Source organism: Drosophila yakuba, chromosome 2R, assembly GCF_016746365.2.
Source record: "Drosophila yakuba strain Tai18E2 chromosome 2R, Prin_Dyak_Tai18E2_2.1, whole genome shotgun sequence".
NCBI classification, from domain to species: Eukaryota; Metazoa; Arthropoda; class Insecta; order Diptera; family Drosophilidae; genus Drosophila; species Drosophila yakuba.
The window spans coordinates 16,085,402-16,146,349 of NC_052528.2; the positions used below are offsets into that span (position 1 = coordinate 16,085,402).

The window sequence follows — 60,948 nt, forward strand, 5'->3', positions numbered from 1 at the left end:
TGCTCGCGTTTCGAGTGTGTTTGTCCTTTCAAAATGTTTTTCTTTTCTAGCGACTTGAGTGCTTGGCGTATTCTACTAATTTTATTTCTGCACGCCCCGTGGTATCCCGAATCCTGTTGACAAAAATCTCCAATGTGTGCTCGACCGTGCGCCGTCTGTCTGCTATAATAACCAAGCGACCATCCATCCATCCATCTATACATTCATCTATACCTCCAACCATTTATCCAGGTTCCTGCAGCGATCCCGAATGAGCAGGTAGTCCGTCATTGATTCCTATTCGCGCGTGTTTAATTCCCAAATCAGCGCACCAAGATCTTGAGATCCTCGTCCTCGAAGCGTTGTCATCCGTTTGTTTGTTTGTTTTTTGTGTGTGTGTTTTATTATTTCCAGGGTTTGGGATTCGCAGCGCTTTGTTCGGGGTTTTTTTCGCTTTGTCTTGTTTGTGCGGCAGCCGCTGATCTTATCAGCGTTTTGTTTCGTGAGGCATTAAAAATTTGTCATTTGTTCCCCATTGAGTCCGGCTTTTGTGAGAGCTCGATTGTCGCCCGAATTGTCATCGCATCTTCTCCATTGAGTTGGACCAACTGTTTTTTTTTTATTTGGCGCAAAGGGTCGGGGAAAAAAGGAAGCAGCTGGTGGACCTGGATCGCATCTCATTGGATCTTTTGCCGTTGAACTGCGGCTGTCCGAAGCAATTTGGTAATTGCTGCCTCAAGGCGAACGTTGGATTTGAAACGCTTCCCGAATTGCAGAAGCTACATAATTGGTGAGCGCTATCCAATTTAGCTTCTTGGACTTATGCTGAGCTAGAAATATTTCGGTCAGATAGGATTGATTACAATCAAACATTACCGGCATTGCACAGTTGTGGAATATTTTGGTCCGGAGCCCACACAGTCGTAATCGGACTATGAGCCCATAACCCGCACACCTCATCACCATTCCATTTTGCTGCACTGGCATTAGTTGTTGGGAGTTTACCTCACATTCACATCGACGTCCACCTCCAATCCATTTCATGTTGATATGCACTTCTCTATTTGCAAATACTGATTATGTTTACATGCATACATCCAATGCCCAGTGTCCAAACAATGCTGGCAACTCAATTGCCCGACGAAGGACAATGGGTCGTATGCGTAATGCCATATGAGTAGAGCTCCAGATGCGTAATGAAAATTTGCGCCGTCTGCATTTGGAGTATTATTCAGTGAGATGCCAGGACAGAGGACAGCGGACAGAGGACTCATGTCCCGGCTTGAGTAGACAAAATCAATTTGATTTTGCGGTTATTCGGGGGCAGGACATGGGACATTTGGGTGCCCAAAGCGGAGAATATCGTCTGCCGACCAGGAGCAATTTGCATTCCAGGACATGCAGGTCGCAAATGAATCCGATTCGGCGAACGGTACTAAATGGACCGGTGTTACCCAGCTGCATTTTAGTATAGATGCATCAAAGTCAAAGCAAATTAGGGGGTGATACCAACTCAATTCGGTACCCGAATTTCGAGTGGAGAAAGCCTGCCGAGTGGCCCATCGAAAGTTGCCAACGTCAGCGAACACTTGTCAAAATAAAAGTTATGTGCACTGACTAACAAGCCGAACAATGAATGCTTTATAGTGTATATATTATTATAAATTAGATTTCAATGAACTCCAAAAACACAAAAGTAAATTACCTAACTTTTCGCCTTCCCAAACACTTACATTTATCTATATCTATTTATGCCAAGCATCTCTGATTTCGAAGCTTATGTTCTCAATCTGTAAGGAGGGCATCACGGTGTGAATGTTTCAATGTCCTTGGAGGGCCAAACTATTATTTGCAGTTGTCAGACAGCCACCTCCTCGATGAATTTTCTTGTGTTATTGAAAAACTTTTACCAACAGGCATGGCTGTCCGCAGATGTCCGCAGAAGTCTCGGCCAGCAATGCTTCAGATTTAAATGAAGTGAAGTGAATTTAATGGTCAGCAGACATTTGTGCCTGGCCAACAGTTTGCCCCGCTGGAGGGTCTGGATTTTGCCCACATTTCCCCTCACGGATTTCCTCCTTCAGTGGAGTGCAGTTTTCCGTATCTGTGCTATATTTGCATAGTATATGTTTCAAGGGCTGGTCTGTCTGCATGGCGCACATGAAAGTTGGTTCGGTTCAGTTTGGTTTGGTTTGGTTCTGTGTAACTATCAGCGCAAATGTACTTGAAAATTGTAATGAGCTCTAAGCTCGAGCGTCAACAACAAACAGTTTCAGTCTGGACTCGATTCGCAGTCATCCTTCCATGTGCTCGGATTATACTCCCCAAAAATACATGGAAGTTGGGATGGTGGGCGAACAGTTTGCAGTTACATTTTACGGAATTACAAGCGGGGACTTGGAATCGATTAAAGGGCGCTTTGCAGCTTTTCCCCATATGGAAGACACTCCACCAAATGGATTCGAAATTTCCCATTTTGACTGAGTGATGCAAGGCACGTTTGACCACTAATTAAAATGGGATTTCCGATCTTTATTCGTTGGTAATCTTAAAATGTTTTTGTTTTTACAAGAAAACCAAAAGGATAATTAGTATTTTAGTTTCGGGAAATCAAGTGAACTCACGAGCCTTATTTATTAGTTCGAATTTTAAGCAATATAAAAATTGATATTAGTAGCAAATTATTCTCTGCGCATTCGAGCTTTTAGCTCATGCCGAGCATCTGACATTTTTAGTCCTTCGTAGCACACAGTTATTTGCCAGGCGAATTCGCAAGAGTCTTCATCGCTTGTTTCGCTCTCAAACAAATTACAAGTCTCGTCCATTCGCTGTACGCCTTCCTCGGTAATTAAATGACCTACAACTCGCCCAAAAGCTCCAGGTATTATCTTGTTATCGGCCATAATGCCAATTTTTTCAAAAAAACAGCGGAAAAAGCACTTCACACTAACGCCAGGATCGTCGTTCACATAACGATCCGCAACATCATGTGCTGTGACTCCCGAATACGCCAAGCATTGTTCCTTGATTGGACCAGCTTGTACCTATAAACCAAATAGTTACAAAATAGTTACATAGTATTTTTAATAATATGTAAATGCACCTACTAAGCCCGTTGGTAAAGTGCCAACGACTAACAATAATGTGGAGCAGACCAACAAATGCATTTTACAGCAGGGTAGCTCTAACTAGTATCTCCTGCCAATGCTGTGTAGTAAATGTAGCTATTGCTAAATATCTGAAAATCATTTATGAATGCTAGCTTATAAAGAACGCTTTGATAACCGTGTTTAATTCAGTTTTGCAATGGCCGAGTGCAAATAATTGAGTTGTGTGGTAGCTATCAACCCAGAAACAGTCTTGTTATAACTAAGTGTGGAAATACTATCAATATTTTATCGAACAACAAATTTTATTTTATATTATCGAACAACAAGGAACAAATCTTTCGGTAATAGTTGAAATCGAGATATCCCAACGGAGGTACCACTCATTAGCTTCCATTAAACACAATCAACGCGCCGAGGAGCTGGTGCTTTGAAAAGTGCATCGGGAAAAATGAAATCACGTCGCGCCACTGCAACAAATTCAAGTTAATTGAATTCCAAAGTAAGCATAATTCCAGCCGGCAGCCGCTCGGCTCTAAAAGCGAGCACACACTGTAGAGCAGGAGGCTCTTTGATATTCCAGCAAAAAGTCGCCAGTCAGTCAGTCAGTCAGTCGAGAGCGAAGGGGTAGGCATTTAAACTAAATTTAGCCTGAAATTGCTTCCTTTTTTGCTGTCGGTTGTTGGCCATTCTGTTGCCGCTGTTGCCTGACGGTTGCCACTTTGCCGACAACACAAAATTCAATTACAATTGGCAGCAAAAGCGGCAGCACAGCAGCAGCATAGCAAAAGCAAAAACGAAAACGAAAGTCGCGCCTGCAACTCAAAAGCCAACGAACGATCGAGCTGGCTAACAAACCGGAGTGGAGTTGAGTGGCAAATGCAACTGCAACTGCAACTTAGGCTGAAACCGAAACTGAAACTGGAGCTGGAGCTGGAGCTGAGACCCAACCTGAAGCTGCAATCCGGTTTCTTAATGTTTTCAGCACTTGCAATTATTTTATGCCGCCATCGTTTAAAGTGTCGGAAATTTGGTTCGGTAATTAAATGAAAATCAACGGGGACCAACGCCTGGCCACCGAAAAAACCAGGCTAAAATAGTGCTGTTTATTTGTAAAAGGAATTATACTCTACCAACAAGCTGCACCTATTAAAATTAATGTTGGTTAAAAAACTTTATCATTTCAATGATTTTTTCCCTCAATCATTTAAGTCTAAAAAAGGTTTAATAAGAAAAAAACTTTCCACATGTTCAATTTACATATTATTTGAATAAACAAATACCTACAAATAATTTGTATTTTTTCCATTCTTATTTTTTAGCAAAATCCCCATTGCAAATGAAAATACCCAGTTTACGCAGAGAAAATCTGAAAAATATGAAAACTCCGGGTGTCTAGCAGCTGCCGCCAAACTAGTTCAACTTGTTGTAGTCGTTTTTCGCTGGCTCTGGCGTAATAACAGGGGCCCAAATTCAAATCACACAATCGCAGTGAAACGAACCTCTCTGCACAGTAATCAAAACACTCGTGGCAATAAAAACAACACAAAAACTGATATCAAAGAGTGTACGGATGAGAGGAGGAATGGGGCTGGCTGGGGGCTAAAAGCCAAAGGGAAACCATAACAAATCAAAGCACTAATGAATATTGAGAGGCCACTAAAAGGAACACGCGGCAGGAGCAACAAATTAATATCGAAGAAATACCAAAATTCACATAATAATAAATGCAGCTCGACGAGTAGAAGTAGGGCTAATAAAGAGCCAGTTAGTACGGGAGTAAGGAGCAACTTTTCCACCAGGATAATGAAGTGGCTTTGTGCGGGGGAGAAATGAGGAGAACACCTGCCTAACAACCGAAGGATCGGAATGAGACTGGGATTCAGAACGAGACAGCAACTCTGGCCGAATGAAGGTAATAAAAATCGTATAAATAACCAAAGCTAAAGACAACAGCGGCAAAAGGACTTACAGAGCGCTTGAAATATTATACCCATTGAGGGGGTGGGTAAACTTCGCGGGCGGAAAGGGGGGAAAGGTGAGGGTTGCTCGTTAATTTGCAATAAAATCCGATTATAACCACAAAAATGCGCCCATACAAGATATATACTCGGCGGTACTTATGCTCTTAACCAAACCAAACTGAACCGAACCACAACCCTCGCACAGGTGGAAATAAAAAGCCCGGAAGTCAATGCCAACTTGTATCAATAAGTACAAAGTGTGGGTGGGGCAGGCTTACATTGATATTAAAGCCCAGCTATAAATAAGACGCCCTCCAGGCAGGCAAAGCCCACAAATTATAGCCCAGGTTTTCGGTAAAGGGGTGAGTTTTCTTCCTCCAGTCCCTTCTCCAGGTGGCGATTCTCCACCAAACGAGACCGAATTGAGATAGCATTCGAATTTGCATCGCCCAAGTGGAATTGCAGGCGAGTCCTTTCCAAAGGGCATCAATTTGCCCAACTGCTTCGGGCTGTCGCCCCATTTCTCCAATCGACTTTCAGCCAAAGGCATTTTTCTCTGATGGGGATGAATAACGTGCAAGGGGTTTTCATGCTTGAATATTAACCAAATTTCGAACTTTACTTTCTAAGGTGATTTCTTGCAGGTGATTTTCTGTTGCTTTTAAAAATTATTTAGAAAAACTCACAGTCCTTATTATGGATTGGTACCAAATGAACACTTCTTTTAACTACCACAAAATCTCCTGTCAATTTGTAATGTCCTGCCCAAGACTTTATACTCGCCCCAAACGATTGAGCTTTAATTTAGACATTAGTCAAAAATATCTGCCCTTTTCGGAAAGGACATGTCTTCAGTTAGCGCCGAACTCCTTATTTTACTTCCTGCGCAAACCAACCGCAAAACAAATAAAAGTGTAAACACTGATTTGGCACGCGCCTTTCTTAGCCGAAAATTTATGCATAAAAAGCCCGATCCCCTCTTAGGGCAAGTTGAGCCCCAATCTCATAACCCATACCGGAACACCCCCAAAAAGCCACCCCAAAACACGGTAATTACCTGAGTCCTTTGCACGCACACAACCATAACGTGTATCCTGTGGGCGAGTCCGATGCAGAAGTTGAAGTTGAAGGTGAGGCATTCCCACTAGCGGCGCTGTCTGGCAAACTTTTCCTTTATCATTATTATCGGAGCAACATGCATATGAATATGGCTCTGCCCCGAAGTCATGTCTGCCTTGCCAGCCCATCCTGAGTCCTGTGTCCTGAGTCCTGTGCGGAATCCTGTGCGGAGGTGTTATGGCCGGCTTCCGAGAGGACTTAACCGCTTTTGTAATGCATAATTTTGTGGCCTCGCAACCCCACATATATATGCATAAATAATTTGAGTATTTTCGTCGTTGGGTTTTTTCCTTTTATTTTCGCCTTTCCCGCCAGGTTAGCATGCGGAAAAATTTGTCTGCTGGCTTATTTTAAGCAAATTATGTGTAATTATTCACAAATTAACGAGCGAACAAGCGAGAGAGAAGAGGTGGAAGTCATATTAATGTTTATTAAATGAACAGGCTGCTGTGGTGTCAGTTTATTGACTTCGCTTAGATCGCTTTTTGGTTAGCCGAGCATTTATAATAATTTCGTCATTTCCACAAACAATTTTGCAACAATTTAGTTAATTTATAGTCAGGCCTGCGTTTGCCTTAGCCTTCGAATAGCCGTTAAATGCACAAAGGACACGCAACACGACAGACACAAAAAGCCCTTCTCCAGCAGCCACTCCTCTGGAGTTCCCCCTTTAAAAACCCAACCAAGTCGAAGCAATCCAAATCCGGTCCCATCCAGGTCGACGGACGACGGCAATCAGACGATAAACTTATAAATGCTGCAGACGCCGCAGAAGCCGGCGCAGCCATACATATAGTAATTATGGCCATGGGCCATATTTTCCAACCAAACTCGGGGAGTTTGAGCCGACTTCCCTGGGTTCCTCGGTTCCCTGGCATAACAAAAACCAGAAAGTTTAAGCGCAGTTTGTCGTTGCCAAAGGACAACTAGAGCAGTTGATGAAGAAGTAAGCCGAAAGGGTTCAGTCTGCAACCGTTTATTAACCCAGACAATAAGCAGCTCTTCTCGTATCCACAAATTAACGGAAGCTTAATCAAGTTAGGAATCCTTTGGTGCGATTTCGTTTTAGAAAAATTAGAGGAGAAGGTCATATATAAATGTTCCGAGGAATGAGATTTTGGCATAACAAATGCCAAGATAATATCTTATTAAATGCTCAAACTTAAATTGAGATGATACCATATAATTACTCCACAATGCCCGTTTAAGATATCATAATTGGTTAGATGTAGAAACAGGAACTCGTAAGAACATATGAGGTTTAGCGGGACTTTATATATCCTTAAAGATTTTTGAAGCCCGCAAACACAAATATTACCAAAGTCATAATGACAATTCCAGCCAAAATAATCCATCTATTAATCTTCACGGTCGTATTAAATCATTATTTAATTGCCCACAACGAAGATTAGCCAATTTCAAGGGGCATTCCACTCGGTTGGCAACCGCATCTCATCAGAAAGTTCGATTTGGCAATATATCATCACCGAAGCCGCAAGTGACGAATACCGGAAAGCTCTTAAATAAATGACTATGCGGTCGAAATGGAAATGAATTATGAAATATTTCCAGAGCCAACTAATGAGCCGCAGTCGAGTAAAAGTAGCTGTCACATTAGCACCTTGCGCGATGTAGACCCGAGATAAGCTAACGACAGGCCACCAGACCTCGATGACCCTAAAAACTGCCCAAAGGCCGCCCGGGCACACTTTTATTTTTCACAAATGGCATAAAAAAAAACATTGACAGGTATCGGGGAAAATGATGTGATAACAAGAATATATACATTCGCATTCACCAGTCGATGCGATTCCTAGCAAGCAAAAAAAAGGTCAAAAATGCCCGAGGACATCATAAACGAGAAGGTTCTCCACCAACCCAAGACGGCAAAACAATAACTGTAGGCAATTTGGCCGTTCGCAACTGTTTATTTGTCAAACATTTTTCTCTTTTTGACATCTCGACTTCCAGCGGCGACGCCAAAGTCGAAGGAATCGAAACACGCGCCATCGTCTTACTGCGAGTCCACCCACTTTTTTGGGCAAAGTCCGGCTCAAAATGGGCAACCAACTGCGACAAGTTGGGATTCCCTTTTATGGGACGAAGACGTCCGAAAATTGTTATCGATGTTTTTGTCATGTTTGCCTCAAATTAAAATCCCCAATAAACGGTCCAAACTGACAGTTGGGCTCACTGATATATTATTGTCCTGCCACTGCATGCTAAGCAGGAATTGTCCTTCCATCCGGTGTTCTGTTTTCTGTGTCCTGTGGCCGCTTTTTAATTGGCTCTCGTGCTGGTGGCCTGGAAAATTGAAGATCAAACGTAAGCCAGCACAAATCCAAGGACGTTTTGTGTGTAATAAATATAAATGCAAAATAAAACCCATCAGTGGCTCGAATGTAGTTAAATTTCATGTAGCGGCCATATTTGATATGTGTTAGGCATGATACTCTATTCTGTGTAAGCAATAGCGTATTTAACAAATAATTGTTTATAATATTATAAAGTGGAAAAGGAAATAAAAAAAAATTTTTTAACAATAGGAATGGAATCCCAATAGAATTTACAATTTAATTAAAATACAGCAAAGCGACTTACCATTTCCATGAAGCTCCTGATTGTATTTTCCGTTAATTTATTTTGTGTTCTGGAAAAAAACAAAGAGATTATCCCCTTTGCAATCCAATGAATGATTCATCTCGCTCGCTTGGCCAAAGCCGAGATACGGCCACCAATTTGATTATGGCCATAAGTAGACAAGAAGGAAACTTTGGTAGCTCCAACTCCATAACACTGACAATCTTGACAGAGACAGAACCGAAAAAGAAAAAAAATATATAAATGGCCTTTGAGATTGCAGCTTCATTTACTAATTTCACTGGCTATCTGCTAATCGAGCGCAAAATAAGCAAAAACAAAACGGAGGACGTCTGGAAAATGGCAAGGGCCATATCGGGTTGCCAAGAGCTTTTCCTCGAAACTTGGGACGTTAATTATACGAGCCAAGTTCTGTGTCTCTCTCTGTCTACGCACTTGTAACAAAATCGGGCGGCGATGCACATTAATTAGTTTTTATGATTATTGGCGGGCATTGAAATACAATGCGCGGGGTCTTTTCGGGGTGAATTTACATAAGTCAAGACGCGACAGCGGCAGTATGTGGAGGATGATAGGAGGATGCTAGTTGAATTTGTCAATTTCTAATGCCGGTTTATCGCACAAGGCTTATTTACGAGCTCCAAAGGATGTGGGCCGTGGTGGCGACAGTTGGCTGTTTCCCACACATACATACTCTTTCCAGATTAGGGGATCCAACTCCAGTGTAGAGCCATAAATATGCAGTAGCTTCTTGTTTTGCTGGCAAATCCATTTGGCTAAATAAATGCCATGGCTGACATAAATAAAAGACAATTAAATTAAGATAATCGTTCTGACTTTGTTGGCTCTGTTTTGCTTGATGATGCCAAAATGAATTGGTAGGACGCTCCCGGCATTCCGCCCCTTGAATAGTTGGATCCCACACTTAATGCGCTTTCACATAAACATCAAATCCACCCAACAGCTTTAAATGCTCCACGAATTAATGGCAATCTTCCAGTCGGTCTCCTATCCCGGCCAAATCCAGCATCATCCATGTTTAAGCCCCATTCTGCGACAATTGCCATGCACTTTGATTTGGCTTTGATTTTTGCTTAATTGCTCTGCCAACTCTGGTTCGTTTCTGTTTATGGCCTCGCTGTTTGGATGTGATAGAAAATAAAGCAGAACACGAGAATAAAATTCTCAATTGACGGCGACCGCAGAGAAAAAGTCTGAAATAACCGACATAAAATCTAATTACGTCAGACTCGAGATTAATGTTTAGCTTCCGCCAAGATTAAATTTGATTTACACTTTTCTCTGTGCTCGTTGAAGGAATATGCCCAAGAACAATAAAACAAATTAGTTCTTTGCCATTAAGGCAACATAATCTTTTGTATTTCGATGGGAATGCTAATAAGTAGGGGGTCTGCTTTTACTGGAGTCATTTTCCCATGGTTGAAAACCCAACCAAAGAAATTTAATCATAGTGTAAAAATAAAAACCAAATCAACATCACTATTTTCGATTTTAAAGTGAAATGTTATCATCTCGCTATTCAGCTTCTTTGAACGTCGGGATTGGAAAGTGAAAAATATTCAAATAATTTTCACCTTATTTATTGGAAAACAAAACATCGACCAGCATCGAAAAGTCTTCGGTGAAAATCTCAATAGGCATTTTGGGCTCACACAAAATGAAAACATAATTCAGCTCATAGATTTGCATAAAACATGTCGTTGCAGTCACATAAATTTTCTCTAACCCGCCGAAGCCGAGAAAAGATAACTCTGTTATTTATTTGCTCAACAAATGTAGATACAACGGCTGTTTATGTTTAAGGTAATTAATAAAATCCGTGTTTTGTGTCGCACTTTGTTAGATTTTACTGCTTTTCCACACTGCAACTGCATCTGAACTGCAATTGAACTGGCATTTGGCAAATCATGATTTGGCAATCCGTGTGTGGACTTTGGGTGCAACACCTCCGGATTCTGGTCGCTGAACTTTCGAATCTGACGTGCCGCATTGCCACAAAAATGTCCGACACCTAAACGATCTAGCAAACAACCAATATAGCAATACAAATTTATTCACAGAGAAAAAGAGCTGGTAATTAAATTTGAAATGTGTACTTTTTGTTTTTAAGCCATATATACTTTTAACGACTTTTCGCAATAAGGAGTGGAGAACCATTTAATGTTTGTTGATACAAATATATTTTAAGACTTTGGTTTCTGCTAACATTTATTTCTGTGTAAGACTACCAGGGAGCCGTAGTATGTTTGTTTGGGTCACCAGTTCTGCATATGATTTGGTTTTGGGGCAACTGGTTTGGTTTCGACTCGGATTTTGGATTTCTTTTGGGGCACCGTGCAGTCGCAGTCGCCAGTTATCTACATAATTAATGCATGTCTCGGGCCACACGAAACATGCAAACAACTGGCATATTGACCCAATATCTAGGCAAAGGGCTTGACATTTGTGGAAACCCAGCTGGAAAACGACAAAAAAAAAAGAACAGAAAAAAACAAAAACAGAAATATAGAAACCAAAAACGAAGTCGGCTAAAAGCCAGGCAACATCGCGTGCCAAAAAGCCACAGAGCTTTATTGGAATATTTATGCCTCTGCAAGTCAGGCAAATAATTAAAACGAAGCAATGCCGCAGAGGAGAAAAATCCAAATAATTATGAACGAAGACCTGGGAATGACACAAAACGCAGAGAGACAGCAAAATACTTTCGGGCTGTGATTGATGATGGGTCGTGCGGATTCGAACAGAAATATATTTGTTTTAAATTTGTTATTCATTTATGTCAGGGCGGGCGAGGAAAATGTTCGGCGGTGGACGTGGATGGCACCTATCGGGTTTCATCAGTCGAGTTTGCCCCAAAGGAAGGCTCCGTCGATCACGAGCGCCTCCCACTTGGGTACCCAAAAGAATTACGAAAGCCAAACTTGAACCCAAACCCAAACCCAAATCCAAACGTATTCAGGAATCAGCTAGCTAGGTATCATAAATAAAGTGGTTTATTATATTCAAGAATTTATGGCACTTTCAGAGGAACACAATTGATAATTGCTGTCGTCTGCTTTTCTTCCCGTTTCTTCACTTTTCATTTGCCATCTACGATTTCTTCACTCAACTGGAGAGCAATTAAAACTGCTCAGAACGCTGTTTTCTACAATTCTTTTATGCTGTTGATGACGATTTCGGCGCCTCATCGAACGACTCGCAGGGGGCAGAGTGCTCCATAAAAATAAACCATAACCATATTCCGAAGGGTCTGAAAACTCAATTCCAATCCGGATTCAATTTTTCAACAGAGTTGTTGGCCCTGCTTTGTGACACCTCAATAAAATCAAAAATTCTGCTCTTTGCCCACCGGGGAGGAAGCTCCAAACTCCAGGCCACCGAAACTGGCGCCATTTGGATGTGGATGAGTGGATGAGCCATATCCGCTGGCCAAGATGGTCATGCATAAGTTAGGATGGGTCACCAGTTCGAGGCGACTACAAAACACGACCAAACTGAAACAAAATTGACCCCCTGTGGTAGAAAAATTAAAATTTTATTTGTTTAGCAGGCGGCGTGACAGCAAACATACAAACGACAGGTTCACCGCGACCCCGACAAATATTAATCAAATTCGTAATACAAACAGCACGACAAACAATATAACACTTTCGAAAAATCCCAGAGCGCAAATCCAATTAATAAAATCAACATTGTTGTCGCCGTATCTGTATCTGAACTCTGTATCTATTTCTGTTTTTTCTCCACTGGGGCTCTGGTTTCGTTCTCGGCGATTTAAATATCACAAGTGGAAATCAGTGGCCCACGCTGAGCGCAGAAATCACAGTTGAATACAGATTTTTTCCATTAATTTATTAAATTACGCTTTATATGTTCCGCATTTGAATAGAATATATTTTTTGTAGATCGCGACTGTGGCATAGTTCAATTGCTAAATTAGTTTTGAAAGACTTTGTTGCAATATTTTGTTGGTCACCATTTTTTGTTGTATATTGTATACAACAATTTAAGTAGGTATTACTACGATTTTGAATATCAATTTATTTTGTCTATTTTTTTATTGCCTCATTAAATTGGCTTCTCTCCTTTTACGGCCGACTACCAAATTTGCCTCAAATTGCTATCGCTAATTTTTATATATTGTCAAATTATTTAAATCATTAAGCCAAAGCAATTTTTAAATGTCACAAGCGAAATTAACAAAATTGAGCCCCGGTATTTGATTAATTAAAGGAAGAGACATACGCACATATGGCCCAGACAGACGGGCTAACACACACACGCACAAACACACACACACACCTGTGCGCAGAAGTTTGGAGTCGAGTTTGTTGGGCAAAGTTGAGCGTTGCGGGTTAATTACCATGTCAAATTCAAACAAAAACAACAAAAGCCAAGTACGCCAGCGAAAGGAGGTAGTTTATCATTATGAGCCAACAAAAAGAACAAAAAGAACACGAGCAACGGTAGTCAACGAAAATAATAGGCTGGCAAAAGGTTCGAGGCGGCAGTGCGTACGGTCAAGGGGCGTGGCACTGGCAGTGGGCGGGGGTTGGCCTAAGTAAAACCTTTTCTTATCATAATTACGCACAAAACGCAGAGACAGGTAGAGCCAGGCCGTTCGGAATATAATTGAGCAATGTGTGGGCGTTGAATAGCGCTGGGAAATGCGGTAAGACAGGAATTAAATTCCACTGAGAAAAAATAGCACCAACGATAGACAATAGTTGTGATGGGTACCAATACCTTAAGAAGTTAACTATATCCTTAGATGAACTAATGACCGTTGATTAATATAGCACATTCCATACAGTCGAATACAAAACAAGAGAGAACGCTATAGTCGAGTTCCCCGACTATCTGTTACCCGTTACTCAGCTAGTGTAAGTGCGAAGGACAGTTTTTGGCGGTTTGTGGGCGTTAGAGTGGGCGTTAGAGTGGGCGTGGCCAAAAATTTTTTGGCGAATAGATAGAAATTTACAAGACTAATACAAAAATGAAAAAAATCAAAACATTTTTCAAAAGTGTGGGGGTGGCAGTTTTGGGCGGTTTGTGGGCGTTAGAGTGGGCGTGGCAAAAAGTTTTTTGGAAAATCGATAGAAATTTACAAGACCAATACAAAAATAAAAAAATATTAAAACATTTTTCAAAAATGTGGGCGTCGCAGTTTTGGGCGGTTTGTGGGCGTTAGAGTGGGCGTGGCAGCATGATTCGACAAACTTGCGCTGCGTCTATGTCCCTGGAGTCTGTATGCCTAATCTCAACTTTCTAGCTTTTGTAGTTCCTGAGATCTCGACGTTCATACGGACAGACAGACGGACAGACGGACAGACGGACGGACAGACGGACATGGCCAAATCGACTCCGCTATTGATCCTGATCAAGAATATATATACTTTATATGGTCGGAAACGCTTCCTTCTGCCTGTTACATACTTTTCAACGAATCTAGTATACCCTTTTACTCTACGAGTAACGGGTATAAATATAAATCTACTAGCTTCTTCTAAGATTTATAGATTCAATAGAGAAAGTTTTACATACTTCTTTAATAGGCTTCTGCGATTAAAGTAAATTGCTCTATATACTCTCTCTCTGTGCTCTCTCAGTGTATATACGGATAGATGCCAGGTTCGGTAGGAGACAAATGCAAATGCCCGAAACGATGGTCTTTGGGCGCGAACCTAAGCCTAATCGGAAGTCAAACACACGGGGAAAGTGGCAGAGACGGTGAGTCGTGGGAAGGGGGATGCACCCGCATTGCAGCTGCCTCTGTTTGGCCCGTGGGCGTGGCACACGCCCAACTATTCAACATTCTGAGCCGGACTGAATTGAGCTGAACTCGCCCACGCTTCGCTGGCGATTTGCGCACTTACCAGACATCCATTTATAATCGCCGGCCAGCCGTGCGGACAGCCACCATCCTCTGCACCTACATATATATAAATAACTATATATATGTATATGTGTGTGTCCAGTCATTTTAGATAGGAATGGGTCCCCACACCCAAGGCGGAGTGCGTAGTACATTATAATGAAATTATGCATACAAAACATCGCTCATATATCAAGCGAGAGAGCTCGACGACGGCGGCCAAGTGACGCCGCGTATTAAAATAATGACTTAATTTCGTTGAGAGGCCCTCAGCGGAGAGCTCTGCACACACACATTCCTGTCATTTCAACCAAATGCCCAACCGCCCCACCGATCCATCCACGGATGGATCATAGGCATAAGCCATATGTAGGCATATTCATCTCACCCCATCCCTGAAACCTGGGAACCCATAGCCCAGAACACAGAACACAGAGCCTTGGCTAACAGTTGCATTTGACTTGGCGCGTTAATTGCCATTTGGCTGTCCAACTAAGCGACCAGTCATGGACACATGGACACATGGATATGGAGACGAGGGCTTATCAGCAAACATACATATTTCGATATTATGCACGACAATTGGGCGCAGAGAATGTCGCATAATCTAGCTGCAAATGCGTCATGAATGGCCGGGCTGACAGATGGATTGCCAGATTGGGGGACTTAAGCTGGCAGTTGGAGAAAGGTCAGATTGCAGTGACCTAGATTCCAGTCTAAATATAAGCGATTGTAATTATATTAATGAGGAAATAATACTGAATAAGCCAATTTGGGTTTATAAATCAAAGCAGTGTACATTACTTATCTTTTCTAGGCTTTAGCACTAGTAAATAATTCACATTAAATCAAATTTATCACATTTTAAATGCCTTTAATCGAGCGTTGCTGCTAATAAATGCAAGAAATATGATACATCCCAAATCATTTCGATAAAATCCACCTGCAGGCCAAAAATGTATTGATGGATTCGTATTCAAAGTAATCAATTAAGGAGCTAAGAAAACCCTTTGGGCACTGAAATCAGAAACACATATAATTCCGAATTCGTTAACCTTTCGATAGCGAGACTTCGACTCAATGCTTCCAGAGGCCATCCGAGTGGAGTGCCCACGCCGGGGTTAACATTTCTTCCAGTCGACCAGTTGTCACTTTTGGTCTGCCTGACCCATTTCATCATCTCCATTCAGCGTGGTCATTGTCGCTCCCTTCAACGCTGGAATCCATCCATTTGGGCCTCGCCTGTACGCTTCATTTTCCACCACCTGCCATTGTGAACAGAGCTTTTTTGGCTTGGTATGGTTTGGTTTGGTTTTGGACTTGGTCTTGGTCTTCGGTCTGGCACACTCAGCTGACAGCTGTCATAATTAATTTTGACTCTGTGCGGTAATTAAATATTTTCGTGCAGGTTCTTCAAGTGGCAGACAATGGAAGCAGTCATCGTCGGGTGGTCGGGTGGTCGGTCGTCGGCCAGCGTTTTGAATTTCAGGCCAGTGCCAGCTCTGATTAGCCCTTTGAAGTGTTGCATGATGAAGGAACAGAGCCGAGCTCAGGAACGGGGGGCTCATTACTCAGATGGCCAGCTTATCGGCAACAACTCAATAATCACCCAGAAACCCCACATCAAGCCCCAAAAACCCAACCATCAGTCAAAGGTGCTTAGAACCAAATTGAAATTGCCGATGTACGTCCGTTTGTGGCAACTTTTTCTTTGCGGCACGCTGGCCACAAAGTGGGTTTTACTTAAAGACCACTTGGCCAGGAGTGAGTTGGCCAACATCAGCTAACCGCATTGCATTGTTTCAAAGGGTACGTGGTATGGTATGCTATGGCATGGCTTGGTCTGTATGGTTGGTATATATGGTCATATGCACGCGGCCGGAAACGACCTTGGCACGTTATCGTCGAGTTTTCATCACTTTCATATTCATACAATTTTCGAACCTGCCCAGGACTTCAGTGCTCAGGCATGCATACCACTTCGAAGGTGGTGCGGTGGTGAGAGTTGTGAGTCCGGAATCATGATTCCTGGACATTGTGGGCCAGCCAGTCAGCCAGCCAGCCAGTGGCCGGGCCAAAACCACGGGTATCTGTGTCGGAGAATCTCGACTGCCCAAACCGACACACACACACACATGCACACAAATACTCGTTCGTTTGTTCGTGTGTTATGAATTTTCTTTGTTACCGAGAACAATTTTAATGGGGGAGTAAAAGTAAACCTGCTGCTCTGAAATCTGCTCGAATTTCATATGCGTTATGACAAGCCATTCGAGAAGGTGCCAAGCAATTGACAGCTAAGCGAGGCCAAGCGGTAAGAGGATACTTTCGAGCTGGCCACAAATGAATTCAGCATTTTAGAACTCTGTTGGTGGACTACAGGAAGTGTACTGGTAAAAGTGGTATAAAGTGCAAAAAGGCAGACCTCACGAACAACACACAATTCAAATAAGTGGTTCAACTAGGCCACAATTAAAATGCCATTAATTTTTGGTACTCGCCAAGAGCGTGTGTTACCATTTTGGGGCTTCTGGTTGAACAAACCCCTGTTTTCCTGTTGCCAGTCAGGTGGGCGTGGGTTCCTATGGCAGCTGAACACCACCAGGATACCCATGATACCCAGGATACCCAGAATACCTGTAGCTCACGGCTGTTACTCTTAACTGCCGCACGTTAGGCAAACAGTTATTGTACTCGGTACGCAGTAGTTGGCCATTAGACGACTGACAGCAAAGAAGAGGAAAGTGTGAGAGTGGGCTCCCAACTTGTCATTAGACAAATTCAATTTTATGCCAGGACAACAGCCAACTGGCGACCACAACATTTTTCGGTGGGTGCTGCCATACAATTTCTATTTAATTTTCCCAGTCCCCCGGCTGCTTTGTAACCCCTTCTCCGGGCAAAAGTAACTCCACATAATGTGCACATTGGCACGTTCGCATTGTTGACACAACTGTACCACGCATTTTCGAGGAGTAGACGGTGGGTGAGTGGGAAGTGTGCGGCAAGTTTATTTCGAGTGGAATCGCCGCTTTGCCATATCTCAAAGGACATTACAGTGCAGATAGACCTGGGCAACTGAGTGAGTGGAACGATGTGGGGCGTTCGGCACTTGCAAAGTACGAGTACTACCAAGATGAAGATAGAAATGCCGGTCAGAGCCATATGAGTGGGCGTGAATGCTTAAAAAACGGTGGGCTAAACTACTATATAGACTATATACCCGAGGTACATATATCCAAAATAATGATTTTATGGCATCTGACCAAGAGTTCATAGATACAAGAATTGTACAGATTTAATTTTGCTTAAAATAGTAAAATTATTAATAAAACACTGTTCGACTTATTTAAACTGATGAGACTGACCACATTTATTAACATTTTTTATTAACTAGCTTTTTAACATTAACTAGCACCACTGTGCCGCTTGTCAAGTCGCGAGTGTTGCTCCAGCTGACGGCTGCCTCTCTGTCTGAATGTCTGTGTGTCCGGATGGCTGACTGGCTGACTGGCTGCGGCAACGGGTGGCGTCCTCTTTGGTTCAGTTAGTGGCATTGTCACGACTTCTTAATGTCATTTTATCAAAGGAGAGTCGAGGGACTCGGGACCGAGGTCCCGGGATCCAGGGCCTCGAGACCCAACAGCCAACACCCAACACCCAACACCCATCACCTACACTCCAGAACACAGGACACAACACACGTGTATAGCAGCCGCACAACGCGGCGTATACGTGATGGGGTTATTATTGCTGCCGCTGTCATTGTGTGTAGTTGTTGCTGCTGCTGTTACTGTGTGTGTGTTCGATATGTTTATATTTGTTGCGCGGTTTTGCGTGTCCCTTTTACATGAGAACAACGTTTACATTACGAACACAAACACAATATTACGACTTCATAATGTGCTTGTGTGCCATGCGTGTGTGATAAGCGTGTGTTCGTATCAAACGACATTTGGCGAAAATTTTATGGCGTATACCCAAAAAATTGCTGAAGCCCTCGAACCTCAACCACCTTTTTTGTCCCATACCATTTTGTGTATCTTCTTTTTATTATGCGATTTGTTCAACTTCATTTTATTGCAAACACACTCGCACAGACAGACAGACATACAGACAGACTGATGCTGATGTGAATTGGTATTGGTGTATTTAAAATTTTATAGCAAACATTTTTATGCGCAATCGATCGAAAGGTTTCATTACATTTTAATGAAACGACATAGCAACTCGGCTTGACTTTGCCAAATTGCCAGGTAAAATGCTAAAAGGTACAGAAACAGCTGGCATAAAAGGAAAACCGAATCGTTTTCTGTGACCCGTTTGCCGTTTGCCGCTCAATTTGCGTAAGTTTATTTCGACCCCCGCTTATTTGAAATTTAAATTCTTCGGTTGGTCCCAGAGTTGGAATATATTTTGCTTTTGCACACCTCTCTGAGAAATGACACTTTAACATAAACGAAGAAAAGCGCCGGCGAAGCCTTGACATGCCATTCAGCGGAGATACTTTTCCATCTCCCAAATGCACTTAAACATTTAGTAAATGCGCCATAGAAAAATCACTTGGCATGACACAAATTTTATATACCCCTGTAAATGTGCACATAACATATGCAACTGACACACATTTTATGTGCGGGCTTTCTGCTCCTCCGCCAAATATACATATATCTATATATGCGAACCTATATGAATTTATGCTATTGCCAACGACTGCCAATTCGCATAAATGTCACGTACGTCAGTTTGTCATTTGCGTAAAGGAGGTCCTGTTCGGTTCGGTTTGGTTTGGTTTGGTTCGGCTTCGGCTGCGTCCTGCCCTCTTCAGAATCCCCGCTGCAATTTGACTGACTGCACACGAGAGCTTGGAAGCCCAACAGAAGGAAAAAAAAATGACTGGCTGCTGAACGACAGTCGCAATTCCATGTCTCATATCTTATACATATGAATAACGCATACGCACTGTGTGCCGGCAAAAGTTTTCAAAGAGTTCAAATTGCTGGCATGCGTCGTGTATGTGCACAGGCGACTAATTAAAATTTTATGACGCCCGTCGCCTGTGTGTGCGTGGGAAAATTCATAACAATTTTGCCAAAACGCTCTCGAGCTATTTAAATATTAAATGAGATAAGGTTTTTGGACAGCCCCCGACAATTTGGCTACTTAAAAAATTTAAGGCGCCTGGGGCTTCATTGTCTCTCTAACCCAAGAAGATTGCTCATGTCGTCTATTTATTTTATTTTTCCAAATTTCAAATTTCAAAGTTCATTACACTTTCGGCTTAGGCATGTCGATGGCAGGTATTAAGCCGCTGATAAACGACGTTGTCTCCGCTTCAATTGTCAATTATGTTAAACAAAGTTATTAAATTACGCAAAAATAAGGCAGCCAAGCGGATTACACATTCGCAGTGTGGGCCAGGTGCTTCTGGCTTCAGTATCCTGGAATCCAGCGACAAATCAATAAGCTCAGGTGTCGGGATTTCCTACGCTTGCGGGTGGTGCCAGTGGTGGCTTTTCCCAAATGGCAAGCCGAAAGCAGAACTTCCATTTAGCATATAGAACCCGCGCTATTAAACAAAACGGGAGACACAACACCGGGAATTACGCCACTCGGCACTACACACTAAAGTATGCAAAAAGTGGGAGGAAGTAGCAGGACCCTGTAGACGCTTTTTAATGTACCACCACGCCGGTGGCGGAAAGAATGTCCGCCCATGCCGTAGACATCATAAAAATTCGTTAAAAATAAAGAACATAAAGCGGCCAAAAGCAGCAGAAGCAGCAAAAGCATCAGCGAGAGCAGCCCGCCAACGACTTCCGCGAGCTTAAGCCCGATGGTCCCCAATTCCCGCCCACCATTTTGGTCGCGTTTACCGGCATTTCGCATTACGCATACGCCACCGTTTCGCTTCCGTCCTGTAGTGAGGCTACAGGAAGCTCACATTGTTTTGGCCATATTTACTTGAGGCAGCCCGGGGGCTGTTTGTGTGCCAGGCGCCATAAGTAACAAATTTTATAAATTATTTAAATTTTTATTCATGCAACGTTGTAAAGTTAAGCCCGCTGACAGTTAGCTAGTTTGGACTGGGCGCTTTATTTTTTTGTAATTTTCCCACCCTGCTGTCTGGATGGGTCGTTTCTGGGCCTTTTGTGACCTTGACTCGCTGGCTTTTAAATATTGATAACGTCCTTTGATCTCGGTAAAGCAGCCCTGACAAGCGGCATTTGAACCAAAAGACCGGATCCGACCTTCGTATTTATGCAAATGCAGGAAGAAGTTATGCCTAATAAAATTCTGAGGACGACCGGGCAATGTCTTTCGTATAACAATGCAATACTTTTGCTCTTATATATTCGCATGATTTATGAAAAGCAGCAAGTAGCAAAATGCGAGTCGGGCGGGGCAATAAAAAAGAATGTCGCAGTTTTATGAGCCCCGGCCAAATGGCCATAAAATGTCGACGCACATATGAGAAAATATAAATAAATCGAACGATTATTGACAATTATAATGATATATGGATGCGTACTCAAAAGTCATAAATTGGCAGACCGAAAGAAGGGTGCTCCAGACGCCGGAGAAGGAAGCAATAAAAGGATCCGGCTGTATTAGCCAACTGGGTAAGTGGGACTTGCAACTCTGGGGTCAGTGGAGCTAAGTGGGTGCGCAAGTCAGTTTTGGGCTAAGAAACGGGAAGTGGGACAAATCGAAATATATATACAATATATATACAACCTAATGATACTGCTGTCTAGACAAATCTAGACACTTAAAACATAATGTAAAATATAATAACCGCAAAGCATTTATACTAACAAGACCGTCACACAGTGTACTATTTAATGAAGCAATTGACAGTAGCTCTGACTGAAACCAAATTTAAAGCCGCCTCAGACGCCGATGTTTGCATCACAAATAAATCCGAAAATAGACGAGTTGTGAGTGAATGTCATAACCGCAGGGGCAGTTACTCTGCTCCGTTTTCCCGCACAACATCTTATACAAAGTCCAATGAAGACGAATTCTCCTCGGGGTAATTGCCCTGCTCCACTTCCCACCCAACGGTTCCCATCTAATTATCAATTTAGTGCAATTTGTTTCCCTGGCCGAGGCGAAGACGTAATTTCCATATTTGTGATGCATTTTATCTTTGACTCAACAGTCTTAATTCGCTCTCGTAATTTCTGCCTTGCTCTGGGGCGGGCTTTTAAACTATTAAAAGTTGAAGTCTCGTCTGCCACCGATAAAGGCTGCCTCGTCAAACCCAACTGGTTAATTCTTAATGCAAAGCCAACGACGGACTGTTCTTTCTGTTTGTTGCAGGCAGATAGCAGATAGCGAAAGCAGTTTGTTAATAAATTAAATTCTTAATTCACTGGCCATTATGGCAGCAGTCAACTGGCTGTTGTGTATGTGTTGTTAATGGCCCGATGCCGAGTTTCCCAGAAAGTTTGGACACAGAGACTGCTTACAAAGAATTTGCAGCTCGTTTATTACGTTTAACTTGCTGTGAGAAAATATTTGATTATTTAATTGGTATTGGTTTAAATGGTCTTGGCTGCTCATCATAAATTGTGCTAGGTGGAACATTAATTTTAATTTATGTATATGTTTATGAAACTTTTATGCCGACAGTGACAACAATAAAATGTTGCCCATATGCCACTGACAGACTTTTTAATAAACTAGATTTTTTATTCAACCCTTTTGCAATTTTTTGCATTTGTCTCAAATGCGATGCGATAATTTGTTGTTGTTTTTGTTTATAGCCAGCTTAATTGCAAAGTTTTTCAGCAGTGGTTAACCCAATGGTGACCGTAGATTTATGAAATATTTATATGGATATAAATAAAAGAGAGCATGCATGCACATTCGGTAGATAATTTAAATCAATTGCTGAGAACTGCAATTAGCAGCCAAAGATAAAAATAAATTAAAGGCCTCCGCATAACAAATGGCCCATAATCGGGCCACAGCAAAATCCAACTGGATTCCATTATATATGTTATGTACCGCTACGTACGAGTATTTATATAGCTACATATATTTTAATGGCCCAGTCCCCATAAATTATGCCGCATTTACTTTAGAGATAGAAAAAAAAGCCGCTCCACTCGATAAATGGGTTGCGGTCGAGCCTTGAATCCTTTAATTTGAACTCGGACCGTCTTCCACACCCCGGCAACTTTGCAGCAGCAGTCGCAAAGTCAAAGGCACATTTCAAATGTCGAAAGCAAATAGAAAAGAAGTGAAAAAAAGCGTCGAGCTGAGGGCATTAAAATGCATGTGTGTAGTCTGGAGAACTGGAAAAATATGGCCAAAGCAAATTGCTGACTGCGCCAGAGTTGAAAACTTAACAAGTAAGAGTGGCGAGTGGAAAAGGAAACGAATGCCGCATGCCCAGTAACCTGAAATCATTAAATTTAACACTTATCGAAAAATATATGTGTGTGCTTACTTAAGATTGCCTTAACCTGACGTACAGATAACTTAATAATTAAAAGTTGTAAGTATAATTTAACCAAGATACCTCTTAAGGAATTGGTTTCCAAAAATATATATTTTATTCGTTTAAACCTTTTTTGTGGCAAGGCTTCTTAGTCCATCTTACCCAATGCTATCCAGCAAATCCTCACTGAATTTCAACTTGGGCCCTTGGCCAACAGCGCCGCTTCTTTTTAAATAAAGAGCAGCCAAACGCAAATATCATCGAATGGAATATAATTTATGTGCTCCATTTGCAGTCGGCAGTTCGCCACTCGCACACATATGCTGCTTTCCTTTCAGAAACCCCCAATTCGAAACCCTCTCCTCCTGAATTGAACGACTGCCCGCATTCTGGGCACTTTTGCATATGGGATACCCAAATGGAATGAAAATGGTTTGGGCTGGCAGTTAGCGATTCCCCAGTCGCATTTTGGGAATTTTTCTCGTTGCGTTTCATCTTTTGGCAAGGTTGCGCCTCCGATCCATAAATATCCGCTGGGCACTACAGTTGCCGGATCCCTTGGCTAGCAAAAGTTTGCCCCTACCATCGGCGTATTTGCCAAATTAAATCGTTAAATGCTTGTTAAAAAGTTCGACTTGCCTCTGCTTCGCCGTGTGTATCCGCATCCATATCCATATCCGATTCTGAATGCGAGTCCGAGTCCGAATCTCTATCTGCATCTGTATCTTTAAACCTGGTTTCTGGGCAACTCACCGACGCTTATGATTTATGCCAGCGCATGTTTTGTAGTTTTTGGACACAGGTTGCCTTTACCGTCGAAGAACGTAAATAAGCAGCGGCCAAAAGGCTAAATGGTTAAAACGGCAGACTGGCCGAAAGGGTTGCGGTTTTCTGCTTTTTAGCTTTCCGCTCTTAGCTCCTTTTTATATTTATTCTCATACGTTGCCGGCTCGCTGGGGGCCATTAAACAATAAATTAAGCGAAAGAGAAATTAAACTAAAGTCGGATTAGTCATCGATGATTGTGGGTTCGCATGAGATGCGAAAAAAGGACTCAGAAGTTCTTGAGAACCGCTGAACACATCCTGGGGGTATAAATTTCAGGGGTTAGTCAGAGGATAGATGGGTTTTAAAAAATATAAAAGCGAAAGCAGATGGTTATATATTTACACACATTCAACCAAGAAGGACACGGTCTAGTAGTAAGACTTCATCGAGGCGCCACCCAGAATCACATACAAAAAACCATTTACATTCAAAACAAATTCTAAAAATACAACTAATAGTTCGAAATATAGTGAAAGTAAAATGTTAAAACTGGAAAGTATCTAATTATCGCAGTAAACGATCCGTTTATAATGAGCCTGCTCTAAAGACTTCCTAACGATCAATAGCTGAAGCTAAAACACGCCTCTGCAACTTCAACTAACGATGACTGATCGGCTATAACTAATAAGTTGTGCTCCTTGCCCCTACGAATTTTCATCCCCTGAAGAGCTAATTGCTCCACCTGCATATTTAATTGTTGGCCGAACATGGCATCTATCATCTGCAGATGATTAACGCTCCCCTGTCCCCTCGATTAATACATCAAGATCGGAGCGGAGCAAAACAAGGGAACTCGACGGCGATGCAACACAAAAAATGCTGTCACAATAAATTTAAATAAATTGTTGACAAACGCCAATAAACATAAATTTTTGGTGTGCAGCAAAGCAAAGCAGCGAGTTGTAGTGGTGAGCCGTCAGTGGAGAGGGCCGGAAACCGCACTGTCAATCAAAAAAAGTGGAATTACAGAGAAGCGGCGATGCCAAGAGGGACTTGGTTACAAAACCTGAAAAAATTCACGCAATGTGGGTCATTTTATAACTATCTTTGATAATCTATCTGACGCTTAATATTTAACTTTTAAGCACAACAATTAAGGCTTTGGATATTTCGTTTACATTTAAATACTGAAAGCTTAACTTAAAAGCAAACAGGGCTTAAATTACTTGAAACAAGGATTATAAAAAGGGGTTTATAGTAACCTGATCTCCTAAGACACTACCAAGATATTTTACGTTACAATCATTTTAAAACAATATGTTTAAAATACATTTTGTTTGGATTGCTCGTTTCAAAAAATGTATGGAGACAGAAAAACCTAATTTATTTAACTTAAAACCATACGTAGCTGATGATGAAATTTATATAATTTTTGAGCCCTGTGCGGCATATGGAATGCACGTGTGGCGCTGGGCGATAATTGCATGAGCTGCGTTTGCTTTATGCAAATCGGGGGATACTACATAATGACTCAATTACATGTTGCAACTAGCCACTTGCAGCTTGCGACCGAGGGTTTCCTTTCGGTTTCTGATTGCTCGAATGCGGGCAACTGGCACATTGACCGGGGCTAACCGAAGCAAACTGCTCACATGGGTTGGTTATTGAGTGCTGGCCTTTGTGGAGATGGAGGAGGAGGTCTTCAGCTTTATTGATGTCCCGTTGCTTTGTGGCGGACAATTGTCGTCATCGACAGCGACAGCAACAGCGACCTCGTCATTTAATTGTAAGTGAAACTACGCTTCGTTGTCGCATAATGGTGCACACGCTCTATGCTCTATACTCCATGTGTTGCCAGTATGTGGTGCCCGTTTCCCCCATTGTGCGAGGTCAACAACCAGAGATACGACCACCACTCGACGTCGTCGTACTCCGCCAATCCAAGTGCCGTCTCTAGTGCGCCACTGTCTTTCTGCCCCCGACCACCCTATGTGGTATATAATGCGTACTAGTGCCGCCAGTGGCAGTACCATCGGAATCCCGGGCTGTTGTCAAAATAAAACACACTTTAATTGATACATTTGCATTTTATTGTAAATGCAGCTCTGCGACGCGGCGCCCAGCAATGAATATTTATGCAGCTTTTATGGGTCAGTGCAGCATGGTTGCAGCTGATAAATATTTGCATCAGCATCTGGCATCTGGCAATCGATGACAGGCAGCACGGGCTCGCATATCGATTATATGCGAACAGGTGCTGGGCCAGAAATTAATAAATCATCCACATTGGACTGCATTTCTAGGGTTAAATTGGCAGAATGTATGGCAAAAAAATGACCATAAGGTGTGGCAAAGTCAATACACGCAACGGTAGGCTCACCGAAAAATGACTTGGGAATTATAAGCACATATTTTAGAAACATCGCATACAAGGTCGTACATCTTGAGCTTACAGGACATTTTCCCGCTTGTTAATAGAAAGAAATAAGTAAAATAAAATTGAAGAGCAGTAAAGTTCCATAGGCTTTTCTTTCAGTTAAGCATATTTGATTCTGATAAACCTGCAGCGAAATACCATTCAGTGATCCATGTCCAAACACTCGTATATCTGCCAGAAATCAGCGGCGAACACATTAGATCCCAGCTGGAGTCGGCGTTGAAGGTTGTGTTCTGTGTTCGGTGTTCTCTGTTCTGAGTGATCTGATCTCATGGCCCCAGTCACATGACTAACCCCATAGAGTTCGTGGTCTGGGGCACGAAAGTAACTTACATATGTATGTACATAGGTGGGGCTCCAAGATCACCTTGCTGGAGAGCTTATCGTACTCCATTTTGCGTGTGAAATTCAATAAGTTAAAGCGACTCCGACTGCAGGCTGTTTAGCATTGGAAGACAGACGAACGAACGGGGCGGTGTTCGTTGCCAGTTGATGCATATCTGTATTTTCCCCCGACTATATTGACTAAATTGTTTGCTGGGTGTGGCGCAAAATGCACGACAAAAGTGTTCGTGTTGTTGATTTTCATTTCTGTGGTATTGTTGTTCGGCATGTTGTAGTTCAATTTATGACTCTTGTAGCGCTTGACTTTTGCGCAGGCGTTGAAAGCCCAACAACAAGCCGGCCTTTTTTTTTTCTCTGACAACAACTCGAAAATCAAATTGAGCTGCTTCGAATAGGTTTTGGTTTTGGTTTTTGGGCCGTTCACTCGGATTGTTTGCTATTCGATTTGATTTCGTGTTAATTTCCATTGAACATTGAACATTCAGCACAATACGTCACAGTCGAAGGCCCAGCGTCACAGTTATGTTTGCTGTGTTTACAATTTCATTTAGTGTCCAACATCCAGAGATTGGCCTTAGTTGCCGGCTCCATTCGATCTGTTTTGGGACATGACAAGTTGTGCGATCGATTTGATATGTTTACACGCTTCGGGAAATTGATATGTCAAACAAAACAGATGTTGGGCGAAATGTTTCCTCTATTATTGTGTGGAAAAGCACTCTGCTCAATTCACACTGCAGACGGTGTTTTATTGCCCAGCTGCTCAGCTCCACAGCTCCCTAGCTGGGGAAGTCGTTTCTTCGAATTGTATGTCTTAATTTGAGAACTTCCTACAGACACCGACCACCAGACCCATTGACCTGGTTTGCTTGCATTTTTATTGGCCATTGATTTGTGGGTTTCCCACAGTAAAGCAGTTGAGCAATAGGTGCAAAAGGTGACTAATACAGAGGATGCTCCATTGCTAGAATCTTAGATGGCCAATTTAAAGTAGCTAAGCTATTTCTATAGACTAAAATCAAATTATATTTTGCCAAGGAAAATTAAATCGGCATACATACATTGGCTTGGCAACAGCTGCAGCTAAAGTTTTTCCCACTTTCTGCACTCGGATATGCAACCAGGTTCAATGCAAAAACAGATTTGCATCTGTATCTATCAATATCAATTTCGCTTAATCGTGCCACAAACCCCAATACAGCCGTTGCTCTTCAATATCAAATCCATTAGCCATTGATTGTTCTCCAATCTCCATTCACACATTCGAGAACTGCAATTGAGCTAATTCCCATTCCATATTCCATTGGTCGGCCGTCGAATTGGTCTCAATTGTCATAATTACACCCACTCAAATGTATTCAGCAGCTGGTATCTGGATTTTATTTTTTTATAAATAATATTTGTTTTTTTTTTTTATTATTTCGTATTATTATTTCTGGTATTGCTGTCGGCTAATTCTTCTGACAAGGCGCTAAGCAGCCGCGACAGCTCGCCGATTATCTCCGACAATTATTTGTTGTCTTCCGTCGAGGCGCAACCTTGAAATTAAATATAATTATGAAAAGGCATTCCCATTCACGGGCCCATCGAATGATATTTCATATAGTTAGGGCCCGGCGACGTGCCTCAAATGAAAAATAATTTAGGATGCCGGCACACGCACACTTCAAAAATAAAAATCCGAGCGCCGAATCAATAATAAAACCACCGACCACCGGCCAGCCCCGCCCCCTTCCTCTGAACCAGCCCACGGTTTTCAAGTCAACCAGGCAACAACCTTTATTTATTTATTTTTCCCCTCTTTGTATTTTTGCCCAGGCAATTATAATTAACTTCGCGGCGAGTTTTGATTTCTTCTGGTTTTCTTTTTTTATATTCCCTTTTTTATTTGGCTCTTCGCTGTGCCCACGGGCTGATAATTTTGTTCGCACCTGATCGCGTTACTCAGAGATCAGGTTTGGTCTCCCTCGCGTTACACAGAGAAAAATGAGTTATTTAAATGGATATAAAATATAACTCAAAAAACTTTTCATAAGCTGCATAAATGGCTTTCATGTCGCAATTCAAAGTGAGCAAAAGTGATGGCTAAAATCGCTTCCGTATTTATAATTATTTATATCTATTATTTAAAACGAAATCTTTGTACATAAACATTTAGAAGATATCTGGCCAGTGTAATGTGTTTTTTTGTTGAGCAGCGTGCAGATCATTAACAGAGCCAGAATTCCAGAGACAGATCCAAAAGTAAGTCAGCATCTGCGGTTGCTCAGTTTTGGTTAGATCTCTTTCGGCCAGCTGAAGTTCTTTAGAGCCATTTTCCGAACAATGGGAACTTTCATTTGTCTTCGGGTTTTTACTTTTAAACCAGATCCAACGAAAGTACTTCAGGTTAACTTAATAGGCTGGACCTAATGGGTTAATGAGTGCCGGCCGAAGGTAATTGGAAAACCAGTTCCAGCTCTTAACAACCGATGATCAATAATAAGTTTTGGGCAAGGGATTTGCTTAAAGTGGAAGCCAAGCTGAAAGAGAACCTAATCCCAGCGGACTTGGGCTTCTACCATAAAAGTGAAGCGAAAAGGGTTAACCTTTAAAATTTACAATGTCCCACGGTCGCCGTTTTTATGACAAGGAGCGGCCCACAAAAATGAAAGCTGTGAAATAAAACGAAAAGAAAAGCCGAGAACAGCGATTGCGATACAGAACAAAAACAAACGGAGGAAAGGATGGCTCGAAATGAAAATAAAACACAAACAGAATCTGGCAGCGAGCAAGGAAAATGGAAATGGCAGGAAAATTCAAATCACAAACTCGGTATTTATTTGCGAAGCGTAAATGATTACCACTTAAAATGTGCTCGACTGCCACCTAAAAACCAATTGTTGGAAAAAGCACAACCAACCAACCAACCGAGTGGGTGGTTCTGGGTGACTCGAAGGACACGGCAGCAGAAGGAGTAAAAGGACCAAAGGCAACATATGTTTTTTATGCCTGAGCTGTCTAAGTGGATACGGGCGGAACGGAACGAGTGCTCAGATGGAAAAGCCATGGGAATGGAGGGATGCGGATGTGGAGGTGGAGGTTGGGGGCTCCTTGCTGGGCGAGAAAACTGCGGGACAGCTGCCAGAGCTTGTTAGAATCTCCCAAAGGGGGGAATTCCCTGGCAGAGCGAAATATGGAATTCATTAAACGATTCGTTATATATAGAATAAATTGGATTGGAAAAGCAAATACCCTAAACAAAAGCGGAGCACAACTTGTTAAGCCGAGAAAGTTGTGCATTTAATGTGTGATTTATAGGGTTTAAGAACTAGCTTGCAGTAATCAACTACCGGGAGTTTAAGAAATTGTTTTTATCAAAATGGCCAATGATAAAAGTATTTATCTATAAGTAATCTACACTTTGTTAAAAGTGATTTTGGAACTCTGTAAAATGTACAATTTTAATGGTTTTACACAGCTTACAAAGTGCTTTGAAATTCGATCATTTAACCATAAATATCAGTACCCATTTTGTACTTATCCATTGTCACCATAACTTCTAGTACACTTTAAGACTGCACGCGAACGAAAGAGAGAGTGGATATGTTTTAGAGAAATTGAAGAAGGAGAACCAACTCACAGCACAGACAAAACAAATATGTTAATGTATCTTACACCCAGCGACACGTATTGGTTTCAGTCTGCAATCGTCGTTAGATGGCATATATGAGTGAGTTATTCCAAAGGGGTGGCAGCTTTTTCGAGCTTTTCCGGCGGGAGTGGTGAGGAATGGTGAAGGCTACAACAAATGGGCGGCCTGTGCCGGCGTCGCCTTTTTCCTGCCTTTTTATGGTCGTCACGGACCGCCCGCAGGACGCAAAAAGGATTCGCATTCCGCCCACTTTGCTGCACGCCCTGCTCGCACATTATTTTGCCACTTCTTCAGCTGAATTTGAATTAGATTTGTGCAGCAGCGTCTGGCGCGCGTCTTGGCATCGTGTAAAATAATATATTTATTTTTATTTGCCACACGCACACACCCACAAACACCCACCCACACACACACCCACACAAACACAGAAGAAGACAGACAGAGAAAGTCCCGAAACGCCGGGTCACAGCAAAAGTGTTTTGTTTTCCTTTCAATTTGTATTTTTATTATTTTCATTTGTATTATTTTTGTGTGCTCATGAATAAAAAAGGAGTAGGAAGCGACAGCGATAGATGGCCCCAAATTGTATGGCTTAGCCCTTTTGTGTGTTTGCCGCCTTGCCCCAAGAAAAAGTTAACAAATTTTCGCATGAATATTTCGCCCTCCTTCATCTCTTTACCAAGGGGTTACCATTCTAACTCTGATCCAGGACGAGAAGCGACCCTCGACTTGGCTTGGATACCATCCTACCCCGATGCCCATACCCATGTTCCGGGCAATGTTGACATTGTTTGCTGCTGACAGCAGCCAAGTTTTGAGGAATTTGCTTTTAATGGACAGGCGAGACAACGGCGAATACAGAAACGAGTGGAGAACTTGGGCGTGAACTTAGCATTTAAATAAAGCGGCGGCAACGGCGGCGGCAACAACGGAAGTCTATTGATTTTCTGATGTCCGCTGACTACACTTGGCTTAAAGCCACCGAGCGGCTTTAATCAAAATATTTTTAGTTAAATGCCCGGCTGGACCAAATTACTGAATTACTTCATCAGCGCTAACAACACAAGTCGCTTGGTTAGGCGGCGGTCATCAAAGGCGGTCTTTGGATCAGTGGAACAGATCCGGAGCAGATCGGCGGCGGTTCAAAGTTCTCGAAGGCGGCAACTTTCCAATTTTCACCGTGTTACCTAATTTTAATTGTCATGCCACCTGATGGCCATGATGAGGCATCAAACTCATTCTCAGCCTCCTACGGCGGCTACCTGCTTCATCTTTTGAGCCTGGCTCATTGTTTATTTTGCCGTTTTTTTCTTATTTCATTTCATTTCGGTGACCTTTGTTGCATTGATTCAAACTACTTACGAGCGGCAATTTCCTTCTGCCGCTGCGCTTTTGTGGTTTGTCGCTTGTTTAGTTCCGATAATTCCCGGAATTTAATTGCCCATCTCTTGTGTCAATTGTTTGGCTACCCAAAGAATGGTGCCCAGCCTTCTGAGCTCTTCGCAAATGGCCCACAGAGTTTTTATTTTGGTTTTACGGCCGATCAGCCAAAACAATGCCTCGGAAATTGCAAGAAATTATGGGTATATTGCATCTGTGGAAGCAATTCGGTTGCATTTTTTTTTCTTTTTGTGGTCGGGGAGTGATTCATGAGTTGGGCAACAATAGACTGAGGAATGCCATTTTAGCCGTTTGTGTAAATCCGGTGGGTAAACAAATTTCTTGTACAGATGCAGAACAGATTTCGAACAGCACTGTGGAATGTTTCGTTTGCTTATTTTGTAGCTATAACTAAAAATTACAATTTTCAAGCCCTAAATCAAATAGTAATAGTGGAAATATGTATTACATTATAATGCGCTTTACTCCTACCACCTCTAAACACCTCTTTTATATATTTAGAGAACACTCCGGAAGGGGTAATTTTAGTGCTGGCCTTAGACCCTTTAAGGGCCATATGTGCTTTCAAATCTGTTGGCTAATAGAGTTCCTGGGCCAGGGCCATAAACTGTCAAACATTTACTTTCGCTTCCTCCATCGAAGTGGCAGTCTTAACCCCTAGATGCCGATGCATGTTGGCAGTGCGAGTCGTAAAACCTGGGCTAAGTTCAGTACCTTTTTTAGTTGTTTGCACCTTGCGTTCCGTATGGGAATGACTGACTATATGGAGGGCCTACATATCAGGACCCTGGAGACCAGGTCGGTTGCTATTAGCAGTACATTTCATACATTTTGTAGTGCACATAAAATGCTCCCTTTGCTGGCTGTTTGTGTAAACTGTTGACAGACTGCGCCACAGACGCCAGGGGTTAAGGGAAAGTGGGCGGGGTGTGCTAAGCAAATGAGCTGCAGTCGTAAAAAAGACAATTGAGCTCATATATTCTACACGTTGGCCTGCGTTGACAGATCGTAAAAAGCCGTCAACTGAAAACTCCACACCGCACCGCATCGCAACGCCTCGATGCCAAAGACTCCCACATAAATATCAAGATCCGAGACCGAAAGGCATCGTAAAAAACGCCATCAGATACCAGATACACTCGGCACTAGAGGAGAACCTATAGTAACCAAAAAAAAAAAACGAAACAGAACAGAAAAAAGGGCGAAATGGGGCACTCAGAACTCCGCCAACAACCATGGCAATAATGAAGAAAACCGAAATTGATTAATCTCATTAATAAAATGCCAACCTGCATGGTCCGTGCAATCAACGGCTCTACTTTGGGTATCCCTTAAAGTTGAGACAATAAAAAACGCAATCGTAAAATATGGAAAAATTCTATGCACTACTCCGCTGCATTCAGAGTTAATGCATTTTATGGCCAAGCTTTTGGTTAATTTCCCCCATGAAAGGGGGTTCAACTGTCACCGGGCATAAATTTTAATAAAACACCCAAACTGAACTGAAATTTTCATAATTTCTTGTTTTCCTTTTCAGGCCGTTCTTTTTTTATTTTTATTGCGCAATAGCTAATTAAAATTTCAATAGTAAAATGTTTGCTCATTACGAGCGCTCTTATCAGTGCCTCCCCATCACACCATCATCATCAAAATCATCCAGCGGCCTGTTAAACTCAAACATTTTCCCAACTTTGACTCACAAATGAGGCTGCCAAGTTCGATGAAGGCAGTGGGGAGGGGCCTTTTTAAAGCAGGGCAGGTGTATTTTGTACCAGTGTATGCGCAAACAAATGTCTTGTATTTCGACGTGTTTAACTAAACTAAGCGAATATAATGCACATTATACTAAATTAGATATGTGCGTAGATAGCAGCACAACAAAACTGCTTCATTTGCTGATCAAGGTGAAGTGATTTAATTAATTGCAGCTGCTCCGTAAGCCAAATCAGTCGAAATAGTCTGGTATTATGCGGGTCTAGATATCATTGCTGATATACGAAATTCCATGGCAGAGAGTTGGGGAATATTAATTGTTCCACATTGTTTAAGTCTGCATTCAAGGTTCACGGAAAACGAAAGACAGTTTGATAGAAAGTGAAGGGAATTTATGCACAAGAAGATGATTAATATATGGAATTAACATATTTAATGTGCAGAATAGGGGAATATTCAATTGGAATTTATAGAGTTCCACACTACCTATTTCAAATTCTTTAACCTCATTTAAATGTAGTACATTTGCACATAAACTGGTTTGGCTTTTATTTATTTTAACGTAGATTTAAGGCACTCTTACAAAGGTCTAGTCCCTAATTTTTAAAGGCACAAATTTTTAAAGGCCATCATCGATTTGGAAGTTGAAGTAAAATTCTTAGATAAGAACGCGTCATTCCCTGGTCGTAAAAACTTCAGTCGTTTCCGCTTCGCTCCACGAAAAAGACAATAAAATTTCCCAGTTAACTGCGTTCATATTTAGTATTTAAACTTTCGAAAGCCATTTTCATTAGCTTAGTTAACCTCTATTATTAGTCCAGGCAAAATCAATGACCCGGACCGCAGACATGTAAGTCCATCTTTGCCATTAAGAGCCCATAACCAATCGCCTGTATGTGAGCAATGTCTATGCGCATCTATGTTTAAATATCTACCATATCAATCAATGGTCAAGTCGGTTCGCTTGTTTGGCCCCTAGATGCTTATCGGCCACTTAATAAATTTCTCTGTGGGGGAGTCTCCAGTCTTCATCTTCAACCGAATTCGTATACGAATCCGATGATGGAGCTGCTGGAGATGGCATTTGATTTTAAACGTTTTGGCTACGCGTGCTGATTTTATAACTTTGTTGGACATATCATTTTTTATGAAATCAGAAACCGAGGGCCAGTGATTTTGGGCAAGTTAATTTGTTGCTTGAGTTGGGTCCCCGGGATCCGATAAGATCTGACACAACAGAAAACTAGTTTCGCTGGCGGATTTGTCATATCACTCATTCGATTTGATGCTGGCCATAGTTTTCTTCGATGGTTTTGACGGGTCACAATAGCAAGTTCTTGAATAGCTCGCCCCATGGTAAACACGGTGTTATGCCATCGGCAATCCATGCTCCACTTTTTATGAGGCCCATAAAGTTTAGTTCAGAGGCACGGTGTGTGTGCCGTATAAGCATTTATGGCCTTTATTTAAATAAAAATAAGCATAGTTAAACATTTCGGGCTAGAAAATGGGATTTGTGGCACGTCACATGCAAAATTAGCTCGGTGCGGAGCTCTCCGCTTATAAAAACTAATTATGTGGTTATGGGTTTATGCATTTTTAATACAAACAAATATAAAGTCAGGTGGGGCGGCGTTTAAGAGTGGCGCATAAAATGTTTGATTAGACGGGACACGTTTTGTTTCCACCATAAACTGTTTTATCGCTTAATAAAATGTATTAATAAATACTTGGGATGCACATAACGGGGCATTAGACGGCTTGAACGGATATCGAATCAAAGTTTTATATGACCAAAGCACGCAGTTTCTGAGCCCCCTCCCCACCATTGGTTCCAGAAAAAAGAAAAAAGGGTTCAGGTTCGGCAAGTTAACACTTTATAAAGTGCAGCCCCAGGGCTGGGATAAACAACATCAAAAAACGAAGAAAAAATACGAAATACAAAATAAAATAACCCAAAAGAAAAGTTTTTGTCCATGTAAATAGGCTGCTCCGAAATTTGAGTAAGCAAAGTAAATGAAGTAGAAACGAGCTGGGTAACAGGAGGAGGCAAAAAACACTGAGGAACTGCCCCGAAAATGTTAATTACTTCCTTGTTTATTTAAACTGAGTGCCTGAAAGGGAGAGGTATATAGTGCGACTGAGATGGCGCGACTGCACGTGTGTACCCAAGAACTGAACTCGTATTTGTGTACTTCAGAACGCCTCCGGCAGAAAAACTAGGATAATGAGCTGCAGTGTCGGATACTCATCTGGGGTCAGGGGACTATCTTTCAAGATCACACACCCTTCATGCTCTGAAAACCCTACATAGCTAGATTTACAAAAATTTATGAATTTATTTAATCTTTAGAACAAACATAGTTAAAAATTCACCATAATAATTACTAGAAAAACAAATGGTGTTGCTGAATTCCAGCTTAGCACCGCATACCTATGGCGATTAGGCAAATTAAATACAAAATAATATAAAATTCCCCAAGCGGATTTGGACTTCCAACTCCCTTTTTGCATACATTGCTTTAGTAGTGATTAAATAATACTCCCTTAGCGAGTGCCTCGTAATCCCATCATTATTATCCTTTCCATGAACTAAGCCTCTTGCTGCTCGTGTTGATTGCAGTCGATTACAGAGCACTTGAATGTAACTCTCCAGAGTCCTGACTCGACTTCCTTCCACTCACTTCACCCTTTGTCAGTCAGCGTGGGGGGAGTGAAGGAGGGAACATGAGTCTATCATTAAACTTTAGCTAAAGTCAAACAAAATTAAGAAAGCTGTGCTATCTTCGAGTGCTCTGGGCCACTTGGAACTAAGTAAAGCGAATTAAAAAGCACACGCTCAAGTTGCCAACGCACTGTGGAAGTAGAAATGTTGGAAATGTAGGAAAAGCAACTCCTGCGATGAACATGTAAATGGAATGGATGGAATATCCAGGGCAAGGATGTGGCACTGAAACTGGGGCAGATGGGGTAGGGTCCTTTAAGGAACATGGACATGGCTGGCCAGTGGTCAGTGGCTAGTGGCCAGTGGCCATCGAGCGTGTGTGTGCGGTCAGTGGTAAAGATTATCGATCGGTGATTCTTTTCAATTGAATTGTCTTCAATCTTATTGGTCGTGACCAAGTCATTGCTTTTTATGCCTTCTTCTCGGCCGGAGTCCTTCGTATCCTGCCGGCTTTACTTTGCTTTGTTTGCGTTATTCCTCGCTGCAGCGCCACTTCCACTTCCACAGCCAAGTCCTTTGGCCATTGCTCACGAAATTTAATAAGCACAGGACATGTTTGGTGTCGTTGCGTGCAAGGCGTCCATCAGCCAGAAAGCAGCCTGGCTCATTAAACCGGTTTTTCCAGCTGGATTTCCCCCAGCCGGCGAAGCTCGCACTTTAAAGCTTTGCAGCCCACAGCGAGATATTGATTTTCTAGCTCCCCAGCGCCTGAGCAAGATAAATAGTTTCGACAAGAGTATCTCATAAAGAGGCATCTCTGGGACACCAATCCCCGCTAGAATCAGTTGGAAGAGGTGACCCTTAGCTGGGACATAATTTGTAATTGGTTTGAACCCACGGCAAGGCTGAGTTGAAAATTTAACCCAGAAACAACAAGAAGAGGACACAAGTGTTACAGTTTTTTTTTATTGTTGTATTGTGGAAAGACAACAAACAGAAATTAAAACACATGTGCACAGGACGCAGACAAACAAACACACAGCAACCAGAAACACATGCAAATACATACACCGAGTGTGACTCCTTTGGGGTATTTTCTTTTCGGTGGAGTAAATGAACCCAGCAAGCCAAAACAAATAATTACGCCCCAGAAAAGCAACAACAATGGTGGGAGATTGGGGTAAGGGAGGACACCAGTCAGGATAAAGCATAAATGTCGTCTGCCGTCCTTTCAGTCCTTTCCGTCCCGGTTTCCCCCACATTTTCTGACTTTCCCGCCGTGTTGAATAAATGCTGACAATGGACGTGAAATTATGACAAACTCACATGTACGAGCCAGCAAGTATACGAGTATGTATGTATATATATTTAAGGACATATCTGTGGGTCTATATATGTAAGGTCGTTCAGTTGCTGAAGCAATTCATTTGTTGGCACTTGCCACATTTGCGTTCTGGCGGCATTATATAGCTTATTATAAATACAGACAAAAAGTTTTAGAAAAAGGTTAATTACGTTGACTAGAACGAGAACTCAAAGTGTGTGGCAGCACTTTTCCACAACTCTGTTGCCTCGTAGTATTCATCATGTATTAAAATCAATTGGGCCTGAATTTTTCACAATTTTCCAACCATTTTGACATCAAGTGTTTAAAAACATTGCTCAATCTGGACATGTATAATTAAAAGTGACTTACGTTGTTTTTTATGCCAAAAAATAAAACAGTGAAATATGTGAGCCAAGTCCCACGCAAAAACTTCAATCATTGTCTGGCCTAAATTGATTTTCCCCGAAGTAGAAGATATAAAAGCGGAATAAAGGCCCAGAGACACTTTGATTTGCAAGCTGTCAGAATGAACTTATCACCTTGGCGTCGTTGTTTATCAGCTAGAAATTGAAAATTGCCGCCTATATAGTAGATATATGTATATATAGGTGTAAATATATAGAAAAGCCTGACCAAGCATTTCGTTTCAATTTTCCCGTTGCTCGCACAGATTTATTTGCCTATTTCTGTGCGCTCTACCGACGAAAACGTGACGAAAAGCGTTTTCCCAGTTTTGCCCCCGCTCACAAAAAAGATATATATGTATATACGAATATATATATATGTATAGGCATATCTGACTGAAAGCTGACATTGAGAGGAAATCTGAATGACTGGCCCACATTTGACATTGCCAACTTTTGCCAGGCCAAGGCAAATATTTAGCCGGACCTTTTTTATTACATTTAAATAATTTGATTGCAAGTGTAGGGTCCTGGGCATTTAAACTTGCCCCTGAGAACTGGGCCCTTTATCGGGGAAACAGTTTTCAATTCAATTTAATTCACTTTGGCCCTTCTCTCTGTGTGTGTGTGGGCGTCTGATACTTTTTTATTTAATTTTTTTCCGCACTCTCTTTTATTTCTTACAGCATAAAAATTTATTATCATAATAAGCGAGCAAAGGCCGATGTATCCTATACATTTTTTCACCGCCCCCTATGCCACACGTATGTATGTGAGTCGGCAGCAACCCTCGATGTTTTTTACGACTGTTTTGTTTTTTGTTTTTGTTTCTGTTTTGATGGAAATCCGATATTTGCAACACGTATTGAATTTTGATCAGGCAATATGAAATATTTTTTTGCCCGGCTTCTGCTTCTACTTCTGCTTATGCGTTAACTTCCTTGGAAAAACTAGAGCATTGATTTAAAGAGCTGGCTATTGATTTTACTGGGAATTTAGCAGAAAAGCGCTAGGGAAAAACCCTCCCCGGGGAAAATGCCACTCGACAGCAGATGCGTATCTGCAAACAATTAGGAAATTGTTAAATGAAATTTTCCAAAAATTCCTTAACTAGGGCTTCCGATTTTTCCCACCACCCCCCAAAAAATTCTCTTTCCCCAGTTTCCCCCATCATCATTCTAGATTCTAGGTACACAAGTGTTGCATTGTATCTTTGCCCGGTTTTGTAATTCTATTAGTCACAAGTTGTGTGCAGTGCGAAACGCTTCTTCTGTTCGAGAAAATTAAAAAACTTTGCAATTGCAGATGCAGTTGAATGGGGGTCCCCCCTCCTCAATAAAACCGTTTCCCCTTTTCTTTTGATTTCCCCAACTGTATGGCAATCGAAATCGAGTGTAGTTGATATGAGAAATTGAGATACCGATACGGATACGGAAAACGAAGTTCCTCGATTTGTTTCACCAGTATTTACAACGCTGTGGCCCTTGAGCTCGAGTTGGCCTGGCATAAATGCCAAAAGCGTCATAGAAATCCACTCCAGCCCAGGTACGAGTGTGTTTCTGTTACCCTTCAAATGGAAACAGCCATCATTTAACCGCCAGACAGATAGACATGGAGACTGAGAGACTGGGAGATTGGGCGACTGGGAAGTTGGGTTTTCGAGGCGCTATAGATGATGATGGACCATCTGAATTGGATGGAAAAAGGGGGCTGATTTGTATGGTACTTGCGTAGCTGCGCATTTGTCTGTCGGTTTATATACATGCATATACATATACACTATAGCGTATAGCGTATAGAAAAAAAAATGATTTATCACTCTGACGGCTTGTAGCTGAGCTACGTTTGTCCGTTGACTTTGACGAGCCGCCGACCGAAAACCCCTCCTCCGCGGACGCCCCTGCAAATGCGTGAGGATTACAAAACAGCAACTCATGTGCATGATGAATTAAATTAGCAAAAGCAGCAAAAAGCCAGCTGGAAATGGTAGAGCAATCCAGCAATCCCACAAGCCCGCAATCCCACAAACCATTTATCGACACAGTTTTCGGGTTTTTGTTTTAAAAAAGTTGTTCATTTCATTTGCATTGTTCGCTGGCGAAACAGAAAAATATCTTTGTTGTTTGTCGTAATCGTACATAGATTTTTAGATGTATATATAGAGTATATAAATAGTTGTATTCACAAAATTGAATTATCCATAGGTTATACAATTATATTAGAGCTGCACTAGAACTAAACTTAGGGCCGATCGACGTATATTACAAAATGATAAAATTAAATAACAGTTTTGGGTTTTTCATATACTGGTACAAGTGTCTTGTGTGTGTGAGGGGTTTCTATTCATTTTCATACCCCTTTTTCTAAATCTCAATAGTTTCAAACTGATTTGCTTAATTAATGACGAGTAGGCGAGTGTGTGTTTTGTGTGTATGTGTGCTGAAATAAATGCTCTTCTGTTTCGTACTTTCTATAGGCAGTTGTTAAACATTTACTCGTATAATATATGCGTAGATATATGCGTACTTGCGAGCATACATACAAATATGTATATATATATAAAGTATACCTCATACATAGTAGTTCTTTAATATCAGTAGTTTGCTTTACTTTACACAGTCACGTACATGCAGACACGCACATTGATATATCCATGAATATATGTATGTACTATATATAATTAGCTATGCATATTGTGTATGCGCCGCGCCAGTTTGCTAAACTTTTATTACAATTATCGTTAGTTTTGGTAAGCGTAAGTGTTTAAAATGAGCTTTTCTGTTTCGGATTTTGTTTACTTCGCCGCCCATCTACCATCTACCATCTGCATATTATTCTGCATCATTATTACGATGTAGTTAACCACGGGAAATCTTCCCGGGCTGTCGGTTTGCTAGCTAATTATTTATGCTTTTTACATACAGATTACTTGACAAATGCATTTATCGATTTTACGGCTGCGGCATGCAATTTACATGTGTACTCGAATGTGATTATTGAATTATCCCCATATGGTTATGAATTCGTATCTGTAACTGTTTAAAGGTGTATCTGTATCTGTAACTGTATCTGTATGTGTGGATGTATCTGCATTTCTGTATGTGTGTATATCTATGTTTGGGCAGTAAATACGGTACTGAGAGCTATTTACAAATGGATGCAGGATGCCGGAGATGCGCGGATACATACAGGGGTAGCTATTCCGGGTTAATGTCCATTACCAAGTCAATTATTGAACAATCAATTTGGGAATGCAAATGCAGCTCGCCCATGGAAACTCCATCTCGACTCGGGAACCTTTATACTCGAGGTACTGGAGTCCAACTGATTAAAACCATATTAAAAAGTTATCACAAATTCCCCCCTCGGGCAATTCTCGGCTAAGCAAATGCCAGATGAAGACCAAAAGTTCGTGCTCATGTGAGGGAGAAAACTAAGTTTGGTGTGGTAAAGTTTTGAAACTTTGAAATGGCATTGTAGTAAGTAACATCCCTGCCCCCACCTATCCACTTTTGGATGCACACACTTGACATGGCCGAGGCCCTCGGCCCACTGCATATGTATCTGGTGGTATCTTGTATCTCGTTCCTTGGGGCTGTGTGCGCTGTGTTTGTTTAGTGCATCTAAAATGACTTTGCACTGGATAAACAAAATAATATACGTTAAAATCTGGCTGGCTAGTTGCAACTTCCGCATTTCTATTTTGTTTTCCCTCCCCCCTCCTTAGCTTAACTCGCACATATATTTTAGTAATTAAAATTATGCACAGGAACCAGTCCCTAAAGAAATCACTGTCACTCTCCCAGAAAGCGGTCGGTTCTGCCCCACGCCTCCTTACACCAGATACGCCTGAACATGGGGTCCCTGCTGTTGTCCGGACACGGCTGTCGGATTTTGTTGCTGCTGCTGCTGATGGGCGGACTGGCTCGCCTTGGAGCCCAGTGTTCCGGCCTGGGCCTGCTGAAGATGCAGCTGCTCCCTCTTGGGTCGCCAGGTCTGTGCCCTCTGGGCTGCTTCCATGGCAAGTCCACCCGGTGCGCCCGGCATCATCAGCATGTGCTGCTCGTTATCCAGGGTCGAGTAGTCCGAGTCGATGCTGGAGTATATGTGCTCCGATGGCGGACGCATCCCGTGATGCTGGTAGTACTGGGCGTGCAGGTGATGGTTTCCACCTGATCCAGATCCCGACTGCTCTCCTCTTCGCTGCGGCCTAGGACTGGGTGTGGCCGTGGTGGCCGTGGAGTAGTTCTGTTCCGCGGGAACAGAGGCATTCACTGGTACAGCTTGTGGAACAGCACCGATTCCAACTCCATCCGCTGGGCCACAGTAGGCGGGTGGCGGAGCCTGGCGATAGAGCAGGCCGGGACTTGCCGGCTGTTTCACCCGCTCGTGGTTGTGATGGTCCAGCTCCAGCGTGTAGTTGTTGCCCCTGAATGTGGGATAGTCCACGGGCAGGGCGTAGCGCAGCTTCTCCCAGAAGTGGCGATCCGAGCGCCGGATTCGATGAACTGCTGATGTTTTCAGATAGGGCAGCAGCTCAATATCGCTCTCCGCCTCGAAGGCGACCTCGGGCTCTTCGATGATCACCAGTTTCTGGGGCCTTCCACGCAGGGCATCATGAACCGACCGTCGTAGCTCACAGCGGGCCCACTCCGTTTGAAGGAAGTTCCGGGTGAGCAGGATGACCACTCGGCGGGAGACTCTTGTCGCCTCCAAGAGCTGATAGTGGGTGGCATCATGGGCCAGGTCTCGGTGCTGTAGACAGACCCTCAGTGGTGGTCGTCCGGTTTCCAGCTGGGCGGCCAAGTGCTGGCACACGAACTCCGAATCCTTGGCGGAATGCAGGAGCACGGCATCGTAGAGCTTCTCCGACTCCTCGCAACGTGGTCCGAACACGCGAACGCCGTAATGGGCAAACAGCCAGATCCTCAAGGATTCGCGGAAGGCAAAGACCATGGCGATGACCACGAGCAGGAAGAGAAGAGCCAGTGCAGCAGCCAGCAAGGGAATATATGATTCTGGGATACCATGCTGCAGCATTGACCCACCAGAGTAGTAATCAGTACATGCAGCACCTGTGGCGTTAAAGTCCAGCTCTCTCTTCTCTAGGGATACCGAATTCGAGCTGCTATCTTCCAGTGCAGCACTACCAGCTCCCGAACTGGCGGCCATGCAGTAGATATCCTGGGCATCCTGGACAATCAGGGCATTATCCGCCACATACGATGTGAGGGCCTGCAAGAACTGACATCTGCAGCTCCATTGATTCCTGCCCAAGCTGATGGATTTTAATCTTGTGCCGAAATGGGTGGCGTGCATCTGCCAAATGGGAAGAGTAACCAGACGGTTGCCATCAATGCGGATTAGCTCCAAGGCGGCCAATGGTGCCAGAGTGGCGTTCTCAATGGTCGTCAGTTGGTTATTCTGCAGATACAGCTCCCTCAATGCGGAAAGCTGCTCGAACTCGTAGCCATGAAGGGTGCGCAGCTTATTATCGGCCAGATGGAGCAACTGCAGCGAGGCCAGGCTGGCAAAGGTGCGATTTTGTATAGCCGCCACCTGGCTGCCATTCACATAGAGAGCTCGCAGGTTCTTGCGCCCGATAAATGCATGATTCTTCAGCACAGGGAAATTGTTGCCGTCGAGGTACACCACACTGGAATCCATGGGAACGCGCCGTGGCAGCTCCGTGGTCTGTTGGCCACCACAGTCGACAACATTCGTGGACCAGATTTGGTCGTGGTAGCAGGTGCAATTACTCGGACACGTCATCTCGCAATCGCAGGCATCAAAGTCACAGCAGTGACATAGGGCGAAACAATGCGACTCGTAGCGGCAGAGGAAGTCCTGCGGACGCAGGCCACTCAAAGGACGCACTGCAGCACCGCGGGCGTGAGGCATCACGCACTCAATGTTGGCCATATCCATCACCCTCGGATGCTGACGGGTGGTCAAGTTGTTAATCCTCTGCAGCCAGTCCATGGTGCAGTCGCACTCGAACGGATTACCGCCCAGGTAAAACTCTGGCAATGGTTTGGGAGCCACCACTGGAGCCACTCGCAACTGTTGCAACTGCAGTTTACTCAGCTGATTGGCATAGAGATCCACTCGGGCCAGATTTGCCTTATCCACAAAGGCATTGGGCTGCACATTTCCAATGAGATTGTTGTTGATGAACAGCAGCTCTATTGTGTTTGGAATCGACATTGGTCCAATTTCTGTGATGCGATTGTGCGAGGCATCCAGCGTTTTTACTCGAATCTCCTCCTGAAGCTTGTAGTAATTACCGAGGGCCTCGATATAGTTTCCATGGATATCCAGCCATTTCAGGTTCGATGGGATGAATGCGTAATCAAACCACACCAAATGGTTCTCCGAAAGATTTAACCACAGCAGAGAAACTAGTGTAGCGAAAACTCCATTTATGTCCGCAAGGAAATTCCTGTCCAGGCGAATGGCCTCCAACTCGAAGTTCTTGTCGAAGGATCCCCGCTCGATGCTCTGTATGCGGTTCTTGGCCAAGTTCAGAACACTAAGCCTGGGCAGATCCTGAAACATGCCCACTGTTATGTTGCCAATCTGATTGTCTATCAGCCGTAGACCCGTCAGCTGGTGCAGATTCTTAAAGCTCTGGTTGTCGAAGGTACGGATTTGATTCTCGCCCAGGTCGAGAGTGCGCAACATGGCCAAATCCTGCAGGGCACGAGGTACCTCATTCAGCTGGTTAGAGCTCAGGTCCAGCTCCTTCAAATCCGAGCAGTTTTTGAACACAGCAGGCTCGACCACGCTGATGAGATTATTGTTGAGCGTCAACTTCGACAGTACATACAACCCATTGAATAGTTTATCATCCAGGGTGTGCAGGCGATTCTCGGCCAGGTTGAGGGTGTGCAGATTGTACAACGGCAGGAAGGCATTATCCTCGATGTGGCCAATGGAGTTGTTTCGCAAGTTCAGGATCTGCAGGAAGTACAGCTCTTTGAAGGTGCGATAATCAATTCGAGTCAGAGCATTATGGGCCAGATTCAGCACAATAAGTCGAATAAGGCCGGCAAAGGTGGTGTTATCCACGTGATTGGAGGTCAGCTGGTTACCGGACAAGTCCACAACCAAAAGTTGCTCCAGGCGATGGAACAATCCCTTGGGCAGCTCGTAGAGCTCGTTCTGCTGCAGGTGAATCTCCCGAAGTTCCTTGGAACCAGCAAAAAGTCCTTCCGGCAGTGTCTCCAGGTGGTTATTACTCAGATTGACTATTCTCAGAGAAGCTAAACCAGCTAACGCCTCCCCAGAAAGTTCCGATAGATTGTTGTAGGCAAGATTCAGGTGCTGCAATCTCCGTAGTCGGGAAATTCCCCAGCTCTCGCTGATGGATCTTAACTCGTTGTGACTGGCGTCCAGTACCTGCAGTTCACTGCCAGCACTTCCAGAGCCCGCGCCGCAGTTCATGTCCGCGAATCCCAGCTGTTCGGCAGTGCGAATGCGATTGCGGGTGAGATTCAGCACCTGCAGATTGCCCACCGGACAGAGGAAGCCGGAGGGCAGCTGACGCAGATTGTTGTCGCCCAAATCCAGATCGGTGAGTTGTTTCAAACCACCGAGGGAGTCGGGGAAGAGCTCCAGGGTCCTCGTTGGACCCCACTCACTGTTGTGTGTGCTCAAGCGCAGGGATTTCAGAGTGGCCAATCCCTCGAAGGCATTGTTGGGCAACTGGAGCAGCTTGCACGAGTCCAGACGCAGTGCCTCCAGGGTCTGCAATCTGGCGAATACTGCCACCGGCAGTGAGGATTCAAAGAGGTAGAGCTCGTTGCACTGTATAGTCAACTGGCTGCTGCCATCGGCGCCCTGGAGATCCAGACCAGGCTGTCGCTCAATGAGACGCAGGGCGCAGTGCACCGCACTGGTGCCGTTGTACGACCAGGAGCACTGGTTGGCCGGACCGCTGTGCTGCGATGGATTGGCCGGAACTGGCGAGGCTGCCGGCACATTGGACAGCAGCGAGGAGTAGTCGCCGGATAGCGATACCGTGGCAGCGGCTCCTGTTCCGGCGCCTAACATCGCGCTGGCACTCGATTCGCTATCCTTGGGCGCCAGGGCGGATTCGACCGCTAGACTCCAGGAGAACCCGAGCAGGAGCAGCAGGATTGCCGCCATAGTTGTGGGTTTTGTGCTTGGGGGGGCCTGGGTATCTGTATCTTGCAGATACCTTAAAGGGGTGTAGCTCGCGTGTTTTTCGTGTGGTTTTTTCACTCTTGGTCAATTGACATTTTTCCTGGCCACTGTTTCACTAAGCGCACATTTAAACTGGGTGTATTTTCTTTTTGAATTTTTCACATTCAGCGCATTCGTATAATTTCTCTTTCACTTGTTCTGATGGCTGTTTCTCTTATTTTCTCCAATATTCTTATTTGGTTAACTCTGCGTTTTGCGAATTGAATTGTGCGTGGCCCACACGTCCGAACCGTACGGCACTCGCACTCGAACTGTTTTCAGGTTTGCCACAAACTGACGGCTGAGTCTCGAGTTGCCGCTTCGACGGACGGCAAAGTATCTCGCAGATACGAACGATACCGCCGAGCAATGGCGCATGAGCGCTGAAAAAGAGAGCAATTTTAGTAGCATTTACCGCCGCTGCTTGGCGTAATGGCGCCACTGTTCGTGAGAGAAGGTTTGCAAAGAGAGAGAAAATCGTTTGAGTGAAAGAGATACTTTGAGTGAAGTTGCTGTTTGAATTTGTGAATCAAACGTAAACATTGACCAAGAGCAAATAGCAACTTGAAATTCAATAGGGAATAAAATTGCTATTGTCAATAGCTAGTAATCACATAAGTCAACAATTATAGCAATATTAATTAATATTTTTTAAGGGCTTTGTTGACAGGGCAAGCCGATGGTGCAAAGATTAAAAAACTATCACTTAATTTCCTGAAATAATTATTTTTAGGAATCAACTGGATTTTAATAAAAGCACACATATGTATTTTTTATGTGTTTATGACGCTTAGTCGGTTCTATTGCTTTAAAAACGCCGGGGTAACTTAACATCTCTAAAATGAAAATATCCTCTAAGGATATGTTTTATGATATACTTAAAATTTAATTGACGCGTCATTTATATTTAAGATTATTAATTAACTAAATAATTTTATATCAACCAGCCATGAAGAATTTAAAACTATTAACATAACAAACCATCAAAACTCCAGACTCGCTCTCTGAAACTCATTCATTCATCTCAGTATCCGTATCTCCGTATCTCGCATCTGAAAACTCTCCCTGCGCTCTTTTACTCAATAGTTTAAGCAGAGATTCCCGTCGAACCACCGCCCCTCCCCTCGGATACCGCATCAATCCAGGGAGATTGTTATTGTTACCATTAACTCACACGCGCCGCATGCATATCCGTCGGATACTTTTCTGCTTCCCAGAGTTCTGCATATCGGCATCTTGTAATTGCCGCAGCTGCAGCTGATAATCAAGCGGCATGCCATTTTGTCAACGCCAAAAGATGTTTAACACATTGCCCCGAACTCTGCACTAGATGAATATCTACCATCCGAAAGATACAAGAAATACAAGATACGATGCGTATCTATTTATAGTCTCCGCTTGTTTGAAGTAGAACTGCAGTTTTTGTTTAGACATTCAAAATACTTACGAGCAACATAGATGGCCAAGGCCGCCTGGAGAAGAGAAGTTCTCGAGTGGCGAGTGAATCATTTGCCACCTCTGGAGTTGCGTACGCAAAATGTAATATTTATGAATACTGCTGCTGCTGCTGCCCCATGCCAACCATAAAACATTCTTTTCGGGGGCCATCGCTCTAACCGTAGATGGAACTTTTGTTTGTTGTATGTGAAAGGAAGTTTCTCTAATGCATTTATTATTCATAAGAACTTTTTCATTAGGAGGCTGGGGCGGCGAAACAAATGTCCAGTCGGAAAATCCACCCAGTTTGACCAAAATACCACCCCCAATATCTGAAGGTCCAAGCTTAGTGACAAAGAGAGCTCATGTAACTAAGTTAGTACCTTTGACTTGAGCTCCGACTTGACTCCCTGCTAAGATACAGCACACAGCATTGTTTTTTCGAGGTGTCGAAAACTTGTTCAACTTGTTTTCATTTTACTATTTTTCCACATCTCCTCCAGCTGAGTGTGAAAATGCTGGGAAGCTAATATATAAGCGCATTTGTGTGTGTGAGTGGCTTCCTGAAATGCTGCAGGACACTTATTTATCGATCAAGGAGTGAGTTCTGTACTTACAGGGATATTAACTCGACACGGAGTAGGAAAGTAAGTCGGGAAGGGATAAAAATTGCTGAGAGTTAGGTAAACAATGTTTCTTAATATATGTTTACCTTGCATTTGAATCACAAATGTTGCTTAGGGGGGTTTAATATACAAATGCATCGAAGGAAAATAAACTCTAAAGTTGCAAGCAATGCAACTTCTTAAACTGCATTTACATACATTTAATTGTTCTATAAAGTAGTGGCATGTAAATTTATTATCTAATTTGTTTTTAATGTAATAAAGATTTTTAGACCATGAATAAGAGAATTTCTATGCGCAACTGGGCTGTTAATTTACGCCTTCATATTCTTCTCCTCGAAATGCGATAGTGTAGCACAACGAAACAAAGACATTTCTTTTATTTCTTATTATTGCGGGTTATCATGGAGCTCTGTAGTTCATACTGCAGCTTATCTGCGGCGATGCCACCATGAAGTCATGTATCTCCCCAGATGTCTTCATGTTTGGGGCAATGTTCGGAATGTATTTATAATATATATGCCTGCACCCGGGACAGAGGTTATCTTGCTGATATCTCTTCATTTCGAATATTTCGATTTATAGTGCACAGTTATGACATTTAAATATGCATTAAATTGCGTGATAAATTGTCAGCCTGCCGGACTGCTGGAAGTGCAGTCGCTGATGTATGCATAAATAATTAGAGAGCGACAATAAAATGAGTTGGCAAAGTTTAATTACTAAAGTGCGACGAACAGGGCACAACTTTTCGATTAGTGGCTCCGGGAAGCCGGACAAAGTCGATTTTCATGGACCAGTTCTATTATCAGACGCCGGGCTTCAATGCTGGGTCAGTCAATGGGGAAATTCGTAGTTTTTGGCATGGGGAATGAGAGATGGCAATCCCGAACAAATTGTGAAATGGCAAATGCCGCACAGACCGATATAAAATATGCCGGCTGGACACAGGATTGCTGGCCAAAAACTGAACTAAAAACAAATTTTCTGGTGCCGCAGCAGCAGCTGAAATTGACAGACAGGGTGAGGAGGATTCCGATTCCGATTCCGAATTTTGGGGGGTATGGCATCGAAGCGGTTACCGCACAGTGGAACAGCTTTGGCATTTATTTTTGTATTTTCTATTTTCGTTTTTTTTTTTGTGCCTGTGAACAGCTAGCCATCATAGGAACCCTATCTGCAGCGAATTGATGGAGCTTTGACAAAGGAAACTCCCCTTTGTCTCCTTTTTGTTCATTAACGGGCTCGTTTTGCAGGGCAAAAATGCAGCATGAAATGCAATCGCTCTGATTGATGAAATTCTCCAAATTGCATCTACTCGCCTTTATTGATGGCTTTTCCGTGACCAACGCAACATGACAACAAACTTTGTCCCAGCAAGTTAATCGGATCAATGTTGGCCAAATGCAGGTCGTTATTCGGCTCGTTTGCTGCCAAATTGGAATTAGAATCCGGCAGGACTTTAAAGTGGTGGCATGTTGCCGGTTTAATCTGGGCATATTTAAGTCTTTTTTATTTACTTACTGAAATGTAAAAACCGACTTGCATTGAAGACCATTTGAGTTAATAATTTAAGCTTTGATGGTATGCTCATAAATTGTATTTTATACGTATAGATAATATGGTGTGAGTTGTTCTTCTGAATATTCTGCGTTGCTTTCAGGTTTGAGATATATACATGTACATGCCAGTCCGACACCAATCCAGTTTTTGAAAATTACTAAAATTTTGAGCGTAAACTTAGAAGCACGTCAACAAGTTTATAAACAGTGTAATATACTTTAGTTCCCCATACAAAGTATGAGTGTCGTGCTACACAACACCGTTTTGTTTGTGTGATAGCAGAATGCCTGGATCTTGTTGGCAGTTTTCAAGTGTTAAGATTGGACAGGGGGAGGGGGACTACCCAGTGTGGAGACCGCTGCTCCCATGATATAAATTGCACAGCTGAGCGGGCAGCATAATCGCATGCAATTATGCCGCACACAATCACAACAGGCCAACCGACCAACCGACCAACCAACCAACCAGCCAGCAAGAAGTTTGCAAAACTCGCCGGGCAACTCGGCCAGCTCAACTCACGTTAAGTCAACTGGGCTGGAAGTGGCAGTGGCAGTGCCAACAAGCTGGCACTAACAGGTGAGTGGGACGGGCAGAAGATTCTGCATTGGCAGCACAAGATTGGGAGAAGGTGCTCCTCTTCCTTCTTTTCCTCAATCGGGAAGCAAACAATGCAGGCGAGCGAGCTGCAGTTTTTGCTGCCTCTGTTTTGTGTGTTGCACAATCTTGTCTAACTTTGTTTAGTCATCGCCTGGCTCTCTCTGTGGCTCCTCTGGTTCAGCTTCAGGTTCTCAACCGAGCCAGTTTTCTGCCTTCTGTTGACTTTCGTCCTCAACCTCATCCTCATCGCCATCGCCATCGTGGTGTTGCCTGATTTTTGAGACCGCGTTTGCTTGGCCATATTTTGTTTCTTGTGCCGCTTCCCTTTTGCTCTCGATGATTGCAATTGGATGCACAAGCGCAGCGCCTCGTGTGCAGTTTTGATCTATTGATTGTTTCCACCCATACAGCCCATACAGTCTATACAGCCCACACTTGCCTGGCTTTCCGATTTCCGCCTCCGAATCATGGCTACTCGAATCCCAGGATTCAAGCGTAAGCAAATATTGCATTTTGCGTTTTCCAATTAAACTTGAACAAGTGCCGGGCAATCGAAGCCTTTTGTCTCCGGGGATTCCGTGCGATGACTGTGCAAATGTGAGTGGCAACAGTGTTTCCAAGTGTTAGGCGACTCTTCGCAAGGAGAATGCAGAAAGGCAGCTGGAAAAGTATCAGCACAAGGCTTCAACAACTATAATGGATTTTTCAAAATAGACTTTAACTCCATTCGACAGCAAATATCTTTTTAATTTAATACTTAAACCTTTTACAAATACTTTCAAGTCTAGTAAGAACTCAACTCATGTTTGTATATATCTCATAGTCATTTAAATGCTTCCTTTCCATATTACCTACTTTTGCACCTCTGATAACGGCTTTAAAAACATTTTATAGCACCTCTTATTTCTTTGGTCGAATTTTCTAACCGTACTGCACAAAGTTGTATACAAGTAGGCGGTAAAAAGTAATTTCAGTTTAAAACTTAAGCTGCAGTTAAACGAACTCATTTGGAAAAGTGTTCCAGAGATAGGAATTCATTGCAGCTGCCCAGTTACAGTGTGATATAGCGATGCGCATAAACAACCAGAAGAACCTCCATTAAATTGTGTTCAATGAATAAAACCCCTTAAGCCAAGTAACTATTAAGGAAAAGCCAGGCAGCCAAGTTTTCCCGGGAAAGCGGCAAGTATGAGCCATAATTCTAAGAAGACCGTCGACAACAAACTGTTTGGTTGTTGAAAATAATAGCAATTACACACGAGTGGGCCAATAAAACCAGCAACTAGATAGGAGGGATATGGGATATGGCCAGGCGCACTCGAATCGCATTTATGGCACCACTTTAAGAACCCTCCGAAATGGTTCTTCAATCGGCTTGAAGGGATCTGAATTGAGGTAGGGGATTCTGGGAGATGGAGTGTGTCTGCAATTTGGACACGTGCAAGTCTGTAGTGTTGGATGGGCTTTGGGGTTTTCATTTAGCGACTTTCTGAATGGCTCGCTGGTTGACCGCTTTCCCAAGAACTGTTACAAGGCGTCACTAAACTAGTTTGCCGCAAAACACTGCCCAGAACCAAGCCAAACGTATAATAAATTACTCAGAATTTTTAATGCGGAGATAGAGATATGTTATTTTCCAGTGGAATGCCGTGCACGTCCATAGCTCGTTAATTCGAAGAACTCAAAAATCATATGTGCGAGCATTTTACTCCCCTCGAGGAACAAAAAAGCATTCACTCGTACAAATGCCCAAAAACCGAGACAATTAAAACATATATGTATATACTTTTTTGTGTTATTTCTTTTGGCTGGATATTTTTTCGATGGACGCCACACGTAACCTTGGCTGCATTTTAATCATCATCCCGGTCCTCCGGGGTTGAGTTTTTGACGAATCTCAACGAGTCTGTTGCACGTGCTCGGTCTTTTCGAGCCACATCAATCAAAAATAATTTATTTGAGAGCGGGCCCAAAAGCTTGGCCATCTAAGATATGGCCAAGCCACGTAGTACCGCAGGTAACTTGAAGCCAAATGCATTTTGCTTATTCATTCAAAACTTGTGTGCGCCTTATAACATTTCTAATTTACGAGCTCGATTTCAACGTGGAAAACTGTCCACAACTAATTGATTTATACCAGAAGAGTGTGCACGGGAAATCACAACGAAAGCATCAAACATTTCTTCTGGAGAATATAAATTTTTACCATTGCAATGGTAATGTGGTAAGCCATTTATGGAATTCAAATATCAGCCATGAATAGTACGTGCAATGGGTATGTCACGATTCTTAGCGCCTTAACACTTGTCAGCTTTTCGGCTAAAAAGGGTTAATACCTTTATCTTGCGGTTGGAATGCTGCCATCTGAGTTCTGTTCCACTTTTGGGCTGGTATTTACAAAATATTTATGCCAAATGTCTGGAATATAGAACAGTAATTAGACATCCCAACAATTGACTGGGCGAAACAGCACCCTTAATCGAACAAAAGAACTTGGTGCGCGTCCATTAAATTTGTCACCCGCGGCTAAGCTAAATGTCAAATAGTACTCACGGCCATTCCAGGATATATACTACACACATTTTCACACACACCCACATACACAGACACACACAGTTTTGCTGGGAGAGAACAATAACAGCATCAATTTGACACGTACAGGCGCTAATGATGGGAATGGCCAGCCAACTGAACGATCGAATCCTGAAGCCTGAATCCGGCGTCCTAAGTTCTGAATCCTGAATCCTGTGCGCTGCGGACAGACCGCTCAACATGCCCACAATTGAACCACCCGGACTTGGTCCCTTTAGGAACTTTGACATCCTGCCGTTTCGAGCATTTGAAATCCCACTTCCAATCCCACTCCCCATCCAACTTCCATTCCACCGCCAAAATTTCTCTGCTGTCACTTCCTTCTCGGTGGTGTCGGTGGTGTGAGTTGACGTTCTGAGAGTCGACGACTGCCAATTTAATTCCCATTGACAAAATGCACAATTGCCGGACACCATGCCGATTTCTACCCCCTACCTACCCCTCATGCCAACATACCATCCCACCGTCCTACCAATTTGAAATGGCCCATTGTGCGCAATGTAACTGTTCTTGTAATTGTAATTTCTGCTGGTGACAGCCACAGAAGACTCGCACACTTGCTATTAATTATTTTAGAAAATCGCTTGTAATAACAATAAATTTATGCAACCCACTTTCGCAGACATACATATGTATTCCTCATCGCACACATCATTTTCCACCCACAACTGTTCCATTTTTCACGACATTCAAATATTTGCTTTTCGGCATTGCCAAGGCCAATGGAGAATCGTTGGATGGCGCATATCGAGTGCAATCAAGGCAAATGTTTGCACTGGGCTTTCAACTGTCTGACATCGCAGGGATTTTCCAGCTAACCAATCCCATTTCCCATTTCACATTTCCCCGACCTGCCATACCCAACCACTTTCAATTTTGACGGCATATCGATTTAATAAATTTGCGTGTGGCCCTTGCGACAATTTGATTGACAACAAAGTTCGGCCCCCTCAGTCAATTGCTTGATTTGAGTTGGTTAGGCGTGTTTTTTTTTATATTTTTTCGGGCATTCTACAAGGCATCAGATGGCAAAGAGATATGTACACACGATTGCCATTGAGGTAGTTTGGGGAATTGGTTGGGCTTTAAGCCACTTGAGAGCACAAAAAAGTGCAAAAGAAATCTTTTGACTGCCAAAAACCACTTTTATGATTACTTAGATCAAAATTTACACAATTGAGTTGATGTTTACAGTGGCTCAAGTTTTGATTTTGAATAACTTTACTTTATATAATGTAGTTAAAGTTAGTAAACTATTTCTACTATATATTCAATAATTTATATCCAATTCAAATGCTGAATTCCCATGGCCTCTGCCAAGCCGTTACTTTTGATCAGTTGCTGGTACAACCTTAAATTATATTCATAAATCAAATGCTACTGTGCGATCAAAGCCCATGGACAGAAAATTGTTAACATCCGGGTAATTTAAATAAAATTTCAGTTACCGTGTATCTGCATTTCTATTCAACAGACGTGGGTTTCCATGGCGGCTTGGAGATTCGAATTGGTACCGAAATAGACGGTGGCGGCAATTAAAATTAGAATTCACCAAAAATGTATATTTAGGCGCGCTTAATTATGACCCTGCTTCGCGACCCAGGAGCATAATGAAGGTATTGAAAAGGCGTTGACATGCAACCGATAATTAAATTCCGACAAATACCAAAAACCCGACAATGAGATACACTGCGCCAGTTCCCACATAATAAGGATTTAGCAATAAAACTCTTGCATATGTTAATTCGGGTCTACGGTGCTGCAAGATCGCCCTCCCGGGACTTTTTGGTGTGAACCAGGGGGTTCGAGATCTGGGACCTATATACGTACGAGTATCTGAGTATCTGATCGCCAATGCCCTGCTCGTGCCCGTGCATCTTGAGCGGGACTGCGCCGTTAGTTTTCCCCGAGCGGGAAACGTGCACCCGCACATAATGTGCAAGAACAGCAACTAAAGTGTCAACTTTTCGGGCTGTAAATATGGGACGAACTCGAACCCAAACCCCTCCTCCCAGCCATTTGCTTTCTAATTTGGGCGCACGCTCCTCGCCCGAAAAGAGGAAACACAAGAGGAAGGGGAAAGGGGAAGTAACGCAGCATTTCCGTTTTTCACACACACATTTGAAAGCAATTTTTCAAAATTGAAATTCACTTCATATGACCATGTCTATGCCATATCTATTATTTTCCTATCGCACACCCGTTATCGGTGACAGCGGATCAGCAAATGAGATCGCTTGACTGCGATAGTACCGGGCGGCAGGAAAACCCAGCAAGTGTTGAAATAAACCGAAAACCAAGCATTCGGGGTGACAATTGTGCGGTTCGAGGGCGGGAGTATGAACTTATCTTCAGAATTAGTTTTAGCGCTTGGAACTCTCTATCAAAGCTCTGGGATCAAATTAATCCAAAAGCCACCCGGCTGAAACATAGGCAGCATTGTATCTGCAGATTGACTAGGCAATAAACTACACAGCCGCCACAATATTTTCCGAGCCACCGCAATCGTCTTAGTCATCCCGTCACCACCACCCAGCAATCCTTTTTGACCAAACCGGGCCAATTCAACTATATCCAGCGACTCCCCCCCCCCAACAATATCCCATTGAAAAGCAGCCTGCTCCATCATCATCCGTATCCAACTCTATCCCCACTTGACTGGCCGGTGTCTTGGTAACTCCAAACAATGAACTCATAACTCAAGTGACACTTTTTAACTTGACTGCATTTCATCATGTGGTATGTACGTCTTGGAGCAGCCCGTCTTTGGTCGTTCGCTCCGCTTCTCGGCTCGCTTTTCTTGTTTCGTAGTCCAACAATATTCAAATTGAGTTTTCCAGTGCAACTCCAAGGCCCCCCACCTCCCCCATTCGCCTGCCCTGTCTGCAACTGTAGTCATCCATCGTTGGAAAGTTTTTTGTTGCCTGGTATTTGTTAGTTGATAAAAGGCCAAGCCATTATATGCATGGCCGGGCTGCACAATTTGAAGTGGGTAAAATTTGTATGCATGTGGCTGTCATGACAACGCCCCGAAGTCCAGGTCCCAACTACGACCCCAAACTCCGCTTTTTGAGTTCTAAACTCCATAGCCATAGCCATCGCCATCTCCAACTGCGACCTTTCAATTCAAACAAGAAGCAGGGATTCTTTTTCAAATTGTCATTGCTGGGCTGGGTCCTTCAAAGAATTCTTGGCTTTCTTTTTCAGATTCTGTTGTCTCATGTCGCTGCCGACTTGTCAACCTGCCGGTCCCGTGGTTCCTCACTCTCACACTCTACTATACACCCAAGTTTACCCCAAGATTCCCCATCTCTGATGCCCGGGAATCGAATCCACTCCGCTCCTCGTCCGACGGACAAGTGCAACGAACCGCGTTTGTCTTCCTCCATTGCAGGCTGCTGCGGCGTTGATTTATGTAACATCTTCTATGGTTACATTGGCTCTCGATCCCATACAATCCCCGTTCGCCCCGATTTTCGCCATTAAGCGCAGCTCATATGTTACCCGAAAGGTACGTACGTACAGATGTATATATGTATGGGTATGTATGGATGGTGGCAGAGGCGGGAGAGTCTCACACGTGAAATGATTTATTAGCGGTAATTGGTGTCACAGTGTTCCAAAGAAAAGGAAAGGATACTCATCCCCACATCCCGCATTCCATCCGCCACCATTCTCGGTTGCCAGGCACCCCCCCTTTGTTACGAAGTTCTCTTTTAATTATCTTGATTTTAAACTTATTAAAATTGACAAATGATTTTCGTAGACAACACTGCTGCGTTGGCTCGAAGGAAACAGGTTGTCAATGACGGCTTCCCAGAATCTCGAGAGTTGATAAATCACGGAATGTGGCAGCCAAGTCAACTCTTTAACTCTGGCTTTTCCTCATTTCTGGTAGTTGTGGGCTTATCATTCTGGACTCCCCAAGCGATTTCGTTTTGACCTGAGTTTTTGGGCTAGGTCGCAATCGTTCTATGTGACGCACCTGGTTAATTGTCAATTGGTATACCGATTAGATTATGATATTTTGGGATTTTGAGATTTTTACATCGACTTCGATACTTAAAGGACATGAAAGGTAGTTCTTTCTGGTCTTATCTTTACAAATAAACTTTGCTTAAACTTGAACAAGTTTATTTAACAAACTGCAACTAAGCAACTTTGGAACCAAAAAACATTGCGAACGGGCATTAGTGATGTCCGGGAATGGCCTTGTGCTCCTTGAGGCACATGGTCACCTTGAAGGCGGTGTCGCAATCGTTGCTACCCTTGATGTCCTTGCAGGCATTCACTCCCGAGGCAATCTCGTCCATTTTGTCCTTGAACTGGGGCACATTCTTGAGGCTGTCGAGCATAGCCTGGGCATTGAACTGGCCATTGGTGAGGTGGCCCTGCTTCTCCATCAGGCACTTGGTGTAGCACTTGAGGTTCTCCTTGGCATTGCTCTGCATTCCGCTGGCCATGAACTCCTTGAGATCTGCCTCGGTCATTTGGTTGGTCTCCATGCACTGCTGCATTATTTGGCGAAAGTCCGGATTACACTACGAAAAGATTTCCATCAGTAACAAATCAAATTTAGCGTAAAGTAGCAGTACCTGTCCCATGGACATAAGAGCAGCCAGTGCAACACAGAAAAGAGTGAACTTCATTTTGAGTTATATATTTGTTAAAGCTGTTCCGGATTCACTCGATAGCCTCGACTGTTGGTTATTTGCTTGAAACTGGCGGCTTTTATACCAGATCAGTGTTAATCAGAATCAGGGGGAATGCAATTAAGGCAATTAAACTTTTTGCGAGATGAATCTAAATTTGATTACGCACAATACGGACAATTACTGCACAAACAAATTTCCCTTTTTCGATTGTAATTATATTCCATTATCAGTCCATTTGCCATTTTCGATGTGTTGGGAGTTGGGCCAGAAACTTGCTACACAAATCAGCAAAGTTAGTCGCAATTAGTTGCCGGCCCCCCACAACAAATCAATTATTCATTTATTGTATTTAGATGCGGTCAGAGTTTGACAATTTTTGGGCTTTGTTTGTGCCATTCACACTCGCCCAATTGATTTGCATGCCATTTGTTCTGGCCTTTCTGTCCATTGCCGTATCTACAATTGATATTTCAGAAGGCTTTTAATCTCACATAATCACCGCAATATATTAGAGGATGCTGACATCGAACGAAGGTCGACGCTGAATAATTTACGAAATTAGCACAGTTCTAGCAACGAATTTGTAGTAAAGCGGTAATCATGAACTTCACCATTTGTGAATCATTAAATTTATTAAAAATTCAGCTATATTAGTAATGGGCTGAAAATGTTTCATTACCAGATAAGATGTCCATTGTGAAACACATTTAACTTTCTTTGCTCTACTTCCATCGTTCAATTTTACAATTATCTAAAGTGCTTGCTTGTCATTCATTGCTTAATGACATTTTACGCGCAACAGATCTGTAATTATAAACCTCATTACTCGAAAACGTGAATTTAATTATACCATGAATTGAAAAAAGAAACCTGTTTAGTTAGTAGAGTTTATCACATAGTGTACTACTACCTATAGTATCCTTTTATAGTTCCAAAAGCAATTTATTTCAATCGGACAGCAATCGATACTTGAAAGGTGATCCCATATATCTACCCATTCATCTGCAGACGTTTTTAATCGAAGTTACAGATTGCTCAAGTCTACAGTGCATATCCATAACAATTAAACATCCATCAGTCCCTGACTCCGGGTATAATACAACAAACATTTGTTGGTATATATACAGATATAAAATAACTTGCATAATTCCAGGGCAAATTCAAATCAATAGACAAACAATAAGCTCGAGTTCGCAGGCCAACTGCCATTTACAGGAGGGCTGTGGAAGCCATGTTGACAGCACAAATAATTTATGCCTTTGTTATAGAGAGAAGAGCACCTGCCCAAGTCGAAAAAGGAGCCTGTTCTATTCCGTTCCATGCCCGGCCACGCCCACTTGGGTCCTGTGCCCCTACATGTAAGTTGGATTTTCGTTTTTCGCCAAGAAACAAAAAGAAGAGGAGTCCATGGCCGAAAAGGACGACGTTCCCAAGTCGAAGCAAAGTGGTTGACAAAAGGCCGAGAGGTTGGAAAAGCGGAGAGGATTCGGCTACCACTGCTTGTCATTAGTCAGGCAGGATAAGCAAAAGGACATGGCCATAAAAAGGGCAATGCGATGGCGCCCGAACAGGGACACTTGCTCAGACACAAGGTGTGTCTCTGTGTTCTCTGAATGGATTGCTGAGTAACCAGTAATGAAGTAAAACTGTTCAAGTCCTGAATGTGTCATTGTGGCACGGGCCAAACTGGGGAAGGGGGAAGGGGGGGGACGACGACAACCGAGCACAATTCACTGTCAGTTGCATTGTTTTGACCTGATTTACATGCTCCAGCCATCCAGTCAGCCAGCTCAACTGATATTAGGAATAGCCGAAGACCGTTCGGTGGACTTTTATAAATTACAAAGGCCACCGCACAAAGGCGATAGATGCAGAATGCCAGGATGGCTCAGCTCCAGCTGTCTGTCTCCGTTATATCCTTTCCCACTTTTCCTCGCTTTCCTCCTGCTTTTCCTGGCAGCAGCAGCAGCGGCAGACGACAACGATGACAGGACGAAACAAAGGCCAACGTTAATGAGCCAAGAGAATGGCGCTAGCCGTAGCAAACGTGGCTAAATAAAGAGCGGGGCAAATTGTAAGAAAGCAGAACTGTGTCACAATGTTTTGACAGGAGTTGGGGAAGAAGGAAGTCCACCAGAGGTCCTGGCCGAGCAACTAGAGAAATGGAACAGGACAACACAGGACAACTCAGCTAGTTAAGCGGCCAAAGACAAAGTTGATAAAATTAGATTTGTATGGTAAATAGTTTGTGGGATGCCTGCCGACTGCCGACTGGCGACTGGTGGGGCAAAGTTTAATAAATGTATAAAATTAATTAGCCAGTTGAATGCTCATTAACAGACTTGGAGCTCTGACAACTCTGTTTCTGGTAGACTCCCCCCGCTGGTTTTCCTGGCCTTTAAGGCCAGACTTTAAGCCAGGTTGGGTGGAATTATAGGAGTCTATTTTTGGGCCCGGTTAGAGGCCAGGCCAGGCCAGGCCAGCTGTCAAGCTGCCTCAATTAATTCCCAGCAGCAGTCAGTGAATGAAATGTGCCGCTTCTATGTCCATCTGTTTTGGCATTTTCACACCTCCCGCCCGGGAATTTCCCTTGCAGCCACGAATTCGATCTCCCACTGAGCCGAATAATGGGGAAAAGGAAAAGTGAAATTCCCCCAAAAATGAATGAATGTTGACCCTTCACTATTGCAAGCCGCATGAGTTCTTTGTTTGTTGCAACTTGCGTTTTACGGTTTTCGGCATTTCGGGTTTTCGAATGCTGCACCATCGGTTGGTTGTGCGTTGACCACAAAAGCCAAGGGCCCGAAACTGGGATGGGAATACGAAATCAAAATATATTTCGGACATTGTGGTAAAGTAATTGGATTTCGAGGCATTTATTATAATATTGGAAATTCATAGAGGGGGGATTATTCGAGGCATGGGCATTGGGGTGAATGCATATAACCATATAACCAGAGAGAAACCAAAGGAAATTTGAAAATAAATCCAGTAATGTGTCTGTATGCGATAACTGGAGCAACAAGATCGACATCAAAATCGTAATGCAATTGTAAGCGGGGCTATGAGCTCTCTAAAATCCGGATTTATTTGAGGAAAAACCAATTATATTATAAAAACAGTACTTTATGCTATTAAAAGTAGTAGGATTTAAAACATAGATTTACAATTAAAAATACTGCCATTTCACTTGTTATTTCCTTTAACCTTGCATTTTCCAGAAAAATTTAAAATCATTTTAGATGCAAAGACTTTCTGTGTGACTGCTCTATTGAATGTAGAATTTTGCGTAATTTGCACTCGTCCTTATTTTGGACAGCTATAATTGGAATCGGGACTCATGGCCCTTCACTTCCATGGCCAATCAACTCCCCACACACACTCGCATTCCAAAAAGCAGATGAAGGGAAAAAAATTCAAAATGCGAGAGCACTGAGTTATTGAAATTAAACATCAAAT

General features: G+C 42.9%; 4 protein-coding genes and 1 long non-coding RNA gene across 6 annotated transcripts; 2 read left to right on the forward strand and 3 right to left on the reverse strand.

Moving 5' to 3' along the window:
* Positions 1-2,567: 2,567 nt before the first annotated feature.
* Positions 2,568-3,199, reverse strand: LOC6530857 (general odorant-binding protein 56d). Its single transcript, XM_002091700.3, has 2 exons — positions 3,087-3,199; positions 2,568-3,023 (listed from the first exon to the last, which is right to left on the reverse strand). The coding sequence occupies exons 1-2, from the start codon at positions 3,144-3,146 to the stop codon at positions 2,661-2,663; spliced, it is 423 nt and encodes a 140-aa protein (XP_002091736.1). The 5' UTR covers positions 3,147-3,199; the 3' UTR covers positions 2,568-2,660.
* Positions 3,200-3,310: 111 nt separating this feature from the next.
* On the forward strand, positions 3,311-11,800 carry LOC120321107. Of its 2 annotated transcripts, XR_005560675.1 has the most exons (3): positions 3,311-3,588; positions 4,409-5,001; positions 10,635-11,800. It is a non-coding gene; the product is annotated as an uncharacterized LOC120321107 (long non-coding RNA). The 2 variants fall into 2 exon arrangements; XR_005560674.1 differs by lacking the exon at positions 10,635-11,800 and having other exon boundaries at positions 4,409-8,580.
* A 17,019-nt stretch (positions 11,801-28,819) lies between these two features.
* On the forward strand, positions 28,820-30,685 carry LOC120321127. The gene has a single exon (XM_039372783.1). The coding sequence runs from the start codon at positions 29,394-29,396 to the stop codon at positions 29,625-29,627; it is 234 nt and encodes a 77-aa protein (XP_039228717.1). The 5' UTR covers positions 28,820-29,393; the 3' UTR covers positions 29,628-30,685.
* A 9,178-nt stretch (positions 30,686-39,863) lies between these two features.
* LOC6530858 (toll-like receptor 7) lies at positions 39,864-46,311 on the reverse strand. The gene has a single exon (XM_002091701.4). It carries the CDS (start codon positions 45,960-45,962, stop codon positions 41,646-41,648), a length of 4,317 nt encoding a protein of 1,438 aa, XP_002091737.1. The 5' UTR covers positions 45,963-46,311; the 3' UTR covers positions 39,864-41,645.
* Positions 46,312-56,951: 10,640 nt separating this feature from the next.
* LOC6530860 (general odorant-binding protein 56h) lies at positions 56,952-57,562 on the reverse strand. The gene is made up of 2 exons (XM_002091703.3): positions 57,430-57,562; positions 56,952-57,375 (listed from the first exon to the last, which is right to left on the reverse strand). The coding sequence occupies exons 1-2, from the start codon at positions 57,481-57,483 to the stop codon at positions 57,025-57,027; spliced, it is 405 nt and encodes a 134-aa protein (XP_002091739.1). The 5' UTR covers positions 57,484-57,562; the 3' UTR covers positions 56,952-57,024.
* Between the last annotated feature and the right edge of the window lie 3,386 nt (positions 57,563-60,948).

Coding starts and splice junctions, on each gene's coding strand:
- LOC6530857 (XM_002091700.3), bottom strand. CDS start 3,146: ATGCATTTGTTGGTCTGCTCCACATTATTGTTAGTCGTTGGCACTTTA. Junction 3,024..3,086: donor GCACTTTACCAACGGGCTTA/GTAGGTGCATTT, acceptor TTTGGTTTATAG/GTACAAGCTGGTCCAATCAA.
- LOC120321127 (XM_039372783.1), top strand. CDS start 29,394: ATGGCTCGAAATGAAAATAAAACACAAACAGAATCTGGCAGCGAGCAA.
- LOC6530858 (XM_002091701.4), bottom strand. CDS start 45,962: ATGGCGGCAATCCTGCTGCTCCTGCTCGGGTTCTCCTGGAGTCTAGCG.
- LOC6530860 (XM_002091703.3), bottom strand. CDS start 57,483: ATGAAGTTCACTCTTTTCTGTGTTGCACTGGCTGCTCTTATGTCCATG. Junction 57,376..57,429: donor CTCTTATGTCCATGGGACAG/GTACTGCTACTT, acceptor ATCTTTTCGTAG/TGTAATCCGGACTTTCGCCA.